Genomic DNA, 72,089 nt, shown 5'->3' on the forward strand with positions numbered 1-72,089 from the left:
ACCCACAGACGTGCACACAAGTTACACAAAACGGAAGGTCACAATAATTAATCCCACACAAAGAACCAGGAGGGCCGGCTGACTAATAAAGCCTCACTAATTATACCCAACTCAAAACAGGTGTACTCAATAAACAGATAAGGAGGGGGAGGAAATAATCAGTGGCAGCTAGTAGGCCGGCGACGACGACCGCGAGCAACACCCGAACGGGAAGGGGAGCCACCTTCGGTCGGAGTCGTGACAGTTGGCAAGTTCATCAAAAATAAAAAACAGAAATACCTTGACATAACGATTCAGGCCCTTTGCTATGAGACTCGAAATTGATCATCTTTGATATGTTTCTACAACTTGATTTGAGTCCACCTGTGGTAAATTCAATTGGTCTGACATGATTTGGAAAGGCACACACCTGTCTATATAAGGTCCCACAGTTGACCGTGCACGTTAGAGCAAAAACCAAGCCATGAGGTTGAAGGAATTATCTGCAGAGCTCTGAGACGTACAGTGCCTTGCGAAAGTATTCGGCCCCCTTGAACTTTGCGACCTTTTGCCACATTTCAGGCTTCAAACATAAAGATATAAAACTGTATTTTTTTGTGAAGAATCAACAACAAGTGGGACACAATCATGAAGTGGAACGACATTTATTGATATTTCAAACTTTTTTAACAAATCAAAAACTGAAAAATTGGGCGTGCAAAATTATTCAGCCCCCTTAAGTTAATACTTTGTAGCGCCACCTTTTGCTGCGATTACAGCTGTAATTCGCTTGGGGTATGTCTCTATCAGTTTTGCACATCGAGAGACTGAAATTTTTTCCCATTCCTCCTTGCAAAACAGCTCGAGCTCAGTGAGGTTGGATGGAGAGCATTTGTGAACAGCAGTTTTCAGTTCTTTCCACAGATTCTCGATTGGATTCAGGTCTGGACTTTGACTTGGCCATTCTAACACCTGGATATGTTTATTTTTGAACCATTCCATTGTAGATTTTGCTTTATGTTTTGGATCATTGTCTTGTTGGAAGACAAATCTCCTTCCCAGTCTCAGGTCTTTTGTAGACTCCATCAGGTTTTCTTCCAGAATGGTCCTGTATTTGGTTCCATCCATCTTCCCATCAATTTGAACCATCTTCCCTGTCCCTGCTGAAGAAAAGCAGGCCCAAACCATGATGCTGCCACAGGCCTCTTGTCTTCCGCCTGTCTTCCATAAACAAGCGCTGTAACATGGAGATATGGCCATGTGGGAACAATAACCCTATCAAGGTGTGTATTAATTTAACCTTTTGTTTGTGAAAATGATTTCTTGCTGATATGAAAGATACGGTCCTTATGCTTCCAAAACCATTCCCTTGCATATATTCAATAAATCCCATTAAAAAAATCTTGTTGCTATCCCAGAAACACATAGCTGAAAGTTACACGTAAGCACCTTCTTGGGTGGTTAATCTACTTCAGTTTGTTACACCGTACCCAAATCGTGCGCAAATTGATTTTGTCCCCCCACACCAAACGTGATCACGACATGCAGGTCGAAATATCAAAACAAACTCTGAACCAATTATATTAATTTGGGGAAAGGTCGAAAAGCATTAAACAGTTATGGCAATTTAGCTAGCTAACTTGCAGTTGCTAGCTAATTTGTCCTGGGATATAAACGTTGAGTTGTTAGTTTACCTGAAATGCACAAGGTCCTCTACTCTGACAATTAATCCACACATAAACCAGTCAACCGAATCGTTTCTAATCATCTCTCCTCCTTCCAGGCTTTTTCATCTTTGGACTTCATATGGCGATTGGCATCTAACTTTCATAGGTGTATTACCACGACCAACCGACTGAAGTTCTTTCAATCACCCACGTGGGTATAACCAATGAGGAGATGGGAGAGGCAGGACTTGCACGGCATTCTATGGAACGCCGTTTGGGATTATGCTGTGTCACAAATAGAACTGACTTCTCTTTTAGCACTTGGCAATGCATACGCTCGTTGGCGCATGCGAGCAGTGTGGGTGCAATAATTGAATAACATGTATGTTTAAATTTATTTTGCAATAATGGGTCAGCATGTAAGACCCCACGCAGAGAGGAAGAGGTGAAGCGGGAGGTTTCACTCTCGCCAAAATCTGTCCATAATAAACCCTAAGCGTTCCTATGGGTTAATTTTGGACCTAAACTTGTCACCTGCCTTCCCGCCTTTGGGAGGACTCACATTGTTAGGGCGTAGACATGAGCATCTAGTCATTATATACAGATCTCTGCCTCACGGCAATGCAACCTACACATTGGAAAAATACACTGCACGCACTGCAGCCTAGTCTGGCAGATGTCTAGCAGATGAGTCGCAGCAGTGCAGATTGTATCCCATTGAAATTAATGGACTTTGATGCAACTGGGGTGCACAAGGCATTGGTGAATGTTGAACTTTTGTTGCACACATATTAAGTAAAAATGTTTGATTTACATAATGAAAAAAGTTTGACTGTATTATTTATTAAGTAGCATTGATGCAACGGCTGTCATCTGATTAGGCCTACAATAGTATGCCACTGCAGTTTTTGCCCTCAATTGCAGAGTTGATTAGGCCTCCAACATTATGCCACTGCAGTTTTTGCCATCCATTGCATTGCTGCAGCTCTCTCTCATACGCAATCCCTGGGATGGTGGTTGCCATGGTTTCTTTGGTCACATGTGTAGCCAGAAGCAGCAGAAGATGCTGAGTCCAAAAAATTCAGAGCCATTTTCATTCAGCACATTGAAAGGACTCTCTGCATTGCATGGGGATTCTAAAACATTCCCCGGGCAATTAAGCGCATATCTCAGTAAAAAAAAAATCTGTATTTTGTTTTGAGTAGAATTGAACAGAATTATTTCATTGTTGGAAGCACAAAGAAATACATTTTATTCGTATTTCTCATAGATTTGACATCAGGAATGAGTATAGAAATTCCTGAAGGATTGACGGAGCTGTTGCAGAGCTTTACCGTGGAAGTGCTGAGGAATCAGCCGGGAGATTTGCTCGAGTTCGCTTTGCAGTATTTCACCCAACTGAAGGACAGTGAAATTAGAGGAGCCGCGTTTGGCAATGACCAAAATTCGGCCACGAGACCCAGTGGGAAAGCGGTCAATTTCATTGAGGAAGCCATGCAGATTGATTCTGAAAATGGAGAGGAGGAGAGTGACGACGAGGAATTCACAGGTAGGCTAATATATGAACAATAACCATGTTGAGCTCCATTCTATTAAATTGTATTCAATTTCTATTATATTATTCAGCCAGTGGAATATCGGAATGGAATATAACATAATAAATTGTATATGAGATGGAATTAAATTCTACAATTGCAACATGTTTGCCTCTTAGAAAATGTAGCCACTGTAGCCAGTGATGTGTGATGAGCTTTCAAATTGTTTTCCACATTGTAACAACACCATGCCATGATGATTCTGTCTGGGCTGTCCTTCGCCAAATATGGACATGGTGATAGAGGCTGATTGACACGAAATGAACATCCTGTGCAACTGTGTAGCATTTGATCTCTAGCCAACAGTTTATCCTGTTTCCTGATTCCTGAGAATTTCTTTTGACATCATTAGGCTTACACAATGCATATAGGCCAAGTTACTAGAGAGGGAGTTAGAGCAACAATAGAGTACACAGTCCTCATGAAAATCACGTAAACCTTAGTAGTGGCGATTTAAGCATGTAAATCTTGGTGGGGCAAAAAATATATATTTTTGTACATACATGCCAGCAAAGCCACTACACAACACAATGCTAAACAATCCATTAAGTGCACTATAACGGTGACAAACGGTGCCCACAAACTGCTAAGGCCTACATAAAGCTGTCTCAACAGCAGAGCTTTCTTTTCAGCACCATAGAGTAAGTCCTTACCACTGCTACACCTGGCTATCAGCGGAGCCGTGTCTGGTAGCGAAACCGTTAATTCAGCCTAATTCACTGCCTTTTTAAAAACATAGCTGATATTGCTGACTTGCTTAAACAAATGTGGTTTCTACTGACAATTGAGACATACAAACTATGGCATAATGGAACGATGAGCCGATAAGAAGCAATCCGTAATTTCAATTAAGACATTAATGAGCGAGCTAAGATGGACAGAGTCAAAATAACTATTTGTTATAGCAGTTTCGAAATGTACAGTGACAGAATTCAGAACATGGGTCGTTCTTGCAGTATTCTCCCTGTACACCAAGTCAGAACTGTAGGATAAATAAAGGGGGCATATAAGCAGACAATATTCGATGATGACATTTCTCTGAAACAGGCTACATGTGCACCACAAAGTCAGAACATTAGGGCTAAGTTATGAGGGGGAAATGGACCAAATTAATAGGGTGAGGCACATGGGCTACTAACAGCTTACTATACAACATACACGTAGTATTACTTTCTTAGCTACAGTATACATATCTCCCTGGCATATTACGTAATTTATGCAGCAGCATAGAAGACCAAAGTGCTCACAAGTGCTGTGCTCACTTGAACAGGAAGGTGGCGCTGCGGCCCTTCTTGTGGGCAAATTTTGTCATTAAACTTTGTCATCAAAGACTGACATTCTCAGGATTTATGGTGCTTTCAAGACAACTGGAAACTGAAAAAAGGCTGAATCATGACGTCAGTGATCTTCAGGTCAGAGCTCAAGAAAGAGGCCAGAGTTCCCGACTTGGAATTCCGAGTTGGATGACCGTTCAAAACCTATTTTCCCAGTCGGAGCAAATTGTTTCAGAGTTCCCAGGTGTCTTGAACTCACTGAAGTCTGAGATTTCCCTCTTGAACACGGCAGAAGTCATGCTGGATTGACAGCATGGCCAATGTATTCAACCTTTTCTGCCCCATGGTGTTGCGTGTGAATGTTTATCCTTTTTAAGCTTGGAAAAGAGACCTTTAAACCCAGACTTGGACCACACCCCCTCTCCACCGAATAGCAGGCAGGGGAAGCAAAATATTGATTGCTTTGCAATGCTTGCAGTTAGCCTCTGATTCCTTCCAAACCACTCAATGTTGAATTTGCGATTTCCAACTTGTTGTGTAATCTTCATGTCCAATGGCCGATGAGCACCGCTAAGTTTTATCTATAATTTCTCTTCATATGACAAGGATTGAAAGGGGATTTTCCAGTAGATTATCGATGTGATTCATGATTATAACTGCTTGTCTAGCTTGTTAGCTAAGATTGTGAAAGTATGACGTTTACATGATCAGTCCAATCAAAGCTACGATAGATATAACGTGATTTGACGTCATTTTATCTGTGACCAATGAACTTGAGCCTTCTTGGATGGGCACTTCTAATGTAAATCTATGGCAGCACCCAAGGGGGCTTGAACTTTCGAGATTTTGTGGTGACGTAGTGTCCCCATGAGTGACAGAACACTGAGCCAATCACTGCGCAACTAGAGAAGATTACCAACCCCTACGCTCTGTATTTTCCGCTGGCTGCCCTTCCACCACAGAAAGCACTGAACTAGGCTGAAACACCTGCATTTTGTAGCTGCCTTACACAAGAAATCAAAAAAGAGACATGTTTGTATATGGCTTTATTAACTCATATATATATATATATATATATATATATATATATATTGTTTTTTAGTTTTTTGTTACTGTGTTTGTAATATGATATGTGACACGTGTTAATGCCAAAATAACATGCAAAACAGGCAACAATTTATTTAGTTTTTGCTAAACAGGTGGGGCTCAAAAAAGGGTGGGGCTCTGTAATAATTTACATAAAAAATAGAGTGAAAAACTCAATTTATACACTACCGGACAGAACTTTTGACCGGTTGTGTAAATGACCAGCCATTTTTGACAGTCAATACAGATGTAGGATCTTAGATTGAGCCAGTTTGCTACAGTAGGAAAATAATCCTGCAGCAACAGAAAATGGGAATTATTATGTGGATTTTAATTAGTAGGCAATTTGTGGAGGGTTTGATACATTTTTCTTAAGGGCAAATCAAGTCTGACATTTTGTAGTGGAAATTACAAACTTTAGAAACCTTTTTATACTTGAATACACTACAAGTTTGCATTTTCTGCTGTGCAGGAACATTTCCATCATCAAAAAAGTGATACAATTAAAATCCTACATCTGTACGCAGCAGTATGGGGTTGGCATACACCTCTGTAGGTCTGAAAGCAAAGTAGTTGGGGGGAAAAGCACAAGTGTATGTGACAGGTTAGCATTGCATGCCTCAGTGGTTATGGTGCTTGAGAAAGAAGTCTTAATGGCTGCTACTAGGAGGATAGGTAGAGGGCTGCTGCCAGAGGCCTATGATTAAACAATTGCAGATAAAACACAGACAAGAATAGAATGGAATAGATCAAGCCCAGTGGATCATTACTTAATTCAGTAGATATATGCTGGTCCTCTGTAGCTCAGTTGGTAGAGCATGGCTCTTGCCATGGTAGTGGGTTTGATTCTGGCTTTGGAAAGAAGTGTCTGCTAAATTGCATTTCATTATATAACAGTATACAGTGCTTGGCTTGGGCAGGACCCCACCATAGCGGAGTACCGGCAGCTAATTATTCTACTGCTTGAGCTCCTGCACCTCTTAAGCCTGTGTCACACAAATACATTTCTGGTGCAGATGCAAAATTATTTGTTCATCCAACTGTGTGGTAATTGTAACAGCATCACTATAGACAAAATGCTGGCTGTACAATTTAGCTAGCAACCTAAACTGTTGCCTATTTGGACACCTACAAATAACTACAAATACCTAGGTGTCTGGTTAGTCTGTAAACTCTCTTTCCAGACTCACATTAGCATCTCCAATCCAAAATTAAATCTAGAATCGGCTAGAGTATTCAACCCCTTTTCCTATTTCGCAACAAAGCATCCTTCACTCATGGCACTAAATATACCCTCGTAAAACTGACTATCCTACCGATCCTTGACTTTGGCGATGTCATTTACAAAATAGCCCCTAACACTCTACTCAGCAAACTGGATGTAGTCTATCACAGTGCCATCCGTTTTATCACCAAAGCCCCATATACTACCCACCACTGCGACTTGTATGCTCTCGTTGGCTAGCCCTCACTACATATCCATCGCCAAACCCACTGGCTCCAGGTCATCTATAAGTCATCGCTAGGTAAACCCCGCCTTATCTCAGCTCACTGGTCACCATAGCAACACCCGTAGCATGCGCTACAGCAGGTGTATTGCACTGGTCATCCCCAAAGCCAACACTTACTTTGGCCACCTTTCCATCCAGTTCTCTGCTGCCAATGACTGGAACGAATTGCAAAAATCTCTGAAGCTGGAGTCTTATATCTCCCTCTCTAACTTTAAGCATCAGCTGTCAGAGCATCTTACCGATCACTGTACCTGTACACAGCCAATCTGTAAATAGCACACCCAACTATCTCATCCCCATATTATTACATACCCTCTTGCTCTTTTTAACCACAGTATCTCTACTTGCACATCATCATCTGCACATCTATCACTCCAGTATTAATGCTAAATTGTAATTATATTCTCCTCTTTGGCCTATGTATTGCTTACCTCCCTACTCTTCTACATTTGCACACACTGTACATAGATCTTTCTATTTTTCTTTTACAGTGGGGCAAAAAAGTATTTAGTCAGCCACCAATTGTGTAAGTTCTCCCACTTAAAAAGATGAGAGAGGCCTGTAATTTTCATCATAGGTACACTTCAACTATGACAGACAAAATGAGAAAAGAAATCCAGAAAATCACATTGTAGGATTTTTAATGAATTTATTTGCAAATTATGGTGGAAAATAAGTATTTGGTCACCTACAAACAAGCAAGATTTCTGGCTCTCACAGACCTGTAACTTCTTCTTTAAGAGGCTCCTCTGTCCTCCACTCGTTACCTGTATTAATGGCACCTGTTTGAACTTGTTATCAGTATAAAAGACACCTGTCCACAACCTCAAACAGTCACTCTCCAAATTCCACTATGGCCAAGACCAAAGAGCTGTCAAAGGACACCAGAAACAAAATTGTAGACCTGCACCAGGCTGGGAAGACTGAATCTGCAATAGGTAAGCAGCTTGGTTTGAAGAAATCAACTGTGGGAGCAATTATTAGGAAATGGAAGACATACAAGACCACTGATAATCTCCCTCGATCTGTGGCTCCACGCAAGATCTCACCCCGTGGGGTCAAAATGATCACAAGAACGGTGAGCAAAAATCCCAGAACAACACGGGGGGACCTAGTGAAAGACCTGCAGAGAGCTGGGACCAAAGTAACAAAGCCTACCATCCATCAGTAACACACTACGCCGCCAGGGACTCAAATCCTGCAGTGCCAGACGTGTCTCCCTGCTTAAGCCAGTACATGTCCAGGCCCATCTGAAGTTTGCTAGAGAGCATTTGGATGATCCAGAAGAAGATTGGGAGAATGTCATATGGTCAGATGAAACCAAAATATAACTTTTTGGTAAAAACTAAACTCGTCGTGTTTGGAGGACAATGAATGCTGAGTTGCATCCAAAGAACACCATACCTACTGTGAAGCATGGGGGTGGAAACATCATGCTTTGGGGCTGTTTTTCTGCTAAGGGACCAGGACGACTGATCCGTGTAAAGGAAAGAATGAATGGGGCCATTTATCGTGAGATTTTGAGTGAAAACCTCCTTCCATCAGCAAAGGCATTAAAGATGAAACGTGGCTGGGTCTTTCAGCATGACAATGATCCTACACACACCACCCGGGCAATGAAGGAGTGGCTTCGTAAGAAGCATTTCAAGGTCCTGGAGTGGCCTGCCAGTCTCCAGATCTCAACCCCATAGAAAATCTTTGGAGGGAGTTGAAAGTCCATGTTGCCCAGCAACAGCCCCAAAACATCACTGCTCTAGAGGAGATCTGCATGGGGGAATGGGCCAAAATTCCAGCAACAGTGTGTGAAAACCTTGTGAAGGCTTACAGAAAACGTTTGACCTCTGTCATTGCCAACAAAGTGTATATAAGTATTGAGATAAACTTTTGTTATTAACCAAATACTTATTTTCCACATAATTTGCAAATAAATTCATTAAAAATCCTACAATTTTCTGGATTTTTTTTCTCATTTTGTCTGTCATAGTTGAAGTGTACCTATGATGAAAGTTACAGGCCTCTCATCTTTTTAAGTGGGAGAACTTGCACAATTGGTGGCTGACTAAATACTTTTTTGCCCCACTGTATGTTATTGACTGTACATTTGTTTATGTGTAACTTTGTCGCACTGCTTTGCTTTATCTTGGCCAGGTTGCAGTTGTAGATGAGAACTTGTTCTCAACTGGCCTACCTGGTTAAATAAAGGTGACATAAAAGCTAGTTAGCTAGCTAGTGCAGTTCATGTTGGACAATTTCAATTGAAACTGGACAGAGAAAGGTGTCACTGGCCTAAACACTATACCCCATAATGTCAAAGTGGAATTATGTTTTTAGAATTGTGTACAAATGAATTACAAATGAAAAGCTGAAATGTCTTGAGTCAATAAGTATTCAACCCCAGACTACCTCATCTCTGTACCCCATACATACAACTATATGTAAGGTCCCGCCGTCGAGCAGTGTATTTCAAACACAGATTCAAACACAAAGACCAGGGAGTTTTTCCAATGCCTCGCAAATAAGTATTGGTAGATGGGTAAAAAAAGCAGACATTGAATCAAATCAAATGTATTTACATAGCCCTTCTTACATCAGCTGATATATCAAAGTGCTTTACAGAAACCCAGCCTAAAACCCCAAACAGCAAGCAATGCAGGTGTAGAAGCACGGTGGCTAGGAAAAACTCCAAAACCTAGGAGGAAACCTAGAGAGGAACCAGGCTATGAGGGGTGGCCAGTCCTCTTCTGGCTGTGCCGGGTGGAGATTATAACAGAACATGGCCAAGATGTTCAAATGTTCATAAATGACCAGCATGGTCCAATAATAATAATCCCAGTAGTTGTCAAGGGTGCACCAAGTCAGCACCTCATGAGTAAATGTCAGTTGGCTTTTCATAGCCGATCATTAAGAGTATCTCCACCGCTCCGGCTCTCTCTAGAGAGTTGAAAACAACAGGTTTGGACAGGTAGCACATCCGGTGAACAGGTCAGGATTCCATAGCCGCAGGCAGTACAGTTGAAACTGGAGCAGCAGCACGGCCATGTGGACTGGGGACAGCAAGGAGTCATCATGCCAGGTAGTCCTGAGGCATGGTCCTAGGGCTCAGGTCCTCAGAGAGAGAGAAAGAAAGAGAGAATTAGAGAGAGCATACATAAATTCACACAGGACACCAGATAAGAAAGTGAATATCCCTTTGAGCGTGGTGAGGTTATTAATTACACTTTGCATGATGTATCAATACACCCAGTCACTACAGATACAGGCGTCCTTTCTAACTCAGTTGCCGGAGAGGAAGGAAACCACTCAGGGATTTCACCATGAGGCCAATGGTGACTTTAAAACAGTTACAGAGTGGCTGTAATAGGAGAAAGCTGAGGATGGTTCAACAACATTGTAGTTACTCCACAATACTAACCTAAATGACAGAGTGAAATGACAGAGTGAAAAGAAGGAAGCCTGTACAGAATAAAAAATATTCCAAAACTTGCGTCCTCTTTTCAATAAGGCACTAAAGTAAATTCACCTTTCAGCAGGACATTAACCTAAAACACAAAGCCAAATATACACTGGAGTTGCTTACCAAGACAACATTGAGTGGCCTTTTCACACACGGGTCTTCCCCGTTTTTTGCAGAGGTACTGGGTAACTTTTCCTTCACCAGGTTCCTATTCCTCCAAGCAGGTCACGACATAAGCTCTTCCAGGGCATCGGACCCCTGCTCCGTGGCCTTGTTAGCTTGGCTGAGCTTATGGCTTCCCTTTGTGACAGGTGTGATGGTGGCATCCCCCCTGAGAATCCGCATACCTTGTGTATGCACTACCTAGGCTTGAGCCACGCGGAGAGGGCGGTGGAGCGCCCTACTGGATGCATGTTTTGTGTGGTGTTCTCAAAACGCCATCGCCTGGCGCAATTGGAGGCCATGTGCGAGTGGATCGGCAAGGCTCGGGCTCAGGCTGGGGACGAGCTCCCTCCCTCAGGAGTGGTGCTCCAGCGAGCTGTTAGTCCCTCTCCTGGGCCCAGTACCACCCCCAGGAAGCTTGGCCGGAGCCAACGCAGGCAGAGCTCATCTGCTGCCAGTCCTGGACGGGGGCAGGAGTCAGCCGCTGGGACCACCTTGAACGGAGGGCGCATGCCCTGCGGCAGGAGGTTGATAGCTTCAATGGCGACAACAGCTGTTCCCTGTTGGCCAGTGATAGGCTGATCCTGGGGGACGCTGCTGGTACTGTTCACCACCGTGAGCGGGGCTACCTGGCTGACAGGCCATCAGAGGCTATTAGGAGCCTACTCACTCGGGTAGCCACTGCACTGGACATCAAAACTGGTGGACAGTAAGGACTCTCCATCTGTCCCCATCACTGCTGAGTTCTGCGAGGCCTTGCAGGAGAGTTGGGCCTCTGCCAGGGGGAGCTTCCGACTCACAACAGAGACTGGACCATGGAGTTATGTTGCGGGCGCAGAGTCACTCGGCCTCCGGGAGTACCCGACCATGGACACCATGATAGCTGCCATGGTCCTCCCGGACCAGGAGATTATAGGGCGGAACCCACGACTGAAGCCCTCCAGAGTCTTTGATCCAGACTTGAAAGTCACATATGGGTCACTCTTCTCTCTTGGCCACCTTACCAGCATGGCCATGCTGCTGCAGGCCTACCTGCAGATTCTCTTGCCCTGGCTGCAGGAGGGCACAGAGGAGTTCCTCCGGGAAGCGATGGAGGTGTCTCACCAGCTTTTCCTGATCCATAGGGATGTGGTTCGCGCCAATGGATGGGCCATGGCGCAGGTGGTTACCTCCCGGCACCATCTCTGGCTGGCCCAATCCCGTCTGCCAGCTGCTCTCCAGAGCACATTTGCCACTCTCCCCATCACCCCAGTGCTGACGTTTGGCCCAGGGGTTGATGACGTTTTGGAGCAGACCAACAAGGTTCGTAGGGACCGGGAGACCCTGAGACGGTTCATGACGCCTCCTCAAGGCTTGGGTCCAAGGCAGACGGACCGTCACCACCCACCTGCACCCGAATGACGGTGGGGTCCCTCTCCTGCACCATCACGTCATGCCAGCCCGCCAGCCCGTGTGTTGAAGGCCGTGTCCAGGGACCAGTGGTTTGTGAACCTGGACCTGAGGGATGCATACTTCCATGTTCCTGTTCACCCAGCTCATTGGCAGTACTTACGGCTTACGAATTCATGGTTCTTCCATTCGGCCTCTCCTTGGCACCCCACACTTTCACAAAGTGCATGGACTCTGTCCTGGCACCTCTCACGTCCCGAGGATTGTTGATCATCAATTACCTGGACAATTGGCTGATTTGTGCCCCGACCATGACCCAGGTCCTGTCAGACAGAGACATGCTCCTTACCCACATCGGTGGGCTAGGTATTACTGTAAACGACAAGAAGAGTCATCTGACGCCCACCCAGAGGGTGGCCTTCATTGACATGGAACTAGACTCAGTCCTCATGAGAGCACTTCTGCCCACCAAAAGGGTTCAGGCGATCCTATCTTGCCTCGACCACTTTCGGGAGGTGCGGGTCGTATCCGCTCTAACCTGCCAACGCCTGTTGCTCGTTGCTGATTCCCCTGAGCCTGCTCCATCTCCGGCCTCTTCAACGGTGGTTCAACTCCCACCGGCTGCACCCGAAGTGCCACCGTCAACTGTGGGTGACCGCACAGTGCCTCAGGGCATTATTGAGGTGGCGCTGTTGCTCCTTTTTCTCAGGTGGGGTGGAGATGCAGAGGATGTGCAGCCTGGAGCTGGTCAGCGCAGATGCCTCCCAGATCGGCTGACCAAGGGCAGGTTGGCCAGCAGCTGTTGGCCACCCCCTTGTTGCGGCAGGCACATCAATACACTAGTGCTAAGAGCTGTACTGCTGGCCCTGCGGTATTTCCTTCCACATCTGAAGGGAAGAGTGAGATTACGGAAAACACCACAGTGGGGGCTTACATCAACCATCAGGGTGGACTGAGGTCCCACCACCTCCATCTTATGGCACGGGAGCTCCATCTCTGGGCTCAGGGACGTCTAGAGTCTCTATGCGGAGGGCACATACCTGGCATCCTGAATGTGGCAGCGGATATGCTCTCGAGGGAGGGCCTGCCCGCTTCGGACTGGAGCCTACATCCCCAGGTGGTGCAGCACCTGTGGGACAAGTTCGGGAGAGTGCAGGGACCTGTTTTCCTCCCCGGACAATACACACTGCCCCATGTGGTACTCCATGTTGGAGCCACCAGGGCCTCTGGGCTTGGATGTTCTGGCTCACGATTGGCCAGGGCTGGTGCTTTACGCATTCCACCCTTTTCCCCTGATCCAGGCTGTGCTGGACAGGACCAGGATGGCGGAGCATCGTATCCTGCTGGTGGCCTCATACTGACAACCCTGGTTCAGCCTTCTCCTGTCCCTGTTGTCTGGGACACCTTAGCATCTGCCCATGAGACAGTGTAGGGCAGGGGAGGCAGGGTAGCCTAGTGGTTAGAGCGTTGGACTAGTAACCAAAAGGTTGCAAGTTCAAACCCCTGAGCTGACAAGGTACACATCTGTCGTTCTGCCCCTGAACAGGCAGTTAACCCACGGTTCCTAGGCCGCCATTGAAAATAAGAATTTGTTCTTAACTGACTTGCCTAGTTAAATAAAGGTAATTTTTTTTTTTTTTTTAAAGACCGGGGGAACTCTGTGGCATCCGAGACCGCACCGCCTCAGTCTGTGGACTTGGCTGCTGAACGGCACCAATGGTCCATGTTAGGACTACAGGAGGGTGCCATGCAGAGTGCAAGGGCATCGGTTACACCAGCCTAATCTCAGGAGTTGATAGGCTTGAAGTCATAAACTGCTCAATGCTTGAAGCACAGCGAAGAGCTGCTGGCAAAACGCACAACAATGCTGTTTGAATGAATGCTTACGAGCCTGCTGCCGCCTACCACTGCTCAGTCAGACTGCTCTATCAAATATCAAATCATAGACTTTATTATAACATAATAACACACAGAAATACAATCCTTTGGTCATTAATATGGTCGAATCCGGAAAATATCATTTCGAAAACAAAACGTTTATTATGTCAATGAAATACGGAACCGTTACGTATTTTATCTAACGGGTGGCATCCCTAAGTCTAAATATTGCTGTTACATTGTACAACCTGTCGTGATAATTTCCTGTATTACTAAACATTGAGAGAGCAAACCACACACAAGTCAGAGTTATATTATAAAGTCCATCTTTTAATTATGAATGAGCTTCACTATAGCCCTGTGACTCTCAGATCAATTCAGTGTCTAGAAATGAATTCTCTGAGAGTGCTTACAAAACAATTCTTAGTATCATTTATAGCCAAGACACACCCATCTCAACTCACATGACGAAACACAGATCTCAGGAACAGTTCACAAAGAACCTTTTACTTGAAAGAGGAGTATCCCATAGCCAGATAGCTTTAGCTATAAATTATCATTCAGTTTGGTCTCCTAAACAAAGTTCTTATCTCATTCTTGGTACAACATAGTACCAAACCATTACCTCATCCAATGGCATATATCAATTGTCAATTTTAGATACGCCCATCTCAAATACACCCCCTCCTGGACAAGCTCACCGAGACAGTGAGCCTCTTAGGTCATATACTAGATCAAGATAAGGGCAACCTCAGAGGGGACATACAATAGTTACAGACACATTCCCATAAGAAGACAAGCCTCCATTCTGTCCTATCCCCTTCTGATATTCTTCATAGCATCACATGGTTTAACAGATATATTGACATATGAAGACAAGCCTGACCTCTCCCCTCTCTGGGCCCCTAGTGACTAAGCCCTGGGAGAAGAGAGGAAAATGCAACTGCCAACAGTATTATCCAAAAGAAAACATCCTAATGAGAAATATCTCACATAAGCATTATTATGTAAATAAAACATGTTATTTATCAGTGTTAACTAACTCATTCTGATTCTGCTACCACAAACCTTCAATGTTATGTCATAATTACGTAAAATTCTGGCAAACTAGTTCGCAGCGAGCCAGGCGGCCCAAACTGTTGCATATACCCTGACTCTGCGTGCAATGAACACAAGAGAAGTGACACAATTTCACCTGGTTAATATTGCCTGCTAACCTGGATTTCTTTTAGCTAAATATGCAGGTTTAAAAATATGTACTTCTTTGTATTGATTTTAAGAAAGGCATTGGTGTTTATGGTTAGGTACAATCGTGCAACGACGAAAATGCGCTTTTGTTAAATCATCCCCCGTTTGGCGAAGTTGGCTGTCTTTGTTAGGAAGAAATAGTCTTCACACAGTTCACAACAAGCCAGGCATCCCAAACTGCTGCATATACCATGACTGTGTTGCAAGAGAAGTGACACAATTTACCTAATTAAAAGAAATTCATGTTAGCAGGAAATATTAACAAAATATGCAGGTTTAAAAATATATACTTGTGTATTGATTTTAAGAAAGGCATTGATGTTTATGGTTAGGGTACACGTTGGAGCAACGACAGTACTTTTTCGCGAATGTGCACCGCATCGATTATATGCAATGCAGGACACGCTAGATAAATTAGTAATATCATCAACGATGTGTAGTTAACTAGTGATTATGATTGATTGATTGTTTTTTATAAGATAAGTTTAATGCTAGCTAGCAACTTACCTTGGCTTCTTACTGCATTCGCGTAACAAGCAGGCTCCTCGTGGAGTGCAATGAGAGGCAGGTGGTTAGAGCGTTGGACTAGTTAACTGTAAGGTTGCAAGATTGAATCCCTGAGCTGACAAGGTAAAAATCTGTCGTTCTGCCCCTGAACAAGGCAGTTAACCCATCGTTCCTAGGCCGCCATTGAAAATAAGAATGTTCTTAACTGACTTGCCTAGTTAAATAAAGGTGTAAAACAAAATCGTCTAAACCGGTGTCCAAAAACCGATTTCCGATTGTTATGTTTCTGCCACTGTGTCTTCTTATTGTCTTGGCCTTAGGCCTATACAATTGAAGTCCGAAGTTTGCATACACCTAGGTTGGAGTCATTAAAACTCGTTTTTCAACCACTCCACAGATTTCTTGTTAACAAACTATAGTTTTGGCAAGTCGGTTAGGACATCTAGTTTGTGCATGACACAAGTAATTTTTTCAACAATTGTTTACAGACAGATTATTTCACTTATAATTCACCGTATCACAATTCCAGTGGGTCAGAAGTTGACATACACTAAGTCAGGGGTGTCAAAGTCAAATGGACGGAGGGCCAAATAAAAAAATCAGCTACAAGACGAGGGCCGGACTGTTCGAATGTTCATTGAAAATTTTTTAAATGACGCATATAGTCTAGTGAACCTAATTGAACCTACTGAAAACCTAACAAATATATTACAATATGATCAGATAAATAAAGCAATATTTTCTTATGGCTCTGTCAGTAATCTTTAATTTTCAACAGACACAAAAGACAAATTTCCTTTATATAAATATCCCCATAACATGAACATTAAAAGAAAGAAACCGGTATTCAAGGCACCATCAGTAGACTATATTTTCTATTTTAGCAAAAGTGGGCTAAATTTACTTCAAAGAAAAAACAATAATAGCAATTTTCTATCATCCACTCAACTGAAATATTTTTAAAATATAATTGGATTGAAATACAAAAAAATAAAGTGCAAAAATCTATTAATCAAAAACAACACTTTGTTTAAGGAGAAGTAACATGCAGTGAAAACAAATATTAAATTTTAACTTTTAAACTTGAACTGAGTAAAAACTCTAAATATGTGATTGCACAGTAATGTTCACTTGTTTGAGGTTGAGGGTGATACTTGGTGGTGTCCCATCTTTTCCACAAGTTCATCAATGTTCGGGGTAAGGCTCTGAGCTGAAGAAATCCTCAGAATTGAGTGGAGGTGTTCAGCAGTAAGTCGACTTCTGTGTGATGTTTTGTTCAGGTTCATCAAAGAAAACAGTTGTTCACACAGGTATGTGCTGCCAAACATAGACAACGTTTGAGCAGCCTGGATGCGCAGCTGGGGCATTGTGCCGGGGAGGAAACGGGCGAACTCCGCAGCACCCACTGCCGCATATTTTGCCCTCAGTGCATCATTGCATTGGAGGTCAATCAACTCCATTTGGAGGTTTGGTGGTGAGCTTTCCACGTCAACAGCAAATGGGTTACCGAGCAGTTCCAACCTGCTTTTTTGTGCTTCAAAGTCAGCAAATCGGCGTCGAAAGTCAGCGGCAAGCATACCTATTTTATCAGCCAACTGTGTGCTCGGGAACGCACTGGTAGAGAGCTTCTCTTTCATGGTCTGGCAGCTGGGAAAGTGGCTCAAATTTTCTTTCCGCATCTGCGTCTCCCACAGAGTCAGTTTGGTTTTAAATGCCTTCACTGTACTGTACATATCAGAGATGACACGATCCCGACCCTGCAGCTGCAAGTTTATTGCATTCAGATGACTCGTAATGTCACACAGAAAAGCCATTTCACACAGAAACATTTCGTCTCGGAGTTGTGTTGTGTCTTTCCCTTTGCTGTCCAAGAACAGACAAATCTCCTCACGAAGCTCGAAACATCTTTGAAGCACCTTTCCCTGGCTTAGCCATCGCACCTCTGTGTGATAAGGCAAATCACCATGCTCCGTTTCTAACTCCGTCAGAAATGCCTTGAACTGGCGGTGATTCAAACCTTTGGCTCTGATAAAGTTAACTGTGCGCGTGATGATGCTCATTACATGCTCCATTTTCAAGGCTTTACCGCACAACGCTTCCTGGTGTATGATACAATGATAAGCTGTCAGCTCACCTGTCGCGTTTTCCTCTTGCATCTTTTCCCGTATCTTCGCCACCAGTCCGCTCCTGTGTCCACACATCGCAGGTGCTCCGTCGGTTGTCAAACCCACGAGTTTTTCCCAAGGCAGCTCCATCTCATTTACACATCTTGACACCTCTTCATACAAATCATGCCCCGTAGTTGTGCCATGCATAGGACGTAAAGCCAAAAACTCCTCTGTCACGCTTAGGTTGGAGTCCACTCCGCGGATGAAAATTGACAACTGGGCAATGTCAGAAATGTCGGTGCTCTCATCCACAGCCAAGGAATATGCAATAAAATCTTTTCCCTTTTTCACAAGCTGCTCTTTTAGATTGATGGACAACTGGTCTACTCTCTCGGCAATGGTGTTTCTGCTCAGACTCACATTTAAAGAGTTGCCTTTTTTCTGGGCAAACTTCGTCACAAACTTTAATCATGCAGTTTTTGATGAAATCCCCCTCCGTAAATGGCCGGGCTGATTTAGCGATCTCTTCTGCCAAAATAAAACTGGCCTTGACAGTTGCGTCCGCGTGTGTGTCCGCGTGTTTCGTTTCATAATGTCGTCTCAGATTATACTCTTTCAGTACCGCCACACTTTCTCCACACAGAAGACACACAGGTTTTCCAGCTACCTTCGTGAACATATACTCCGACTCCCACCTTGTTTGAAACCCCCGGTTCTCAGTATCCACCTTCCGTTTTGCCATTTTTGATGGGTATCTGAAAGTTAATTTTACTGTGATGCTGACGACTGCTGTGCCAATAAATATTGAAATGAAGCAGCCTACTGCTCGGTGCGTCACCTTTGCATTGTGGGAAATGTAGTATTGGTGCGTGTAAAAGATCTGCGGGCTGCCGGCTTGCTGCGGGCCGGTTCTAATAATAAATCAAGATCATCCCAGGGGCCGTAAAAAACCTTCTTGCGGGCCGGATGTGGCCCGCGGGCCTTGACTCTGACATATGTGCACTAAGTTGACTGTGCCTTTAAACAGCTTGTAAAATTCCAGAAAATTATGTCATGGCTTTAGAAGATTCTGATAGGCTAACTGACATCATTTGAATCAATTGGAGGTGTACCTGTGGATGTATTTCAAGGCCTACCTTCAAACTCATTGCCACTTTGCTTGACATCATGGGAAAATCAAAAGAAATCAGTCAAGACCTCAGGAAAAAAATTGTAGACCTCTACAAGTCTGGTTCATCCTTGCGAGCAATTTCCAAACGCCTGAAGGTACCACGTTCATCTGTTCAAACAATAGTTTGCAAGCATAAACACCATTGGACGACGCAGCTGTCATACTGCTCAGGAAGGAGATGCGTTCTGTCTCCTAGAGATTAAGTACTTTGGTGCAAAAAGTGCAAATAAATCCCAGAACAACAGCAAAGGACCATGTGAAGATGCAGGAGGAAACAGATACAAAAGTATCTATATCCACAGATAAATTAGTCCTATATCGACATAACCTGAAAGGCCTCTCAGCAAGGAAGAAGCCACTGCTCCAAAAACACCATAAAAAAGCCAGACTAGGGTTTGCAACTGCACATAGGGACAAAGAGCATACTTTTTGGAGAAATGTCCTCTGGTCTGATTAAACAAAAATAGAACTGTTTGACCATAATGACCATCATTATGTTTGGAGGAAAAAGGGGGCTGCTTGCAAGCCGAAGAACACCATCCCAACCGTGAAGCACGGGGGTGGCAGCATCATGATGTGGGGGTGCTTTGCTGCAGGAGGGACTGGTGCTCTTCACAAAAATAGATGGCAGGAAAATTATTTGGATATATTGAAGCAACATCTCAAGACATCAGTCAAAGTTAAAGCTTGGTCGCAAATGGGTCTTCCAAATGGACAACGACCCAAAGCATATTTCCAAAGTTGTGGCAAAATGGCTTAAGGATAACAAAGTCAAGGTATTGGAGTGGCCATTACAAAGCCCTGACCTCAATCCATTAGAACATTTGTCGGCCGAACTGAAAAAGCGTTTGCGAGCAAGGAGGCCTACAAACCTGACTCAGTTACACCAGCTCTGTCAGAAGCAATGTGGGAAGCTTGTGGAAGGCTACCGAATAGTTTTGCTACAAAATAATAATTGAATGTATGTAAACTTCTGACCCATTGGGAATGTGATGAAAGAAATACAAGCTGAAATAAATTAAATAAATATTATTCTGACATTTCACATTCTTTGGGTTATGGAAACTATTTCACAGCGGTTTAGATGGTTCAATTATTCTCTACACTATACTTTCTTGTTTTGTCACAAAAACTGAAATTAGGCAAACTATTTGAATTTTTGCAACCAGGAAATGGCAGGTAAATAAAACTTGTTTGAAAATAATTAGAATTTGACAAGTAGTTAATAGCCTATAGATAATTAGCAGGCCGCACGGGTTGCGTAACAATCACATTTTGGAACAGTGTGTGCATTCTGACATGACGCGCATAAAAAACTCACTCTGGGTGGAACTCACTTGTGAAAAGGTTAAAGGGTTAGGGGAAGGGTTAGCTAACATACTAGTAGCTAAAAATTAGTCCGTCGTTGCACTGTTGCTAATTAGCTAAAATTGTCCATGATGAGATTCAAACATGCAGCCTTTGGGTTGCTAGACATTCGCATTATACATCTCCCATCCACTGCGACCGACCACCCTCCTTTCGTTTTGCTTTCGTTTTTTCCAAAAGTAACCTGTCTTAGGAACCATACCAAACGTCATACTAATTTGAGTGTCCCGGATTTACATTTACTATGTTACGTCTAGTCTATGAGACAAGGCTGGTATTTTTCATGTGTAGGTGTGGTTCACTAAGATTACATTTTGTTCTCATTTAAAGTAACTGTCCAGTGTTTCCAGATTTCTATGAAATTTGACCTATAATGAATTACAATATGAGAGAAATGGTTTTTCTTCCATAAAATGTGAATTAAGTGTGTTATTAAAATGCAGCTTTTCTGTGTTAGAATGTTGTAGGCATACCCCAACAATAGAATGGTGTAGGCGTATACCGGTCATTAAAAATATTCATGCGAGTAGACCGCTGATTGGCCAGCTCACCATCCTCTATGAGGCAATAGCAAGCATTTTTTAAAACAGTCTGTTTGAGATACAAGTTTGAGGTGGGCTTTTTGAAGTGTTTTTTTTCTCCAATTCATGCTTTGGCCGCAAATAAAAGTATAGGATGAGTTATTTGTGTATGAGTTAACAGAATATTGGGATTTTATGCTAGGTTTCTGTACATTGGCTGATGTAAAAAGGTTTTATAGATACATTTGATTGAATATGAACTTTTAACAGTTAGATTTTCATTGGACAGATTCTTGATCAGAGGAGCAAAACACATTTCAAAGGACTCAGCATCACTTCCTTATTGGGAGTTTTCGGTTAGCAAAGGGTGCTTTCTTCCCTGGTGTTTTGCAAAGCAAATATATAATAGAGAGTTTGGACATTGAGGTTTCTACCAAAAGTATTATGACTGATTCCATGGCTGCCATGTTAGCTCCACATGGGCAATATTGATGAAGTTATCAAAAAGAGGGGATATACATTCAGCATTAGGTAACATCTGTGTTCAACATTGTTATAACAATCCACAGTAGGTTAAGAGTCCTTTTCACCTGTCATTTAGTTGCCAGCTTTGATTAAAAAAATTAGAACATGTATGGTACTGCAATATTTCCTGATTTGGCCTTAAAGCTGAGATCTGCAAAAGGTGAAACAGTGCCACTGGTCGCCCCAGGCGCATTTGTTATTGTTTTTGTTTTGTTTCGGAAAAGGAGAAGATGAGCTTCCAGAAAAGTAATTTCAAAAAATCGTAGGACACACTCTGCTGTTCTATCCGCGTGTGCAATGATATGCAATGATGTCCGAGGGAATAAAACAGTGTTCGTTGTTTGAAGTGATATTTGTTGTTGTAATATCGCAAACTGACATGGCAGTTTCACCACAACAGATTCTAATATAATCCTATATGATCACCTCGCTTTTCCACTTTTTTTCAGCTCCTGTGATGAGTCGATTTATTAGAAGAGCATCAGGTGAGTGTGTTATTTTTGTTGTTTCTGGTGTGTTAGGGTGGAACAAAAGCCTGAACATTATTAGTACAGTGGTTGCTCCACTAAAGGTTTGTTATTATGCTGCGGGACTTAGAGGTAATATTGTGGTTTAATACGGTACCCTGCGTCACCACTTCATTGCTCCAGACCAGCGCAAGGGGGAGTTGGAGCACTGATTATGCTTTTGGGTCCTACTGTGTCTCTAACTGACAATGAATGGGCGACATAAACCTAAATAGAAACTGATAATTGTGCACGACTTCAGTATTATTTACTAAAACTGTTGTTACACTATTATTTTATTTTGTTAGGATTATTTTGCTCTTACTGTAGTATTGTAGCCCTCTCCCGACCGGTCACGTTGTACAGTGCCTGAGTGGCGCAAAGGTCTAAGACACTGCGTAGCTGTCACGTTCTGACCTGTATTTCCTTTGTTTTGTATTGATTTAGTATGATCAGGGCGTGAGTTGGGTGGGCAGTCTATGTTTGTTTTTCTATGTTTTGGGTTATTTCTATGTTTCGGCCTAGTATGGTTCTCAATCAGAGGCAGGTGTCATTAGTTGTCTCTGATTGAGAATCATACTTAGGTAGCCTGGGTTTCACTGTGTGTTTGTGGGTGATTGTTCCTGTCTCTGTGTTTTGCACCAGATAGGGCTGTTTTTGGTTTTCCACGTTTATTGTTTTGTAGTGTTCGTGTTTATCTTTTGTTATTAAACATGAATCAAAGAAACCACGCTGCATTTTGGTCCGCCTCTCCTTCACCTAAAGAAAACCGTTACAGTAGCAGTGCAAGCTGTGTTGCAACAGATGCTGGTTCAATACCCGTGCTGGCCTCGACTGGGAGATCCATGAGATGACTGTAGGTATTTGGTTTCTCTCCCTCTAAAAACATAAATAAATAACAAACTGGCTTTATTTACAAATTAGTAACAATGTCTCACCCCATGTTCAAGATTGGCCTTTTTCTCACTCATTTTACATTATTTGAAAACAAAATAATCTCCAAAATATATATATTATTTTTTTTAACAAAGCGATTATTATTGTTATTAATTTAGAATGATATAAAATCCCCTTAATATTCTCACATATATATATTATTAACACAGTTCTTAGCAGGACAATATATATGGGTCATATTGGTCATGGCACCCGAGTGGCGCACAATAGGATTGCCTTGCAGTTCTCAAGCTGTATCCACTGAAAGCACACAAGGTTCAAGACATGAGGGCAGGGGGCACTGGATGGGCCGTAGAGCTGCGCACAGAAGACAGACCTAGCCCATGGGGAAGGGAGGAGGAGGAAGGGGGAGGGAGGGGGGGGGGCTGACTAGGGAGACGTTCCCGCTGTTCTTAGTGCCAGTCTGCACTTTCAAACTAAAACAATGTCACTAATAATGGCATCTTAATGCTTTCGTTAATAAAATAATTATGAAAATACTCTTTCAAAATCCGATGTTTATTTAGTTCTGGCTCCATAAAGCAATACTATGGGAATAAATATCACTGAGTTACAGAAATATTGGAACAAAGTTGTCTAATGAAGGTAAACTGTCAGGTGTGAAGGTAAGACCCAGATGCAGACCACGTCAAATAAACAATAGTTTAATATTCCAACAGGGGCAGGCAATAGACAGTTCAAGGCAGGCAGTAAACCAGAGGTGGGGCAACGGTACCGGTTGGCAGGCAGGCTTAGGGTTGGGCAGGCAGATTGGTCAGGCAGGCGTGCTCGGAGTCAGGACAGGCAAGGGTCAAAAGCAGGAGGGCGAGAAAAGAGAGACTGAACAAAGCAGGAGCTGAGACACAAAACGCTGGTTGTCTTGAAAAAAGAAGACGAACTGGCAACAGACAAACAGAGAACACAGGTATAAATACACAGGGGATATGTCATGCCCTGACCTTAGAAAGCCGTTTTATTTCTCTATTTGGTTAGGTCAGGGTGTGATGTGGGGTGGGCATTCTATTTTTTGTTTTCTAGGTTTCTTTATTTCTATGTTTTGGCCGGGTATGGTTCTCAATCAGGGACAGCTGTCTATCGTTGTCTCTGATTGGGAATCATACTTGGGTAGCCCTTTTTCCCTCCTTTCAGTGTGGGTAGTTAACTTTGTTTGTGGCACTTAGCCCTGTAAGCTTCAAGGTGTGTAGGTGTGAACATCCCCCTACCTGCAATGTATAAGTACTCTGAAGTAGTTCATTTCAAACTCAAAACAGCAGTACAGTATTTCTTCTTCAAAACCTTTATGCTTTCGTTAATAAAATGATGATAAAAATACTCTTTCAAAATGCAGATATTTATTTAGTTATGGATCCATAACAAATTACTATGGGAGTAAATTTCACTGAATTACAAAAATATTGGAACAAAGTTGTCTAATGAAGGTAAACAAATTGTTGCTTACTGGAAAACACTCTTTGAAACACACACGGTCATGTTGTACACCGCCATTATGGCTATTGGCAGGTAGCTGGACAATAGACTTGCCTAGAAGAAGGGTAGGGGGATAATTATATCTTCAAATGTATTTATATGTTAGGTTGGCTGTATCACAACCGGCCGTGATTGGTTGCACTTTCAGTTTAATCCACCAGAAAAGACAAAACAAATAATACAGTGAAAAGTATTATGTATTACATCTAAAAACAGAAATAAATGTTTTGGCCTTTATTCAGATTACAGTTGCTCACTTTCGTTTTTTGAAAACAAAATAACCTCCAAAATATCGTGAAAAATGATCAAGTTGTATGGCACAGTCATATAGCCCGGCACCTATAGCTGAGTGACTCGCTCATTCATGATGAATAAGTACCAACATTTTTTTTGATAGTCTTTAATAAATAAATGTTTTGGTTATCCTGACTTGGCCACCATGTACAGTATTACAGTGGGGCAAAAACTATTTAGTCAGCCACCAATTGTGCAAGTTCTCCCACTTAAAAAGATGAGAGAGGCCTGTAATTTTCATCATAGGTACACTTCAACTATGACAGACAATGAGAAAAGAAAATCCAGAAAATCACATTGTAGGATTTTTTTATGAATTTATTTGCAAATTATGGTGGAAATTAAATATTTGGTCACCTACAAACAAGCAAGATTTCTGGCTCTCACAGACCTGTAACTTCTTCTTTAAGAGGCTACTCTGTCCTCCACTCCTGTATTAATGGCACCTGTTTGAACTTGTTATCAGTATAAAATACACCTGTCCACAACCTCAAACAGTCACACTCCAAACTCCACTATGGCCAAGACCAAAGAGCTGTCAAAGGACACCAGAAACAAAATTGTAGACCTGCACCAGGCTGGGAAGGCTGAATCTGCAAAAGGTATGCAGCTTGGTTTAAAGAAATCAACTGTGGGAGCAATTATTAGGAAATGGAAGACATACAAGACCACTGATAATCTCGATCTGTGGCTCCACGCAAGATCTTATCCCGTGGGGTCAAAATGATCACAAGAACGGTGAGCAAAAATCCCAGAACCACACCTAAATCCCCCCGACCTAGTGAATGACCTGCAGAGAGCTGGGACCAAAGTAACAAAGCCTACCATCAGTAACACACTACGCCGCCAGGGACTCAAATCCTGCAGTGCCAGAAGTGTCCCCCTGCTTAAGCCAGTACATGTCCAGGCCCGTCTGAAGTCTGAGAGCATTTGGATGATCCAGAAGAAGATTGGGAGAATGTCATATGGTCAGATGAAACCAAAATATAACTTTTTGGTAAAAACTCAACTCGTCGTGTTTGGAGGACAAAGAATGCTGAGTTGCATCCAAAGAACACCATACCTACTGTGAAGCATGGGGGAGGAAACATCATGCTTTGGGGCTGTTTTTCTGCAAAGGGACCAGGACGACTGATCCGTGTAAAGGTAAGAATGAATGGGGCCATGTATCGTGAGATTTTGAGTGAAAACCTCCTTCCATCAGCAAGGGCATTGAAGATGAAACGTGGCTCGGTCTTTCAGCATGACAATGATCCCAAACACACCGCCCGGGCAACGAAGGAGTGGCTTCGTAAGAAGCATTTCAAGTTCCTGGAGTGGCCTAGCCAGTCTCCAGATCTCAACCCCATAGAAAATCTTTGGAGGGAGTTGAAAGTCCATGTTGCCCAGCAACAGTCCCAAAACATCACTGCTCTAGAGGAGATCTGCATGGAGGAATGGGCCAAAATACCAGCAACAGTGTGTGAAAACCTTGTGAAGACTTACAGAAAACGTTTGACCTCTGTCATTGCCAACAAAGGGTATATAACAAAGTATTGAGATAAACTTTTGCTATTGACCAAATACTTATTTTCCACCATAATTTGCAAATAAATTCATTAAAAAACCTACAATGTGATTTTCTGGATTTTATTTTTCTCATTTTGTCTGTCATAGTTGAAGTGTACCTATGATGAAAATTACAGGCCTCTCTCATCTTTTTAAGTGGGAGAACTTACACAATTAGTGGCTGACTAAATACTTTTTTGCTCCACTGTATAATAGCCCATTATGGGCTATTAGCAGGACGACACCTCTCTGTATTTTGATACTTTGTGGATGGAGGCTCCAGAGTGGATGGGGGCACCCTCAGTGCAAAATGCGTTGCTACAGATGCAGGTTCGATACAAGTGCCAGCCGCCACCGGGAGACCCATGAGGTGGCTTTTGGTTTTAATTTAGAATCCTCCAATCCTCTATATGTAATTATCGGCGGAGAGTCACGTCATATTTTTCGATATACTGTAGGCCAACCGTAGGCAACATGAGTCTCACTAGTGTTGAGTAATGTGCTGTTAAAAGTGATGTATGCCTTATTTATTTAAAGAGCATATTGAAGATAGAAGCAATAGGATTTGAAGCAATAGCCTACAAATATTTTAGCACCATTTCACACTGCTCTGAGACAGGCATGGGGACTGGTCTTGATAAATCAATGTGATTTTTATTTTCACCCGAATCTCCATTTGGGTATTGGGTAGACTACAATTATACAATTAGGGTGTAGAAATGTTATGCTCTTAGTGTAACCTTTATTTAAGTAGGCAAGTCAGTTAAGAACAAATTCTTATTTACAAGGACAGTCGGGGAATTGAACCCCACTCTCCCACGTGCCCACACAACACAGGGATTCTTTAAAAAAATTGCCAAGTACTGTAGCCTACTCCCGACCGTCACGTTGTACAGCGTCATATTTTCCATTCCAGAGCGTTTTTTTGTTTTTCTTGGAATAGAAACACCATAATGTTAATCAAATTAATTAAGAAAAATGTCTTAAAATCAGTCCCATATACTATGTTCTTACAAAAAAAAAAAAATTCTCTAGTACAGCCTTTATTGAAGGCTATCAAATGCTTCTCAAAGATGCAGCCTGGTGGTCAAACTAGCACTAACTAGCATTAATGGTACTAATAATGATGTCTCTGGCACTTAAATAACATGCCATAGAATTCTGTGGCACCAAGTAAGCTGTGGCGCAGTACGCTGCAACTTTTAAAGGACAAACCACTGTAGGGATATGCTTCTGCTGTAGTCTATTTTAACTTTTCAACCGTGAAATACCCAGTCCCAGAGAGCCTGAAATCAGCAGTAATTTAGTCAGCAGCACTGTAGTGTCTGTTCTTATAACAACACACCACCATTTCAATAATTGACTTGCTTTACCAGGAATCTTCAATTTTCTACAGTACGGTACTTCTCTGTCTGGACTGTTCATTTAGTCAGCAGTCTACTTACAAAACAGAGATGTCTCTTACTCAAGGATACTTTCTGAAGTTACACAGGTAGTCAGGCTCCATACTTTTTTAGGTCCACTCTGTAGTAAAGATCACAGAATGTTTTTAGTTCTATTCTATCATATTCTTTTGATTTTGTTTAACATTAGAGTAAGAATGAGTATGTAGGACAGGTAAAGTCTCCGGTCGTTGTGGATATGAAAATCCCCTGGATAATGTAACTGGTAGGTATTAACACTCAGAGGCCATTAACTCGATCTCTTCCTCCACTGTGTTTCATTTTACCCAGCCTCGCTTACAATAGAGATGAATTATCACCGTCATCTCGATCTTCCTTTAACAAACCCCAGGAAGGAAGTCAATCACAAAATGATGTGAGTTGAAACTTGCGGCAGCAGGACCGTGTGGCTATGAGGATCCATCCTAGTCTGTTGTGTGGGAAGTTGAGGTTATTGATGAAGACGGACAGACAGAGGAGTGACTGTACTGTTATCTGGATAGTTAGTAAGAGGATGGTTGGCTGGAGGCATCTATGAGCTGATTGGCTAGGCCGGTCAACGATACTGACCACTACGCTCACCAATGATCGTAGCACTCAGTCTGGTTGACCAGGCTAGCTGTTGGGCACTCATGCCAGAAGAAAGGTGAAAAGAGAGGCCCCCTGGCCACCCATCTTTAAAGTCTTAAGGGGAGGTTTGGGCTCAGTGCCTTTGTTTTTGTGTGGTATTAGAGAAGCTGAACTGTGAAAAACTCTGAAAAAGGTCTATGGCATCTTCAATCAAAAAGTCTTTATTGTGTCGACTTCAAGTGTAAAATGAAGGTATTATCACCCCATAATAAATACATTATGTGCTTTATGTTAGTCACAAGTAGGGTCTGAACTCTGGCTCAATTCTGGTTGTGTTAACTCACTCTTTATCTCTCTGATCTGTATAAAAAGTGATACTTTATTAGGATTACTAAATCTCTCAGAGATGTCATGGATATCCACATATTTTTACAATATATTCCTTTGTTGGAACATGGACCTCATATTATCTTTAATGAATATCTTACACAGACAACGTACATCTTGATGAAGTTCGTTAATAGGCCCAATACTTTAAAACAAGGTTGTTTTTAATAAAATCATTTTACACAAAGACTCTAAATCCACCATGAATAAGACAGTTGCTTATAAGACTAGGATCAGTAATGGATTAAATACAGTGATACCTTTCTGTGCACAATCTTGTTTTTCTACATTTCTTCGATTTTTTTGTTAACCTTTTCTGACAAGCAACATATGTCTTCAACAGAATGTGTGTTTCTGGTCAGCATATTGTATTTTCAGTGAATGTGAATGTCTTGCAGTAACTTTCAATAACCTCTTCTATCATACAGTGTGTGCGGAGGCATTCAACCCTGATGAAGACGAGGAGGACAAAGAGCAGAGGGTAAGATGGCCTTGCATTTCAAAAAGTGACACTGCACAAGAAACTATTACAGAGACTACAGAGGAACTGTTGAAGAAATGAACTCTCTGGAGATAAAAAATGATGACAAGCTAAATGTCAGCTATGGTTTCTAAATTATGTTGTACTAGATGAGTGTTGGTATTAGTGCGTGGAGTATACAGATAATTGGACGTGAAGGACGAAAGAAGTGTTCTTTCAAAATATCTTTGTCAATAACTTTCCATATAACAATAGCTTTCCCAGGTGACCCATCCTAAAACAGACGAGCAGAGGCAAAGACTACAGGAGGCCTGCAGAGATATCCTCCTGTTTAAAAATCTGGACCCGGTAAGATGAAGAATGTTATATTTTTAGTCCCTCATCGTACTGTAGTGGGTCTCCCTTTCCCTCCATTCACTATCTGCTATGGTTCATTACACACGCACACGCACGCACACGCACACACGCTATACACAGAAAAGAGAACAGAGTGTAGCCTGGGGCCAGTAGTTTTGTGCCATGGCCCGATGCACTGTGGGATTGTTTTGCCAATTATGTTTAAGTACTGTAACAACATGTAGCGAGGAATCAAGTTGAATATTCATGTATCCTATGTACTGTATGTATGATGCTGTGTAATGAGTAATGTGTAGCATAGGGCCTACAACGTTTTCTATTTGAATAGACTGCTAGTTTGATATACTCCTCAGGTCTTTGTTTCAGTCAGTATTTGTATTTATTGTTTGTTATCTCACACCACAGGAACAATTTTCCCAAGTACTTGATGCCATGTTTGAGAAGTTCTTTGAGGTAGGAGAGCACATCATAGATCAAGATGACGATGGGGATAACTTCTATGTCATAGAAAGGTAAACCCTGACATACTATAGTAACCTTAACACCTAACAACCTCATCAAGAGGTTTGGACTTCATGGCGTAATGGTTAAACTGTTGGACTGACAATCTTTCGGGGTTACTCCCCAAATGTTCCTCCCATACATCATAGTATATTTGGCAATGGTTTCATTTCAGTTAATCACTGTATTTGTCTTGAAAGGACTATTATATGATCCAAATTGTTCTCTCTAAATCTCGTCCTCTCTCCCCCCTCTCTCAGAGGGATATTTGATATCTGCATGAGGGTTGATGGCATTGAGAAGACTGTGGGAGCCTATGATAACCGGGGGAGCTTTGGAGAGCTGGCCCTGATGTACAACACCCCCAGGGCTGCTACCATCATAGCCACCTCGCCCGGAGCTCTCTGGTGCCTGGTGAGTGAATTATTTTCTGCCCCCTAAACTGTTCCTCATAGTACATGCAGTAACCGACAGTACTGTACAGTGCATATTGTATGCATCATACAATATGCACTGTACAGTACTGTAATTTGGTAGCAGTTGTCTGGCAGTTTTTGGCTCAGCAGTCATTGTCAGCATGGCTCAGCAGTCAATTTTGCATCAATCACATGGACAAAATGCCTGTAAGGTGGTGCAAAGTATTCAAACCCCTTGACTTTTTCCACATTTTGTTACGTTACGCCTTATTCTAAAATTGATTAAATATTTGTTTCCCTCATCAATCTACACACAATACCCATAATGACAAAGCAAAAACAGGTTTTTAGAAATAAAAATAAATAACTGAAATAATCCATTTACATATGTATTCAGAGCCTTTACTCAGTACTTTGTTGAAGCACCTTTGGCAGTGATTACAGCCTCAAATCTTCTTGGTTATTACGTTACAAGCTTGGCACTCCTGTAATTGTTCGAACTTCCATTCTTCTCTGCAAATCCTCTCAAGCTCTGTCAGGTTGGATGGGGAGTGTCGCTGCATGGCTATTTTCAGGTCTCTCCAGAGATGTTTGATCGGGTTCATGTCCGGGATCTGGCTGGGCCACTCCTGCGTTGTCTTGGCGGCGTGCTTAGGGTCATTGTCCTGTTGGAAGGTGAACCTTCACCCCAGTCTGAGGTCCTGAGCGCTCTGGAGCAGGTTTTCATCAAGTATTTGTACTTTGCTCCGTTCATTTTTCTTTCAACCCTGACTAGTCTCCCAGTCCCTGCCGTTGAAAAACATCCACACAGCATGATGTTGCCTCCACCATGCTTCACCATAGGGATGGTGCCAGGTTTCCTCCAGACGTGACGCTTGGCATTCAGACCAGAATTCAATCTTGGTTTCATCAGACCAGAGAATCTTGTTTTGCATGAGTCTTTAGGTGACTTTTGACTTCAAGTGGGCTGTCATGTGCCTTTCACTGAGGAGTCTGGCCACTCCTGAACAAGGCAGTTAACCCACTGTTCCCCGGGTGCCGAAGACGTGGATGTCGATTAAGGCATATGCGGAATACACATTTCAGCTGAAGGCATTGAGTTCTACAACTGACTAGGTATCCCCCTTTCCCCTTTCCTCAGTGAAAGACCTGATTAGTAGAGTGCTGCAGAGATGGTTGTCCTACTGGAAGGTTCACAGAGGAACTCTGAAGCTCTGTCAGAGTGACCATTGGGATCTTGGTCACCTCGCGGACCAATGCCCTTCTCCCCCGATTGCTCAGTATGGCCGGGTGGCCAGCCAGCTCTAGGAAGAGTATTGGTGGTACCTAACTTCTTCCATTTAAGAGTGATGGAGGCCACTGTGTTCTTGGGGACCTTCAATGCTGCAGGCATTTTTTGGCATCCATCTGTGCCTCGACACAATCCTGTTTCGGAACTCTACAGACAATTCCTTCGAACTCACGGCTTGGTTTTTGCTCTGTCATGCACTGTCAACAGTAAGACCTTATATAGATACGATACTGTAGGTGTGTGCCTTTCCAAATCATGTCCAATCAATTTAGTTACCACATGTGGACTCCAATCTAGTTCTAGAAACATCTCAACGATGATCAATGGATACAGGATGCACCTGAGCTCAATTTCCATTCTCACAGCAAAGGGTCTGAATACTTATGTAAATAAGATACATAACATACATATTTGTTTATACAGTTGCACAAATGTCTAAAAACCTGTTTTCGCTTTGTCATTATGGGGTATTCTGTGTAGATTGATTAGGGAAAAAATAATTTTATCAATTTTAGAATTAAGGTTGTAATATAACAAAATGTGGAAAAAGTCAAGGGGTCTGAATACTTACCGAATGCACTGTATGTATTAAGCTATCGATAAACATCTGAGAAAGCTCAGTGAGGGAAAAGCCATGTTTTGTACAAAGAGCTTCCAAGAATCTTTCCTCTCTGAGCTGTAAGGATTACACTCTGTACATTAGCCGCACTTGAGTCCTTGTACAGGTGATAAACCCCAAATGCTACCAGACCATGGCGTTGAGTACTTGGGAAAATTAGAATGGGTAATTAATAATAGCATTGTATTTGGTTAAAAGCAAGATGTAAACCTCAACTGGAGTTGTACATAAAGGGTGTGACCCTTGAGCAAGTTGAGGAAGCTATACTCCTAGGTATAACGTTGGATGGTCAATTATCATGGTCAAGTCATATTGACAAATTAGTTGTGAAGATGTGTTTTTTTTACACAAAAATCAACTGTACTAGTTGTTCAGGCTCTGGTCTTGTCCAATATTGATGAAGTGCAGCAACATAAAATACCAAGCAAAGCTCCATCTGGCTCAAGCAGAGCAGCATGCCTTGCTGCATACAGAACTAACATCAACAACATGCATGTCAGTCTTTCTCGGTTGAAGTTTGACAAGAGATTATCATCTTCTCTTTTAGTTTTTATGAGAAATATTACTGTGACGAAAATTCCAGATTGTCTGCATAATTAAATAACATTCAGCTCAGACACACCCCACAAGACATGCCACCAGGGGTCTCTTCACAGTCCCCAAGTCCAAAATGAATTCACGGGAACACATGGGTGATTCTCAAGAAACTGGCACTTGACAAAATAATAGTTTAAAAAAAGAAACACATTTTCAACCATAATTCCTCTTGGATTACTAAGATTAGGATCTTTAGCTATTTAATTAATAATTATTGTTATCTTTATTGATCAGATATTATGCATTTTACCACAATTTCCAAAATTACCCATGCAAAAATTCTCATTACCCAAGTCCAAAAAAGATAAACATAATTTGAATACATTTTTTTTTACATTTCTCACTGATTGAAAAGGCCTGAGTTAAGCATAACACTGCAAACAAATATATTACAAATTTAATTATACACATTTATGTTTTAATTAATCTCATTACAGCAACACATAACCTTTTCTGAATCTAGTTTTTTTTGTCATAATTACTTGTGTATTCATGTTATGTTTATGTACACATATTTGGATAAAGAACAAAAGGCACACTATCAGATTAAGTCAAAATGACTAAAGTATACATTTTATTTTTCGGAATATTTCCTAAATATCGGTGCATTACGGTAATGAAAAACAGCTTTCGTAGATGAAAATGCATGTTTTGGTAATGAGCGTTGCATAGATTGCCATTGAAAAACTGTCCTGGGCTCTATTAGAGATTCAGTAACCCAATACATCAAACTGTGTTATTTGTTAATCTCAAATGACTTGTATAATACTAAAATCACTGATCTTAATGCAATTGACTAAAATACCCCTTATTTTAGCATAAGAATAAATACTGTAATTATTTATTTTCAAAAGTTAAAAGGCTACTTTTGAAATTTATTTTTTACATTTCTCCAAGGTCTTTACAGGTAACATTGGTGTATTAAGACATGGATATGTGTTGTTCTAAGGTATTTTAGATCTAGTTTTAATTTAATGGCATCCAATATGCAAATAGAATAACACGATATGCTTATAAATAATCGAAATATGTGGGATATCAAACAACAGTACAGGTAAATGCTAAAACAAACAGGTACACATGTAAAAATAGGGGATATCCTCCTTTAAGTGGGGGGGTTGCTCTTTGCTGAAACACAAACTCCAGATTGTGGCTTTAAGTCAATTAAATGGGGTTTATACACGCATATTTCTTGACAACTTCTACTTAATCAAATAACTGATGTTTTACAAAAAAATCTATACAATAGGTGTAAGCAGTGGTCCTGGTAAAAAAAAACTAAGTTATCAGCACAGCACACCCATTACATTACATACATTACATACATTAGAATTTGCTTATTATCGTAACCGAAATTAAGGTTCTCATTACCGAAACAGACGAAGAATGATATGGTAATGAGAAGGGCTTTGGCTCAATCTGCAAGTAATAGGAGACAGCCATCACAAGTCAGCGAACAATTGAACACGTCACTGAGGCCCATTCATGCCTCCATTTTGGTAAGGTAATGGTTCTCTTAAGTTTTTCCCAATTTGAGCTCTTTAATAATTTTGGCAATGAGAAGGTCAAGCGTCGTAAAGAGGGTGTTTGAGAATAAGATCCTCATTCCCGCATATAAGTCAAGAAATTAAATGAACGTGCTCATCTAAGGACTACTCTTCTAGATGATCCATCATGGGTGAATACAAATCTATAAAAAAATGTATGTGTTTTTACAGCAAATCAAAAAACATGTTACGGTAATGAGAAAGACATTGTGTTTTTACGTAATAAATATTATAGTTTAATGTAAACTTCAACTAGTATAAAACATTTATGATTTATGGACAAACTACAGCAACATATTTTGTGTTTTATTCAAATAAGTTAGGTTTTTCTAAAGTAAAATTGTATCAAATGACCAGAGAATTTAATCCGGGCGCATTTCGTTAATGAGAATTTGGGGTGAAAATGTACAAAATTCAGACACAAATGTTAAATATATTTAAATTGAAACACTGTGCCATAAACTAAGCATCTTAGTCTTCAGAATGATTGTTGCAGATGCATCATGGCTTTCTAAATCACTTTGTTACCGCCATGATTAAAACTGGTTTAAGAATCACCCACCACAGTATTATACAGAGCTATCTACAATTACTCAACCAAACAGCAAAATTACCATAAAAAGTGTATAAAACAACATCTCATGGCACAATAGGGACTGTGAAATGACACACACACAAATATTCACATTCTAGTCATTTAGCTCACTCTCTTATCCAGAGCGACTTGGGCCTTGCTCAAGGGCACATTGACAGATTTTTCACCTAGTTGGCTCAGGGATTCGAGTCAGCAATCTTTCAGTTACTGGCACAACGCTCTTAACTGCTAGGCTACCTGCCACCCACACATTATCACACTCTAACACGCAATCTACACATACATTATTATTTAGCTGTACTGTTTGTATATTGTTGTATTATAGATTTATGTGACTGTTCTTGTCTATGAGTGTATCAGTGTTTTGTTATTTGTCGTGTTTTCTGTTTTTGTGTGGACCCCAGGAAGAATAGCTGCTGCTTTGGTAAAAAGCTAATGGGGATCCGGATAAACCAACAAATGATAATAGCTTGATATAATAATAGGACACTTCTACAGCTTTTTGGGGAAAATCTTGACATTGGTTAGAGATGCAGCTCCCTCTGCTGGAAAATGTTATGTTGGACACAGTGACTAAAAGGAAAAATGAATCATAGGAGTGGAAATAGTACTGCACTGAACAAAACAATCCCAAATTGTGGACTGTTTGTCTTGACTATATCATTCACCATTGCCAGACATCGACATGACTTGTTGTTTTTCATCCTACCATTATAAATGATTAGAGATATATTGACAACTGTGTCTATTTTCAGGATCGTCTGACATTCAGGAGGATCATTGTAAAGAACAACGCGTTGAAGAGGAGACTTTATGAGGAGTTCATTGAATCACTTCCATTCCTTACATCACTAGAGGTATAGATCTATTGTGTTTCTGTCTTTATCAGTAGAATATGTTTTTGTGAACGCAAAGTGCATTTTCTTTCTCATATTAGTACAAACACGTCCCCTGCAATCCAATTAGTGTGTGCCCTGTTATCCCCAGCTTTCAGATGATGTGTATTTTAAAGTATAGAACAAACTCATCCCTGCAAACCAGTCTTAACCAAGTTCGCCTTCCCTGTTATCCCCAGCTTTCAGAGAGAATGAAAGTAGTGGACGTGCTGTCTTCTAAACCATTCAGCGATGAAGAACAGATCATCTCTCAGGTATTGTTTTCTCCATCTTCTCTTCTATTCTATTTTATATGATCATGCCAGGTAATTGTACTTCTTGCAAGTATTTCTTTCATTCTAATGTATTGTTTATTTGCTATTTGAAATACTGTAATGTATGTTCTGTTGCAGGGTGATCTAGCAGATTGTTTTTATATAGTTGAATCTGGTCAAGTTAGAATCACCATGAAAAGAAGCAGGGTAAGTTTGTGTCTAAGATATTACAGATTTGAATGTATCATACATAGAAATTTAGTTAAGATGGATTTGTGTGATCATTTTTAAATAATTTTTTTTTTGTGGGGGATTTTACCCCCTTTTTCTCCCCAATTTCGACCTTGTCTCATCGCTGCAGCTCCCCAACAGGCTCGTGAGGTGAAGGTCGAGTCATGCATCCTCCGAAACATGACTCACCAAACTGCTTCTTAACACCTGCCCGCTTAACCCTGAAGCCGCACCAATGTGTCGGGGAAACACTGTTCAACTGATGACCGAGGTCAGCCTGCAGGCGCCCGGCCCGCACAAGGAGTCGCTAGAGTGAGATAAGCCAAGTAAACCCCCCCCGGCCAAACCCTCCCCTAACCCGGACAATGCTGGGCCAATTGTGCCCCGCCCTATGGGACTCCCGATCACGGCCGGTTGTGATACAGCCCAGGATCGAACCCGGGTCTGTAGTGACGCTTCTAGCACTGCGAGGGCAGTGCCTTAGACCACTGCGCCACTCAGGAGGCCATTTGTGGGATATTATGTTGTTTATGTTACTCTCTTATGTATTCTCTCTAGACGAAAAAAGACCAAGAGGATGAGGAGGTCGATATAGCCACGTGCTCAAGAGGGCAGTACTTTGGAGAACTGGCTTTGGTCACGAACAAACCCAGAGCTGCTTCAGCTTTTGCTGTGGGAAGTGTTAAATGTTTAGGTATACTGCCTTTACTCTGTGGGCTGTGTCTCAAATCCTTATATACTCCTCCGTCCTTGTCCTACATTTTTCTCAAAGCTCATTAGAGTCTCCTCCAATTCAGTTTGAGAGGAATTGGAGAAACAAGGACGGAAGACATAAGGATTTAAGGGCTAATAACGTTTCCAAACACAATCATGGGCTGTTCTTATTCTTTGTCAATGTGGATCTTTGTCAGATCAGGACCTACAATGGATATAAGTAATCTGTTTAGAGTTATCCCTTCCTGTGTCTGACACCTCTCCTCTTGTGTTTACCAGTTATGGATGTCCAGGCATTTGAGAGGTTGCTGGGCCCCTGCATGGACATCATGAAGAGAAACATTGCAAATTACGAAGATCAGCTGGTCACGTTGTTTGGAAATAGCCCCACTGACATTGATGGAAAAAACCTATGAAATCCAGAAACGGAAAAAAGACTAAGTGAGATGCACTATGAAGAAGATGTGAAAAACCAGGATAACACTTTACTTGACACCCAGCATCATAACACGTTATGACATGGTCATAAACATGTCACATGTCATAAAAGCTGACGTAACATGTAATAACATGGTCATAATACTGTCATGACCCATATAGTTACATCTGTTGTGACATATATTGCGTTATTTTATGGCTGGTTATGACACCTACATAAGAATGTTTTTGTTTTTTCCCTGCCAAGAAGCTTCCTTTTTTTTTTTGTCTCTGTCATATTTTAAACAAATTGCAGAAAATGCACTTTATGACACTGTAATGAAGCATTATGCCCATCCTGTGTAACTTTAATCGGACTAAGAAAATACTCTTTATGACCCTGTGAAGAAGCATTATGACTATCATAATCATATAAGCCAGAAAGGCCTATCACGTACATGCCCTTATGTCAGTCATCAGTCAAAAGGGTGTCTTGTCCTGCTCCTGAAATCTGCTCCTGTATTCAACTCAGTCATCAGCAACAAAGCATTGGGTAGGGATGTCTGACATCAATGTGTGGACAGTTACAATGATAATTTAATATGGTCAATTTCATAAAATGATATATAACATAAACATACTGTTGACAAGTAAGTTATGGTGTAATGGAATGTTTTGCCTTGTGTGGTAGGTTTTGTGTGTTTTAACACTCTTATGTAGGTGTCATAACCAGCCATAAAATAATGCAATATATGTCACAACGGGTCTAAATATGTGTCATGACAGTGTTACAGCTGTTATGACATAATGACGCTGGGTGTCAAATAAAGTTGCCGAAACCAGTGGGTGGGTAGTATTGTTTTCCGTTCAGAAAATGTGAAACACAGTATGTTACCATTAGTAATTTAGATAGGGTAAGACAAAATGTGTACGTTTGATTCCAGACGACACAATGGTATGTTTTAAAGGATTTTGCCTGGGAGTATTATTTTTATTGGAAGAAAGATCAGTGTTAAATCCAAAATGTAAATGTTAATTTGTTCTGTCCTCAACTTTTTCCTCTTAGATTTTCTACAAGTGTGCATTTTATTGAATTTATCACATTTTGACACTGTTTGTATAATGATCACTATAACGTTATAGATGATATATAAATTGTCCTTTCAAATATTCTGATATCATATTTCATCATGTGCCAAAGGCCATTCAAATCCTTGTTAGATTATAATGGTGTCATCATAACGTCACAGTAATTATCGCATTTCACAGTTAAGAGTTTCTTGTTAATAATTTGATATTCTCATGTTGACGTATCTTTTAGCAAGGGGGGATCATGCATTTAATAGGATACAGAAGGGAACTAGGTCCCTTTGTTTCAACATGGTGGTAAGAACAAAACAATCTTGTCATCAGAAAATAAGGGAAAAAGAGATCTTTCTACATCAGAGAATGTAAATTTACGTATGGAAGCAGTAGTCCTTTTTTCATAGCAAATGTGTCTCCTCAAACATGTGATTCAACTCCCTGAACATGTCTGTGAACAAACTGTAATACATTATTCACTGTGTGCTTTAAGAAACAGTTAATAATGCCATACATTTGCACAACAAAATAATCATAGTTTTGTAAGAATATAAATACAGTTGGCTGACCAACTTTGAGCTCTTGAATCCTCTAAGCTGCAGCACTAGACACTAGTTACCATACCGGTAATATGGTATTTGAACCATTATTGTCTTTAATGAGCTAGTTTATTTCCTTGTGTTTCTCATTTTAAATGTACAACATTAATTATTAAATGCAACTGTTCTCGTGTGCCAGTGAAACATAATAATATGCAGTTTTAAGCCATGACTTCAAGGACATTGATAAGATGTGTCCAAATGACACCTTATTTCCTACATAATGCACTGCTTTTGACCAGAGCCCTATGGGCCCTGGTCCAAAGTAGTGCACTATATAGGGAATAGGGTTCCATTTGGTACACAGCCATAGTTATATTGTATTTATTGCTGTCTACCTCTACATAAATTGCAAACAACCTGTGACTTTTGGAAAACGTGCACAATGGTCCCATGCTTTCTCAATAGCAGCCTCTCTCGCTCTCTGTCTCTCAATTCAACTCAATTCAAAGGGCTTTATTGGCATGAGAAACATATGTTTACATTGCCAAAGCAAGTGAAACAGATAATAAACAAAAATGAAATAAACAATCAGAAATTAGCAGTAACATTACATTTACAAAAGTTTCAAAGGAATAGAGACATTTAAAATGTTATATTATGGCTATGTACAGTGTTGTAACAATGTGCAAATAGTTGAAGTACAAAACTGAAAATAAATAAACGGATAAATATGGGTTGTATTTACAATGGTGTTTGTGATTCACAGGTTGCCCTTTTCTTGTGGCAACAGGTCACAAATATTGCTGCTGTGATGGATCACTGTGGTATTTCACCTAATAAAAATGTGATTTGTTTTCCAATTCTTTGTGGGTCTGTGTAATCTGAAGGAAATATGTGTTTCTAATATGGCAGCCTCTCTCAATTGCAAGGCTGTTCCCACTGAGTCTGTACATAGTCAAAGCTTTTCTTAATTTTGGGCCAGTCACAGTGACAAGGTATTCTGCCACTGTGTACTCTCTGTTTAGGGCCAAATAGCATTCCAGTTTGCTCAGTTTTTGTATTATTTCTTTCCAATTTGTCAAGTAATGATCTTTTTGTTTTCTCATGATTCGGTTAGGTCTAACTTGGCTTATACAGGAGGTATTTTACTAATAGTTTTTTTAATGGTATAATTCCCCTCTCGCTTTGTGCTGGCAGTGCTGTTGATTTTGTGAAGAATGTCCACTACAGACTGGGAACTGGATATACAGTGCCTTGCGAAAGTATTCGGCCCCCTTGAACTTTGCAACCTTTTGCCACATTTCAGGCTTCAAACATAAAGATATAAAACTGTATTTTTTTGTGAAGAATCAACAACAAGTGGGACACAATCATGAAGTGGAACGACATTTATTGGATATTTAAAACTTTTTTAACAAATCAAAAACTGAAAAATTGGGCGTGCAAAATTATTCAGCCCCTTTACTTTCAGTGCAGCAAACTCTCTCCAGAATTTCAGTGAGGATCTCTGAATGATCCAATGTTGACCTAAATGACTAATGATGATAAATACAATCCACCTGTGTGTAATCAAGTCTCTGTATAAATGCACCTGCACTGTGATAGTCTCAGTGGTCCGTTAAAAGCGCAGAGAGCATCATGAAGAACAAGGAACACACCAGGCAGGTCCGAGATACTGTTGTGAAGAAGTTTAAAGCCGGATTTGGATACAAAAAGATTTCCCAAGCTTTAAACATCCCAAGGAGCACTGTGCAAGCGATAATATTGAAATGGAAGGAGTATCAGACCACTGCAAATCTACCAAGACCTGGCCGTCCCTCTAAACTTTCAGCGCATACAAGGAGAAGACTGATCAGATGCAGCCAAGAGGCCCTTGATCACTCTGAATGAACTGCAGAGATCTACAGCTGAGGTGGGAGACTCTGTCCATAGGACAACAATCAGTCGTATATTGCACAAATCTGGCCTTTATGGAAGAGTGGCAAGAAGAAAGCCATTTCTTAAAGATATCCATAAAAAGTGTCGTTTAAAGTTTGCCACAAGCCACCTGGGAGACACACCAAACATGTGGAAGAAGGTGCTCTGGTCAGATGAAACCAAAATTGAACTTTTTGGCAACAATGCAAAACGTTATGTTTGGCGTAAAAGCAACACAGCTGAACACACCATCCCCACTGTCAAACATGGTGGTGGCAGCATCATGGTTTGGGCCTGCTTTTCTTCAGCAGGGACAGGGAAGATGGTTTTAATTGATGGGAAGATGGATGGAGCCAAATACAGGACCCTTCTGGAAGAAAACCTGATGGAGTCTGCAAAAGACCTGAGACTGGGACGGAGATTTGTCTTCCAACAAGACAATGATCCAAAACATAAAGCAAAATCTACAATGGAATGGTTCAAAAATAAACATATCCAGGTGTTAGAATGGCCAAGTCAAAGTCCAGACCTGAATCCAATCGAAGAACTGAAAACTGCTGTTCACAAATGCTCTCCATCCAACCTCACTGAGCTCGAGCTGTTTTGCAAGGAGGAATGGGAAAAAATGTCAGTCTCTCGATGTGCAAAACTGATAGAGACATACCACAAGCGACTTACAGCTGTAATCGCAGCAAAAGGTGGCGCTACAAAGTATTAACTTAAGGGGGCTGAATAATTTTGCACGCCCAATTTTTCAGTTTTGGATTTGTTAAAAAAGTTTGAAATATCCAATAAATGTCGTTCCACTTCATGATTGTGTCCCACTTGTTGTTGATTCTTCACAAAAAATACAGTTTTATACCTTTATGTTTGAAGCCTGAAATGTGGCAAAAGGTCGCAAAGTTCAAGGGGGCCGAATACTTTCGCAAGGCACTGTATCTGAGGAAATCCATTATTATTGGCTATTGTTGGTTATATCTAACTTTTCATTACAATGAAGAACAATTTTGTATTAAGAAGCTGCTGCGCTCATTTCTTTTAGGTACTATACTCAAGATGACAATATTGGTTAATGGCCAATATACATAATTTAAGTATTTGAGTCTCAAACAAGTCTCAGACTTGTCATGCAGGGCTCCCTTGCTAAATAAAACTCTCAATGGGACACCCTCATAATATAAAGGTTAAAAAAGTAAATAAAGGTAAAAAAAAAGATAAATATGTATGTTAACATTACATTGTATAAAACTTATGGTGAGCATCGAAGGGTGCAAAACTGTATCCGCCCAGTGGCTCGCTTGTGGTTGTGCTGGCAGCATATAGCAGCAAGTTCAGTTGTGCATCAAGACTGAGCATAGCAAGTTTGTATGAAGGTCTGATTATTAAATGGGTAAATTGTCACGTTCTGACCTTAGTTCCTTTGTTATGTCTTTGTTTTAGTTTGGTCAGGGCGTGAGTTGGGGTGGGTAGTCTGTGTTCTTTTTTCTATGTTATATTTATGTGTTTGGCCTGGTATGGTTCTCAATCAGAGGCAGGTGTCGTTCGTTGTCTCTGATTGAGAATCATACTTAGGTAGCCTTTTCCCACCTGTGTTTTGTGGGTGATTATTTTCTGTTTTACGCACCTTACAGGACTGTTTTGGTTTTCGTTTATTTTCACGTTGTTATTTTGTATTTTTCAGTGTTCAGTATAATAAATCATCATGAACACATACCACGCTGTGCATTGGTCCGACATTTCATACTCCTCGTCAGAGGAGGACGAAGAATATCGTTACATAAATACTTTAATCCATCTCTATTTCATGAATTTATTCACAGGTAAATAATAATTTAAGCTTTTTAAATGATTAATAAAAATCTGGTTTAAAATCAGAAAATGTATTTAATTGTTTATTTGCATATGATAGGCAAATAAAAAAAATCTAACATTATTTATTATTTTATTTATTATTGACACCAAATTAATTTTACCCGCTAATATTAATATTGTCACGGCCGTCATTGAAGGAAGACCAACGAGCAGCGTGGTGAATATACATTACTTTTTATTTCGGAATGACACCAACAAAACAAGAAACAAACTGAACAACCGTGAAGCTTAGTGCAGCAAACAAAGTTAACTTCCCACACTGAACGAGGGAAAAGGGCTACCTAAGTATGATTCCCAATCAGAGAGAACGATAGACAGCTGTCCCTGATTGAGATGATTGAGATGCTACACATGCACTTGTGTGTGCACATGCTTTTTTACTTCCGGCACCAACAGAGATGGCCGCCACGCTTTGCGTTCCTAGGTGTTATTTCTTACATTGGTACCCCAGGTAATCTTAGGTTTCATTACATACAGTCGGGAAGAACTACTGAATATAAGAGCAACGTCAACTCACCATCTGTACGACCAGGAATATGACTTTCCCGAAGTGGATCCTGTGTTCTGCCTTTCACCCAGGACAACGGAATGGATCCCAGCCTGCGACCCAAAAACAAAGACGTCGTAAAAGAGGGAAACGAAGCGATCTTCTGGTCAGGCTCCGGAGAAGGCACATCGTGCACCACTCCCTAGCATACTTCTCGCCAATGTCCAGTCTCTTGACAACAAGGTTGATGAAATCCGAGCAAGGGTAGCATTCCAGAGGGACATCAGAGACTGTAACGTTCTTTGCTTCACGGAAACATGGCTCACTCGAGAGACGCTAACGGAATCGGTGCAGCCAGCTGGTTTCTTCACGCATCGCGCTGACAGAAATAAACATCTTTCTGGTAAGAAGAGGGGCGGGGGCGTATGCATTATGGTTAACGAGACGTGGTGTGGTCACAACAACATACAGGAACTCAAGTCCTTCTGTTCACCTGATTTAGAATTCCTCACAATCAAATGTCAAATATCTACCAAGGGAATTCTCTTCGATTATAATCACAGCCATATATATTCCCCCCCAAGCAGACACGTCGATGGCTCTGAACAAACTTTATTTGACTGGAAACCACATATCCTGAGGCTGCATTCATTGTAGCTGGGGATTTTAACAAGGCTAATCTGAAAACAAGACTCCCTAAATTGTATCAGCATATTGATTGCGCAACCAGGGCTGGTAACACCTTGGATCATTGCTATTCTAAATTCTGCGATGCATATAAGGCCCTCCCCCGCCCTCCTTTCGGAAAAGCTGACCACGACTCCATTTTGTTGCTCCCTGCCTACAGACAGAAGCTAAAACAAGAAGCTCTCGCGCTCAGGTCTGTTCAACGCTGGTCCGACCAATCTGATTCCACGCTCCAAGACTGCTTCCATCACATGGACTGGGATATGTTCCGCACTGCATCCAACAACAACATTGACGAATACGCTGATTCGGTGAGCGAGTTCATTAGAAAGTGCATTGAAGATGTCGTTCCCATAGCAACAATTAAAACATTGCCAAACCAGAAACCGTGGATTGATGGCAGCATTCTTGTGAAACTGAAAGCGTGAACCACTGCTTTTAACCAGGGCAAGGTGACCGGAAACATGACCGAATACAAACAGTGTAGCTATTCCCTCCGCAAGGCAATCAAACAAGCTAAGCGTCAGTATAGAGACAAAGTAGAGTCGCAATTCAACGGTTCAGACACAAGAGGTATGTGGCAGGGTCTACAGTCAATCACGGATTACAAAAAGAAAACCAATCCCGTCACGGACCAGGATGTCTTGCTCCCAGGCAGACTAAATAGCTTTTTTGCCCGCTTTGAGGACAATACAGTGCCACTGACACAGCCCGCAACCAAAACATGCGGACTCTCCTTCACTGCAGCCGACGTGAGTAAAACATTTAAATGTGTTAACCCTCGCAAGGCTGCAGGTCCAGACGGCATCCCCAGCCGCGTCCTCAGAGCATGGGCAGACCAGCTGGCTGGTGTATTCAATCAATCCTTATCCCAGTCTGCTGTTCCCACATGCTTCAAGAGGGCCACCATTGTCCCTGTTCCCAAGAAAGCTAAGGTAACTGAGCTAAACGACTACCGCTCCGTAGCACTCACTTCCGTCATCATGAAGTGCTTTGAGAGACTAGTCAAGGACCATATCACCTCCACCCTACCTGACAACCTAGACCCACTCCAATTTGCTTACCGCCTAAATAGTTCCACAGACGATGCAATCTCAACCACACTGCACACTGCCCTAACCCATCTGGACAAGAGGAATACCTATGTGAGAATGCTGTTCATCGACTACAGCTCAGCATTTAACACCATAGTACCCTCCAAACTCGTCATCAAGCTCGAGACCCTGGGACAACACTACAGTGGTAGGCTTGATTACCAACAACGACGAGACGGCCTACAGGGAGGAGGTGAGGGCCCTCGGAGTGTGGTGTCAGGAAAATAACCTCACACTCAACGTCAACAAAACTAAGGAGATGATTTTGGACTTTAGGAAACAGCAGAGGGAGCACCCCCCTATCCACATCGATGGGACAGTAGTGGAGAGGGTAGTAAGTTTTAAGTTCCTCGGCGTACACATCACAGACAAACTGAATTGGTCCACCCACACAGACAGCATCGTGAAGAAGGCGCAGCAGCGCCTCTTCAACCTCAGGAGGCTGAGGCTTGTCACCAAAAGCACTCACAAACTTCTACAGATGCACAATCGAGAGCATCCTGTCGGGCTGTATCACCGCCTGGTACGGCAACTGCTCCGCCCACAACCGTAAGGCTCTCCAGAGGGTAGTGAGGTCTGCACAACGCATCACCTGGGGCAAACTACCTGCCCTCCAGGACACCTACACCACCCGATGTCCTAGGAAGGCCATAAAGATCATCAAGGACAACAACCACCCGAGCCACTGCCTGTTCACCCCGCTATCATCCAGAAGGCGAGGTCAGTACAAGTGCATCAAAGCTGGGACCGAGAGACTGAAAAACAGCTTCTATCTCAAGGCCATCAGACTGTTAAACAGCCACCACTAACATTGAGTGGCTGCTGCCAACACACTGACTCAACTCCAGCCACTTTAATAATGGGAATTGATGGAAATTGATGTAAAATATATCACTAGCCACTTTAAACAATGCTACTTAATATAATGTTTACATACCCATCTCATATGTATATGTATATACTGTACTCTATATCATCTACTGCATCTTTATGTAATACATGTATCACTAGCCACTTTAAACTATGCCACTTTGTTTACATACCCTACATTACTCATCTCATATGTATATACTGTACTCGATACCATCTACTGCATCTCGCCTATGCCGTTCTGTACCATCACTCATTCATATATCTTCATGTACATATTCTTTATCCCCTTACACTTGTAGGTAGTAGTTTTGGAATTGTTAGGTTAGATTACTCGTTGGTTATTACTGCATTGTCGGAACTAGAAGCACAAGCATTTCGCTACACTCGCATTAACATCTGCTAACCATGTGTATGTGACAAATACATTTGATTTGCATCTTTCTTTTTTTTTTCTTTTTTCTTTTTGTGAATTTTACCCCTTTTTCTCACCAATTTCGTGGTATCCAATTGTTGAATTAGCTACTATCTTGTCTCATCGCTACAACTCCCGTACGGGCTCGGGAGAGACAGAAGGTTGAAAGTCCTCCGATACACAACCCAACCAAGCCGCACTGCTTCTTAACACAGCGCACATCCAACCCGGAAGCCAGCCGCACCAATGCGCCGGAGGTTAGCGTACACTGCGCCCAGCCCGCCACAGGAGTCGCTGGTGCGCGATGAGACAAGGACACCCCTACCGACCAAGCCCTCCCTAACCCGGGCGACGCTAGGCCAATTGTGCGTCGCCCCACGGACCTCCCAGAGCCTGGGCGCGAACCCAGGGACTCTGATGGCACAGCTGGCGCTGCAGTACAGCGCCCTTAACCACTGCGCCACCCGGGAGGCCTGATTTGCATCTTTCTATCCAATGTTGTCATATTTGTTATAAGGGATATTATACTTTAGTATTCCACAATGACCTGGTGATGTAAAAGTCTAAGCCTACTTCTTCAAAGAGGGTGCTGTTTCCTAGCAACACCATAGACTAGGGCTCCCAAGTGGCGCAGCGGTCTAAGGCACTGCATCTCAGTGCTTGAGGCGTCACTACAGACACTACAGGCACAATTGGCCCAGCGTCGTCCGGGTATGGCCGATGTAGGCCGTCATTGTTCTTAACTGACTTGCCTAGTTAAATAAAAGACTACACTATGCACAACCAAATGCTCTTTTAAGAACCATCCACATTGCAATAAGAGTATTCTTCAATTTACGTAGCTATGTCAACTGCAGTTAAATTCTCAGCTTCTCTCCTTTTGATTTTTACTTCTCAGGTGAGGGTGCTGTTCAGGTGATGTCTGTACAAAAACAAAACAGGCTCTTTTAAGAGTCACCCATCTATTTTCTTAAAATTAACAATTAGACACCCTATAACCCACACATACACACTTGTGTATCAATCTGATTGATTGATTGTGTTGTGCAGTAAGCAGGCTTAGGTGTATAACTGTGGCTCCTTCCACCTTCAAAGAATAGGCATGGAGAACAGTAATACACTTCCATTATTTCTATTTATATAACTACGCTATATTGTTTGTCCTCATGTGTCTGTGCATGTTTTTCAGTATAAAGTACTTTGCAGCCACTTAGTGTAGACACCAGGTGAGACATCACACACAGATTCCTGTTGAACATTGTCCCTTTAAGTACCTTTTTGATCAATAACAGTCTCTCTCCTTCACTTCATCCCTCTCGCCCCTTCTCCCTAAATCCCATAGGTTATATCAGCTGTGTAGGTGAACCCCTCTTGCATCTGAACTGGCTGACACATAGAGGACACAGCATGATCAGAGGTGAGAGGTCACTTGGTCAGGTTCACTTGAAGTATTATTAAAGAGATGCTTTACATTGAAATACAGATAGAGATGCAGTAGTCCCAGAGTTAATGATACAAAGTAAGTTGTGCATTTCACCTTCTGATGATTATGATGACTGACAGTGTGAGAATAAAAAACACACAAGGCTTAAACATGCTCTCTCTCTCTCCATCTGTTTCCTGTCTGCAGGTATGTTTTGATGTGAGAGAGGGTGCAAACCCCCAGTCCCGTCATCACCATCTCACCCGCTCTTAAGATAACCTTCGGGCCGACTGGGGGCCCAAGGCTGTTAGGAGACACAGCTAGAGATACTATTATGTAATTGTTATGAACTGAGAGAATATTCGGGTAGCACTGTAATTCATTAATCATATGCTGTCTTCCCTGCTCTTCTGTTCTTATCTCTTTCCCTTTCTGTCTTTTACACTCTTTCTTACACCTCTCTACCCACCTCCTCTTTCTTCCTGTCTTTATAATGCACACCAGATGTATGTTAAATAACAGATTTAACTTGTATTTAGAATATAATATTACAATTATACTATTAGAATGCATGTATTATGTATTTATAACACTTGGATAATGAACTACTTACAATAAAGTGTTTCAAATTCTCTACTGGTTGAAATTAAATATCTAATTTGATGAAATACTACACCTATCCTGTGTCCTCAGATCAATGCAGATGAAGGGAGTTTGATATTGAGATTAACCAGTTTTAGAGTATGTACATGATGCATAGGAATTGTTGTGTACTGTTTTTTTAAATTCTGTTTCTGTATATATGAATTACAAATCAGCCTTTAACTACTTAAATCAGGTTTCAAAAGAGTCCGAATGGCATTAATGAAGCCTATGGAGTAGAATATAATATAACTTTATTAGTAAACACTGTTGACGTGTATAAATGTAATACATACATGCAGACACAGAATCATTCAAATAATGGAGTTTGATAATCCTGGTATTGGATATGACTGGGTAAAAAAAATGTCTCACAGAATTTCATACCTGAACCACACCTTTATTTGCCAAGGTAGAGTCCATGATCAGTGAATATATTAAATGTACAGGCTACAATGTGGGGATCTCATGCATGGTAATGATTGGTAATATAGGACTTGCATCCTTGGCACAATAAAGTTATATTATATTCTACTCCATAGGCTTCATTAATGCCATACTCTTTTGAAGTCAATACAACAGTCTATGATAGCTGAGGTTCATAGCTAGATTCTGAACTAATATTTATACCAAACTTTTTAGGGTCCATACACAGATCGGCTACATAGCTAGCTACACAATCATAGGCATACAGGTATTTTTATACTCCACTACACAATAAGAAAGAAAATAGTTAGCTAGATACGTTACTTCAGCTGCATTGCACGAGAAATATCAAGGCAAGCTTACAAAATTGAACATTCAATAAGCAGTAGATGCTTTACCTAGCTAGATTCTTTACATCCACTGTTTCACAAGAGGACAGCCTGGTTTGCTGGATTTCTCAGGAGTCCCTAAAACATTAAACCACACAAATTACAATTTCATACTCATTCCAAGATGGCATAGTAGTTCAGGCGTCTTTGTCTTCGTCTTGTCGTGTCCCATGTATACATTTTTTTTTCCCTTCGTATATATTTCGTATATCTTTTTATATTTTTAACCTCAGTTTCAACATACACATCTCCTGCAACCCGCCTCATCCAATGTGGTATGCATCTGCTATTTTCTATACTTTAGAACCAGAACCCCCAACAGAAGCTAGCCAGCTAACTAGCTACTAGCTAATAGTCAGTTAGCCACTGCTAGCGGTCATCAGCTAAACTTAGGCCAGTCAACTCCTGCCAGTCTGCACAGCACGATTCAACCCAGAGCATACCGGACTGTTTTTTCTCCACATCTCCGGTTCCTACAGCAAGCTCTGAACCTTTTCACCTGGATCATCGCAGCTAATGTTTCTGTCCCGAAGCAAGCACCAATGAGCCAGGAACTAGCCTCGTGCTAGGCCCATCTCCCGGCTAGCTGAAGAGGTCCATCAGCCACTTCTTGGGCTACAATACATATTTTGCCAATTGGCCTGGACCCCTTTTACTGCCGACGACTGTCGTTGCTCCAATGTGTACTTAACTATAAACATCAATACCTTTCTTAAAATCAATACACAAGTATATATTTTTAAACCTGCATATTTAGCTAAAAGAAATCCAGGTTTGCAGGCAATATTAACCAGGTGAAATTGTGTCACTTCTCTTGCGTTCATTGCACGCAGAGTCAGGGTATATGCAACAGTTTGGGCCGCCTGGAACTTTGCGAACTAATTTGCAAGAATTTTACGTAATTATGACATAACATTGAAGGTTGTGCAATGTAACAGGAATATTTAGACTCAAGGATGCCACCCGCTAGATAAAATACGTAATGGAATAAACGTTTTGTTTTCGAGGTGATAGTTTCCGGATTTGACCTAAGGCTCGTATTTCTGTGTGTTTATTATTATTTATAATAATTATTATTTATTAAAGTCTATGATTTTATATTTGATAGAGCAGTCTGACTGAGGGGTGGTAGGCAGCAGCAGGCTCGTAATAGTCAAAGGTATATGGTTTAGAGAGAAATAGTCAACACGTTATAATTCCTGTAATAACTTGCGGCTGAACTTGAACGGGGTTCCTTCCTTATTTTACCGTTCATGTCTTCCATAGAGAATGTCTTGATCTACTTCAAATAAGGTCTGTGTTTCCTGCAGGCTTAAACCGCCTCAACGTTTTGATACCCGTGTAAATCTCACTAGGATAAGGTAACGTTTGTCAAAATATTTTCATAAAGCCACTCTACAAAAAAAATGATATATATATATATATTGAACCAATATTGATCAGAGTTACCTTGTCCTATGGATATCTACACAGTTATAAAATTGGCAAGGTGGTGTAAGCCTATAAACAGACCTTATTTTAAGTGAATCTAAAAAAATAAGAACACCCATCCAAAAGCCGGTATCGCCTTTTTTTGTCCTCAAATAATTGGTATCGTATCGCTGTTGAAAAATGTGTTGAAAAATCATAATCGGTCGACCTCTAGTTTCAACAGGCTCCTCCGTCGCGTCGTCCCCTGAAGGCCCATCCACTACCCTGCTTAGCTGTCTAGAGCATATCGGACTGTTAGCTGAAGAGGACCGAAAGTAAATTACTCCTCTTTAAATCTGCTATTCCTTCAAAGCTCAGTTGTCCTGAGTCTGCACAACTCGGCCAGGATCTAGGATCAAGAGAGACACTCAAGTGTTTTAGTACTATATCTCTTGACACAATGATGAAAATAATAATGGCCTCTAAACCTTCAAGCTGCATACTGGGCCCTATTCCAACTAAACTACAGAAAGAGCTGCTTCCTGTGCCTGGCCCTAATATGTTGAACATAATAAACGGCTCTCTATCCACCGGATGTGTACCAAACACACTAAAAGTGGCAGTAATAAAGCCTCTCTTGAAAATGCCAAACATTGACCAAGAAAATATAAAAAAATATCAGCCTATATCGAATCTTCCATTCCTCTCAAAACTTTTAGAAAAGGCTGTTGCGCAGCAACTCACTGCCTTCCTGAAGACAAACAATGTATACGAAATGCTTCAGTCTGGTTTTAGACCCCATCATAGCACTGAGACTGCACTTGTGAAGGTGGTAAATTACCTTTTAATGGCATCAGACCGAGGCTCTGCATCTGTCCTCGTGCTCCTAGACCTTAGTGCTGCTTTTGATACCATCGATCACCACATTCTTTTGGAGAGATTGGAAACCCAAATTGGTCTACACGGACAAGTTCTGGCCTGGTTTAGATCTTATCTGTCGGAAAGATATCAGTTTGTCTCTGTGAATGGTTTGGCCTCTGACAAATCAACTGTAAATGTCGTTGTTCCTCAAGGTTCCGTTTTAGGACCACTATTGTTTTCACTACATATTTTACCTCTTGGGGATGTCATTCGAAAACATAATATTAACTTTCACTGCTATGCGGATGACACACAGCTGTACATTTCAATGAAACATGGTGAAGCCCCAAAATTGCCCTCGCTAGAAGCATGTGTTTCAGACATAAGGAAGTGGATGGCTGCAAACGTTCTACTTTTAAACTCGGACAAAACAGAGATGCTTGTTCTAGGTCCCAAGAAACAAAGAGATCTTCTGTTGAATCTGACACTTAATCTTAATGGTTGTACAGTCGTCTCAAATAAAACTGTGAAGGACCTTGGCGTTACTCTGGACCCTGATCTCTCTTTTGAAGAACATATCAAGACTGTTTCAAGGACTACGTAACATTGCAAAAATAAGAAATTTCTGTCCAAAAATTATGCAGAAAAATGTATCCATGCTTTTGTCACTTCTAGGTTAGACTACTGCAATGCTCTACTTTCCGGCTACCCGGATAAAGCACTAAATAAACTTCAGTTAGTGCTAAATACGGCTGCTAGAATCCTGACTAGAACCCCAAAATTGGATCATATTACTCCAGTGCTAGCCTCCCTACACTGGCTTCCTGTCAAGGCAAGGGCTGATTTCAAGGTTTTACTGCTAACCTACAAAGCATTACATGTGCTTGCTCCTACCTATCTCTCTGATTTGGTCCTGCCGTACATACCTACACGTACGCTACGGTCACAAGACGCAGGCCTCCTAATTGTCCCTAGAATTTCCAAGCAAACAGCTGGAGGCAGGGCTTTCTCCTATAGAGCTCAATTTTTATGGAATGGTCTGCCTACCCATGTGAGAGACGCAAACTCGGTCTCAACCTTTAAGTCTTTACTGAAGACTCATCTCTTCAGTGGGTCATATGATTGAGTGTAGTCTGGCCCAGGAGTGTGAAGGTGAACGGAAAGGCTCTGGAGCAACGAACCGCCCTTGCTGACTCTGTCTGGCCGGTTCCCCTCTTTCCACTGGGATTCTCTGCCTCTAACACTATTACAGGGGTCACTGGCTTACTAGGGCTCTTTCATACCGTCCCTAGGAGGGGTGCGTCACTTGAGTGGGATGGGGACACAGTGTCTCCTGACCCCTCCTGTCTCAGCCTCCAGTATTTATGCTGCAGTAGTTTATGTGTCAGGGGGCTAGGGTCAGTTTGTTATATCTGGAGTACTTCTCCTGTCCTATCCGGTGTCCTGTGTGAATTTAAGTATGCTCTCTCTAATTCTCTCTTTCTCTCTTTTTCTCTCTCTCTCGGGGGACCTGAGCCCTAGGACCATGCCTCAGGACTACCTGACATGATGACTCCTTGCTGTCCCCAGTCCACCTGGCCGTGCTGCTGCTCCAGTTTCAAGTTTCCAGTTTCTGCCTGTGATTATTATTATTTGACCATGCTGGTCATTTATGAACATTTGAACATCTTGGCCATGTTCTGTTATAATCTCCACCCGGCACAGCCAGAAGAGGACTGGCCACCCCACATAGCCTGGTTCCTTTCTAGGGAGTTTTTCCTAGCCACCGTGCTTCTACACCTGCATTGCTTGCTGTTTGAGGTTTTAGGCTGGGTTTCTGTACAGCACTTTGAGATATCAGCTGATGTACGAAGGGCTATATAAATAAATTAGTTTGATTTGACCATCAGCCAATTTCTTGGGCTGCAATACCTATTTTGACAATTGGCATGGCCTCTTTTACTGCCTACACGGAGCCCTGCCGATCCAACGACTGGTCTGCCGACGTGACCGTCCGAGGAGGCTACAACAGACTTCTTCCGTCACGACGTCCCCCTAAGGCCCTTCTGCTAGCCTGCTAGCCCCGTCCCTCTAGCTGTCTGAATCGCTGTGTCTCCAGCTCGTCTAGTCTCCCATTGACCCCTATGATCACTCTGCTATGCATGACTCTTCCTAATGTAAATGTCTCTTGTCCATTGCTGTTCTGGTTAGTGATTATTGTCTTTTTTCATTGTAGAGACTCCAGCCCTGCTCAATATGCCTTAGCTAGCTAGCCCTTTTGTTTCACCTCCCACACATGCGGTGACCTCACCTGGTCTAAATTATGTCTCTAGAGACAAAACCTCTCTCATCGTCACTCAATGCCTAGGTTTACCTACACTGTATTCACATCCTACCATACCCATGTCTGTACATTATCCCTTGAATCTATTCTTCCGCGCCCAGAAACCTGCTCATTTAACTCTCTGTTCCGAACGCACTATACGACCAGTTCTTATAGCCCTTTAGCCATATCCTTATCCTAATCCTACTCTAATCTGTTCCTCTGGTGATGTAGAGGTTCAGCCAGGCCCTGCAGCGCCTAGCTCCACTCCCATTCCACAGGTGCTCTCATGTGTTGAATTCTGTAACCGTAAAAGCCTTGGTTTCATGTATGTTAACATCAGAAGCCTCCTCCCTAAGTTTGTTTTACTCACTGCTTTAGCACACTCTGCCAACCCGGATGTCCTAGCCGTGTCTGAATCCTGGCTTAGGAAGGCCACCAAAAATCCTAAACTTTCCATCCCTAACATTTTCCGACAAGATAGAACTGCGGAAGAGGGCGGAGTTGCAATCTACAGCAGAGACAGCCTGCAGAGCTCTGTAATACTATCCAGGTCTGTGCCCAATCAATTTGAGTTTCTACTTCTAAAAATCCACCTTTCCAGATACAAGTATCTCACCGTTGCCGCTTGTTATAGACCACCTTCTGCCCCCAGCTGTGCCCTGGACCCGATGTGAATTGATTGGCCCCCATCTATCTTTAGAGCTCGTACAGTTAGGTGACCTAAACTGGGACATGCTTACATGTCCGTCCTACAATCTAAGCTAGATGCCCTCAATCTCACACAAATGATCAATGAACCCACCAGGTACAACCCCAAATCTGTAAACACGGGCACCCTCATAGATATCATCCTGACCAACCTGCCATCAACCACCCCTCATCACTGTCAAACGCTCCCTAAAACACTTCAGCGAGCAGTTCTTTCTAATCGACCTGGCCCGGGTATCCTGGAAGGATATTGACCTCATTTCGTCAGTAGAGGATGCTTGGTTATTCGTTAAAAGTGCTTTCCTCGCCATCTTATATAAGCATGCCCCGTTAAAAAAATGTAGAACCAGGAATAGATATAACCCTTGGTTCACTCCAGACCTGACTGCCCTTGACCAGCAGAAAAACATCCTGTGGCGTACTGCATTAGCATTGAATATCCCCCGCGATATGTAACTTTTCAGGGAAGTTAGGAACTAATATACACAGGAAGTTAGGAAAGCAAAAGCTAGCTTTTTCAAATCGAAATTTGCATCCTGTAGCACAAACTCCAATAGGTTCTGGGACACTGTAAAGTCCATTGAAAATTAGACCACCTCTTCCCAGCTGCCCACTTCACTGAGGCTAAGAAACACTGTCACCACCGATAAATCCACGATAATTGAACATTTCAATAAGCATTCTTCTACGGCTGGCCATGCTTTCCACCTACCTCTAGACTTTGCTAGGTAAAGCCGCGCCTTATCTCAGCTCATTGGTCACCATAGCAGCACCGACGCGTAGCACGCGCTCCAGTAGGTATATTTCACTGGTCACCCCCAAAGCCAATTCCTCCTTTTGCTGCCTTTCCTTCAAGTTCTCTGCTGCCAATGACTGGAACGAATTGCAAAAATCACTGAAGCTGGAGACTCATATCTCCCTCAACTAACTTTAAGCATCAGCTGTCAGAGCAGCTCACAGATCACTGCACCTATACATAGCCCATCTGTAAATAGCCCATCTAACTACCTCATCCCCATATTGTTATGTTTTTTCTCTCCTTTGCACCCAGTATCTCTACTTGCACATTCATCTTCTGCACATCTATCACTCCAGTGTTTAATTGCTAAATTGTAATTACTTCACCACTACGGCCTATTTATTGTCTTACCTCCCTAATCTTACCTCATTTGCATACACTGTATATAGATTTTTTCTATTGTGCTATTGTGTTATTGACTCTATGTTTGTTTATTCCATGTGTAGGGTGAAGAGACATGTAAATTGTCAGTATATCCATAATTTTTGCCTCCATTGAAAATTAATAGGAAGTGTTGTATCAACGCGCGGTGCAGCCCCCTTATGTACAAATGCCATATATGTGGTTGATTGTTGATTGTGATAAATTTAAAACTGTTACAGCTGTATGTCACGTTATGTAACACTGTAATTTGCTGTACCTGACCATGTAATGACAATACTGTATTTGTCTTTGTCAATAGTTTCTCTTAATGCTAGGGGGTTACGAAAAAAAAATGTGAAGCGCCAGGCCTTCTTTTTATTTGCTAAACAATTTCAAACAGATTTTTGCTTTTTTCAAGTCTCATTCAATTTCGGCTGATGCCAACTTCTGGGGATCACAGTGGGGCAACGATATTTGGCTTCCCATGGATCTGAACACTCCGCTGGTGTCACTACAATGAAAAATACCTTTGGTGGTAATATTCTACACTCGGAAAGTGACCCCTGTGGTCACTTTATTTGTCTTGTGATCAGTTACAATGACATTACGCTCATTACTGTAAACTTCTACGGGTACATCACCAAACATGAGAATGATGAGTTGCTTGAATCTATAGAGAAACATATACTTAATTGGTTATCTAAATTTCCCAATGTGTTATTATTAACAGGAGGGTACAATAACATTACTATAGATAATTCAACTGATAGATGGCCACTCAGCTGACAGATCATCCACTTGGAGTAACAAAACAGGCTCCAGACAATCCAGAATAGGTTTTTGGCTTATATCCAAATGTATTGATAGTGAGTGTGTTACTACAAATATTTGTACCACTCCCCTCACAGACCATAGCGCCATTTACATTGATATTAAAATATTTACCCCTGATACTAACCTTGGTAGAGCATCCTACTGGAAGCTAAATAGCTCATTGTAGAGTCTATCAAACATCTAAAGAACAATAAATCACCAGGTGTTGATGGAATTACATCAGAATTTGACAAATTATTTTTTGAACAAGTAGCTCCCTTCCTATTTGAAGTATTTTTTTTAGAGAGTATTAAAAACAATGTTCTCCCTCCTACAATGAGTCAGGGGTTAATAACACTGATACCTAAGCCTAAAAAAGAAGTGCTGCTCATCGATAACTACCGTCCAATTTGTCTTCTTAATAATTACTAAGATATTAGCCTTACTACTTGCAAAAATAATTAAAGTCCAGAATGCAGTCATTGAAGAAACACAATCTGGCTTCATGAGGAATAGACATATTTCTAACAATGTCAGCCTAGTATTAGACATACTTGACTACTCAGACCTAATAACCAAGGATAGCTTCATATTATTTTTTTTATTTTTATAAAGCATTTGACACAGTAGAGCATCAGTTCCTCTTCCACTCCCTTGAGACTTGGCTTTGGGATTTTTTCTGTAAGGCTATTAAGACTATATAAATGGTAACAGCTCTATCAAATTGAAATATGGCACCTCACCTAGTATTGAGTTAAAGAGAGGAATTAGGCAAGGTTGTCCTATCTCGCCATACCTGTTTTTATTAATCACCCAACTTCTTGCAAATTCTTTAAATAATAGTCCTGTTCAAGGTATTTCCATAGCTGGTAAAGAAATTGTTGTAAGCCAGCTGGCTGACGATAGTACACTTTTTCTGAAAGATGCTAACCAAATTCCCATATCGAACAATGTGATACAATCCTTTTCCAAAGAGTCTGGTATATATCTTAACATTAATAAATGTGAACTCATGACTGTCACGATCGTCGTATGAAGCGGACCAAAATGCAGCGTGGTATATGTTCATGATGAGGAAGCTGTAATGAGAACTGTTCTGACACAAGCAACTAACATAGACAATCACTTAGGTAGCGTGAAACCCAGGCTACCTAAGTATGATTCTCAATCAGAGACAACTAATGACACCTGCCTCTGATTGAGAACCATACTAGGCCGAAACATAGAAATCCCCAAATCATAGAAAAACAAACAGACTGCCCACTCCAACTCACGCCCTGACCATACTAAATAATGACAAAACAAAGGAAATAAAGGGTCAGAACGTGACAGTACCCCCCCCCCCCCCCCCCCCCCCCCCAAAGGTGCGGCCGCAAAACCTGAACCTATAGGGGAGGGTCTGGGTGGGCGTCTGTCCGCGGTGGCAGCTCTGGCGCGGGACGTGGACCCCACTTCAACACAGTCTTTCTCCGCCTCATTGTCCGCCTCCGTGGCATCCTAAACACGACGATCCTCACCGCCAACCTCGGACTGGGGACCCTAGAAATGTGTCCCGAATGGACGGGAGATTCCGGCAGCGCCGGGGTGAAGGATGACTCCAGCAGCGCCGGACAGGCGGGAGACTCCAGCTGCGCTGGAGAGGAGGAAGGCTCTGGCAGCGCTGGACTGAGGGGCTCTGGCGCCTCTGGACTGAGGGGCTCTGGCGCCTCTGGACTGAGGGGCTCTGGCGCCTCTGGACTGAGGGGCGGAAGCTCTGGTAGCGCCGGACAGGCGGGAGCACCTGTATTGATGGGACAGAGAGACAGCCTGGTGCGGGGTGCCGGCACTGGTGGTACCGGGCTGGGGACACGCACCTCAGGGTGAATGCCTTGCATACTACGCCAAATCAACTGCTCTCTCTCTTCACACTCCCCCAATTCTATTAACACCTCCTCAAGTGTCTCCTCATCTCCCATCCGTTCACTCTCCTCCATTCTGTCCAATGACTCCTCGACCCTCTCAGACTCAGCCCTCAGCTTCGCCGACAGCTCCGATAACATCCATGGCTCCTTACGGTAAACAGGGGGAGTTGGCTCAGGTCTGGCTCCTGACTGCCACACTCTCCTTGTGCCCCCCCCCCAATACATTTTTGGGGCTGCCTCTCGGGCTTCCAGCCGCTCTGCCATGTCAGCTCCTCATAATGCCGCCTCTCTGCTTTCGCTGCCTCCAGCTCGGCTTTGGGGCGGCAATATTCCCCTGGCTCTGCCCAGGGTCTTTTCCCGTCTAGGATCTCCTCCCAAGTCCACTTTTCCAAATAGTGCTGCCTCTCCCATTGCTGCTGCTGTTGCTCCTGCTGCTGCTGCTTCTCCTGCTGCACCTGTTGCTTCTCCTGCTGCTGCTTTTGCTGCTGCCTCCGTTTACCACGCTGCTTGGTCCTTGGTTGGTGGGTGATTCTGTCACGATCGTCGTATGAAGCGGACCAAAATGCACATGTGTTCATGATGATTTTTTCATTAAAAAAAGCACTGAACACTGAATACAAACTATACAAAACAATAAACGACTAACAACCGTGAAGCTATAATGAGAACTATGCTGACACAAGCAACTAACATAGACAATCACCCACAAACAAACAGTAAAACCCAGGCTACCCAAGTATGATTCTCAATCAGAGACAACTAATGACACCTGCCTCTGATTGAGAACCATACTAGGCCGAAACATAGAAATCCCCAAATCATAGAAAAACAAACATAGACTGCCCACCCCAACTCACGCCCTGACCATACTAAATAATGACAAAACAAAGGAAATAAAGGTCAGAACGTGACAGTGACACCTTGTGTGTGACACATATTATGGTATTCCAGTAAAAGAAGAACTTACATGTTTAGGCATAACCATTACAAAGGATCAGAAGTCTAGAGGCTTACTAAATATTAACCCTCTTATTAAAAAAAACCCAGAGGAAGCTAAATCAATGGCTACAGAGGGACTTAATCTTTAAAAGGAAGAGTCCTAATAACCAAGGCTGAAGGTATCTCAAGACTAATATATGGCGCTCTATCTTTATATCTTGACAGTAAAATAAGCAAGGAGATAGACCAGATGCTTTTCAACTTTCTGTGGAGAAACCGTACCCATTACATTAGGAACACTGTTGTAATGAACACTTATGAGAATGTTGGGCTGAATTTTCTGGACGTTACTACCTTAAATAATAGTTTTAATATCAATTGGATAAAATAATTCTTAAGAAGACGCACTTCTATCTGGAATTTTATTCCTCATCGTGTCTTCACTACTTTTGGTGACCTTAACTTCATGTTGGTTTGCAATTATAATATTGACAAAGTTCCAGTGAAAGTTTCTGCTTTTCATCAGCAGGTTTTCTTGTCATGGTCCTTGTCATGGTCCTTGTCATGGACATAATTTTTCTCCACACATATTATATGGAATAATCTGGATATATTGTATAAAAATACTTCTTTGTTTTTAGAATATTGGTTCCGAATTAATATCCTATTGGTGAGCCAACTGGTAAATGCAGTGGTTATTTTACTCAGTTATAAGGAAGTCTTTACAAGTTCCCTGTAACTTTACAAGTTCCCTGTAACACCTAAAGATTTTGCAATTGTTTTAGATGCCATTCTCTCAGGTGTTGCTTTATTATTCAGGAGCGTGTCCAGACCTGACCCTCAGAGCCTACCTTCTGTTGACCCTGTTGACACATCAGTAGGAAAGATTTGTTCTCTTTTGGTCCATTCAACAACAGAGCGATACGAACGTTGTTTCAGCAGGATGTCATGTCATGGAATGGATTTATTGATAATATCTGTTGGAAAAAAGTTTGGCGGTTGCCACACACATACCTACTTGTTAACAAAATTAAGGAAGTTTCCTTTAAAATTGTTCATAAATATTATCCTGCCAACCACTATATGAAGAAGTTTAAGGAAAACATTAACTCAAATTGCTCCTTTTGTAATGACCACCCAAAAACAGTGTTGCATCCTTTTTGGCATTGTATTCATGTAAGAAAACTGTGGCAAGACATCAGTAGATTTATAATTGAACACATTTATGAAGGTCTATTGTGGAGAGATGTACACTATCGTGGAGAGATATACTGCTTGGATTCTTTACCTACGATAGGAATAAGCTGAAACATTTTTATGTAATTAATTTAATTATTCTTTTGGTCCAATTTCATATTCACAAATGTAAATTTACAAACAAAAAAACACATTTTCTTACCCTACAAAAAGCAATTGAACTTGCTTGAAAATTTAATACTCTACTAACAAAAAAGCTGTTAGAATTATAAGTGTATGTATGTCCCTTAAGGTCCTTGTGTAATGTGATATTGTACCCCCTAGCTCAATTGTCCATTGTATATTATCCATGTATACTTGTGTTCCCTCATGTACTTCCTGTACTTCCTGTATTGAAAAAAAAGGTGAAAAAAAGAGATACTGTATTTGGATGTCTTCATAACATTGTTTAACTTTGTTAAACTTTAACTTTGTTAAAATGAGTTCAGACAATGTTGATATTTCACTGTTATTCAACAGAGATAATATAAGAACATTCCTGTGAGTTTCAATAACAAAGGATTAATATTGTATTCTCCTTGTTATGACCAATCATCTGTTTCTGGGAAATAACGGACGTGCACATTCAGCCAATGGGCGTTTGATTAACAAACCAAACCAGGCCCTTTTATTGCCGTCATGAACCCACCAATAACGATTAGAGATTAACTTTACTGACGTTTTTATCCACCAATAGATGACCGGTTTTGGAAGTATTCCTACCCCTTCAATGAAGCCAGAGAGTTACTTGATGGCGACAGGTTTGGTAAAATAACAGATTTCTAAGAAACAAACGTCTAACTAATCTTGAGAAATAAGCAGTGTAATTTTCTTTATTCAGCGCGTATAGTTTGGTGGAGTGGGACAGTTGTCATTCGACCGTTCGATGTCGATTGACAATTTATTCTAGAGATATTTTGTTCATTGTTATGTTTGTTATTTTGGTTGTAACATTAGCTTGCTAGGCTAGCAGCTTGCTAGCTATATATCAATATAGTGACAAATACAGCCTGCTTTAAAGGTAGTAAAACAATGTTTCGGGAAAAAACTTCGGACTCGATGTACATTTTCGGTTCATTCATTTGACAATCTCGAACAGTGGGGCGCAAGCGGTGTCGTGTCTGAACTTGTTGACATTCTTTTGTTTACAAGTGAGCTTGGTTATTTTCTAACTATTAGACAAGAAAGCTTATTCCCTTGTGACAGCACTCAACACAATAACATATTGCATTATAGAAAAAAGTAATTGGACAGTTGGCTATAGGCTATGTTAACGTTTCACATTTCTAAGAGTAATAAGTGTCATTCTATGTTTTAGCTAGTTTTCCAAGAATAAAAATGTCAAGAAATAAATTGCGCAAGATTAGTTATCGGATATCTAGAAAGCCATATCTAGAATAAATAAATAAATATAATAAAGCCTAACATTAGATAGAATCTTAACTTTACAATTTAAGTTTCTACGATAACCTAAAAAAAATGGCTACATTTCATTTGGCCACAGCTACGAAGCAGAAAGCTTGTTATTGTCTTCAGCTGATCCTTTATAATGTAGCCTACATTGCTCAGACTAGGTGGCATGCCACGTTGATATTTCTCAATTCGCCTTTATCTATGAAATAATATTGCTATTTTCTCTCGATATTTTGTGAATTTTTGTATGATCATAACAGCGTTATTGACCAGTGCTTGTTATGCAGTTATGAATGAATGAGCTCTGGTGCGCGTGCGCGAAGTTCCTAAAGTTTATAAACAACGGCTGCACGCATATGATCACATGACTGTTCTTTATCTAGTCTACACAGACAAAGGACTTTGTTATATGGAGGCATTTTATCCCCTATGTAATGACCTGTAGATTTGATTTGATTTATTATGGCCATAATGTGTTATTGCCACAGGAAATGGGATTCGTAATTGTAGAATAATGCAGTCAACTATGCTTTTTAACCAGTGCTTTTTATTATTCACCTATTAATATTCAATGCAAACATAAATTACATAGGCCTAGCGTTTAACCAAATAATTCAAATAATATTAATTCGGAATTTTGTATGTTTTATACCTGTTGTGGTCAGATTCTGAAATTGTAATTTATCGTTGTCTCCAGTGGCTGTCTACAGACTTTCCAGCTGACAATATGTTATGGGAAGTTAATAAGACTGAACAAGTTGAGGAAAACAAGATGGATGCAAATAGAATGGAAGACTCTTTTGATCTTCTGAAATGCAATGAGGCTCTGTCCTCATCACCTGGCTGCCCCCCTACTCCCATGGAGTATGGTAAATATCTGCTATTATGTAATAGGTCTACACACACACACACACACACACACACACACACACACACACACACACACACACACACACACACACACACACACACACACACACACACACACACACACACACACACACACACACAGTATACAGGTATAAGACTGCAATGTAAAGTGTTACCATAAAGGACAGGAATGTTCTATTTAATTATATTCTGAACACTTATAAGCACAACCCTGACCAACCTCACTCCCCTCCCGCTCCAGATGACCTGCCAGAGCTGCAGGAGGTAGAGGAGAGCCAGTCCTCTCTGGTGCTGTTCCATGTGGGAACTGGGGTGTCACATCAGGACTGTATAGCTGGTTACCCTCACACCAATTGGCTGACTGAGCTAGCTAACATCGCCACCAGCCCTCAGAGCCCCCTACTGCAGGAGCCTCCTCCCATCAAGAGGTACCTGTTGTGTTTAGGGGTTGACAACGCATATGCACACTCATTTACTGTAGCATACACACACGTGGTACACAATACACATGCATGTCACACAAAGGCACGTGGTACACACACACACATACACACACAGACAGACACACAGATAGAGCCACACATCAACAAAGCATTAGGTTTATGTTTGATATGTCGAATTTGATATGTATATCTGTATTTCTCCTTATCAGGTCGTCTCATGGACGGGCAAAGTGATGGTGTTAGATTGTTAATGTATTGATGATTGATATGTATTTCTCTTTATTCCTCTCATCAGGTCGTCTCCTATGCACATCTTTGCCACCAGTCGTAGTTTACATTCTTACGCCCGACCTCCCCTGGCTAGCAGTGCACCCAGCCCCTCTAGGGGTCACCTTAGGGAGCGCAGCAGACGTGTCAGAGTACGACCTTTCACCATTTACCTTTCAGTTCAACCATTTCCTGTGTGTGGACCCTATCACCCTCTCCACTTCTATACTGAATGAATGAATAAAAGGTTTTTGTACGTGTCACGTCACCTAGACTATTTACTACAAGATTATGTATGACCATTTGTGTTCATTGTGGTCAATTCCATTTTAGTTTAGTCAATTCAGGAAGTAAACTGAAATCCCTCACTGAAATTCAAATGTTCTATCTATGGATTGGAAATTCATTTAGGAATTTCCTTGATGAACTGAATTGAAGTGGCTTTGGCCAACCCTGATGGGCATGCTTCATTCAGGGCAATGTACAGTGCCTTGCGAAAGTATTCGGCCCCCTTGAACTTTGCGACCTTTTGCCACATTTCAGGCTTCAAACATAAAGATATAAAACTGTATTTTTTTGTGAGGAATCAACAACAAGTGGGACACAATCATGAAGTGGAACGACATTTATTGGATATTTCAAACTTTTTTAACAAATCCAAAACTGAAAAATTGGGCGTGCAAAATTATTCAGCCCCCTTAAGTTAATACTTTGTAGCGCCACCTTTTGCTGCGATTACAGCTGTAAGTCGCTTGGGGTATGTCTCTATCAGTTTTGCACATCGAGAGACTGACATTTTTTCCCATTCCTCCTTGCAAAACAGCTCGAGCTCAGTGAGGTTGGATGGAGAGCATTTGTGAACAGCAGTTTTCAGTTCTTTCCACAGATTCTCGATTGGATTCAGGTCTGGACTTTGACTTGGCCATTCTAACACCTGGATATGTTTATTTTTGAACCATTCCATTGTAGATTTTGCTTTATGTTTTGGATCATTGTCTTGTTGGAAGACAAATCTCCGCCCCAGTCTCAGGTCTTTTGCAGACTCCATCAGGTTTTCTTCCAGAAGGGTCCTGTATTTGGCTCCATCCATCTTCCCATCAATTAAAACCATCTTCCCTGTCCCTGCTGAAGAAAAGCAGGCCCAAACCATGATGCTGCCACCACCATGTTTGACAGTGGGGATGGTGTGTTCAGCTGTGTTGCTTTTACGCCAAACATAACGTTTTGCATTGTTGCCAAAAAGTTCAATTTTGGTTTCATCTGACCAGAGCACCTTCTTCCACATGTTTGGTGTGTCTCCCAGGTGGCTTGTGGCAAACTTTAAACGACACTTTTTATGGATATCTTTAAGAAATGGCTTTCTTCTTGCCACTCTTCCATAAAGGCCAGATTTGTGCAATATATGACTGATTGTTGTCCTATGGACAGAGTCTCCCACCTCAGCTGTAGATCTCTGCAGTTCATCCAGAGTGATCATGGGCCTCTTGGCTGCATCTCTGATCAGTCTTCTCCTTGTATGAGCTGAAAGTTTAGAGGGACGGCCCGGTCTTGGTAGATTTGCAGTGGTCTGATACTCCTTCCATTTCAATATTATCGCTTGCACAGTGCTCCTTGGGATGTTTAAAGCTTGGGAAATCTTTTTGTATCCAAATCCGGCTTTAAACTTCTTCACAACAGTATCTCGGACCTGCCTGGTGTGTTCCTTGTTCTTCATGATGCTCTCTGCGCTTTTAACGGACCTCTGAGACTATCACAGTGCAGGTGCATTTATACGGAGACTTGATTACACACAGGTGGATTGTATTTATCATCATTAGTCATTTAGGTCAACATTGGATCATTCAGAGATCCTCACTGAACTTCTGGAGAGAGTTTGCTGCACTGAAAGTAAAGGGGCTGAATAATTTTGCACGCCCAATTTTTCAGTTTTTGATTTGTTAAAAAAGTTTGAAATATCCAATAAATGTCGTTCCACTTCATGATTGTGTCCCACTTGTTGTTGATTCTTCACAAAAAAATACAGTTTTATATCTTTATGTTTGAAGCCTGAAATGTGGCAAAAGGTCGCAAAGTTCAAGGGGGCTGAATACTTTCGCAAGGCACTGTAACTGTTCTATAACTTTGCGACAACAACTGCAATTTATGACGTGCTATTCAACTGTTTTGTAATATGTTTCTCTTTGTTTGAACATCCCCCATTCAGGCCAGCAGTGAGTCAGAGTCTGGTGTGTTCTCTATGTCATCATTCTCTGATGATGAGGACATGGGTTGGTCTAACTCCTGGCCCTTAACTGCCTGGCACTGTTTCCTGAAAGGTATGGACGCACGCAGGCGCGCACACACACACATACACAGAGAGAAATTGATAAGCTTTTCCTAGAATTATGGCCTTGAGTGCATTTACCTTTTACTTGTGGAAAAAGCCTAGCTAACACATTGATAACAAGTGGCTGTGCAGTCTGGATTCAGGTCTGTATCAGGCAGCATATCACAGATATGTGGCATGGCATGGATGAAAGAGAACTTCCTCCAGTTGATCAGTAGCAAGATTGAGGCTATGCTTATTGGGACACCCAAGCAGGTCATCAGTGCTGGAAACATCTGCCTTACAGTCAATGGCTAGGCCATCCACCTGTCCACTGTGTCGTGACGTTGTATTAGTTAATGTGACGACTGTTGTTCATCGAATGATTAAAGTTTCTAATTGCGTGATTAACTGAATCAAGCAATGATTAACTCATTAACCTGGGGCACCATGGGAAAACTAGTTTTTATTGAGTTTCTATTTCCCGAATTAACTCAAAGAATATCAGAATATCGATTTTTACAACAGCCGCTAATTAACCAGTTGCCTCTACCAATCTCGTTCTGAAAGTTGTATAGCCCGTGAATCTGCACGGACCCGGGTCTCACCAATGAGTTTGTACCACACCAATCTTAGTTGAATATTTATTTACTAAAAAGCTAAAATTATAATAAAAGATACACATAGACAAAACACATTATCGGCTATTGATTAGAACTTAGTATAATGGGCCAACACACTATGGCGTGTGTTACCCACAATGGGGATTTCAAGAGAGAGAAAAAAGAAAGTACACGAGAAATATACATTTGGGTGAATTTGTCAGTTATGCTATTCTAAACCTAGCCTTGCCCCAAACTGTCGCTCTTATGGGTCAGAATATAATGATGTAATTACGTGGGGATGATCTCCGAGGATTCTCTGTGTGGACCGTCCAGGCTGCTCGATGACGCACTACTCCGGCGCACCTCTCTGACTGTCCTCCCGATGTCAGTGTCCTTTTGGCTTAGGAGTCTGTTCCCTCACCCTTTGCTCTGGAAGGGGTCTTCTGAGGACAGACAGCTCTGTAGCTCAGAGCTCACAGCATAGGAATGAAACCCTTTAGATACCACGATTCGATGGGAGATGGAGGCTAGGTGGTTCGACTTGAATTCACCTGCTTAGACACAGCTACTCATCCGTAGCTTGGGTAGAAAATGATTTGTTCTGGGTTTGTTGACTTTTTAGACCTTGCTGCAGCTTGGGTCAGGTAGTCTTCCTGTAAATTCTATACTCACAGCTTTTATACCCTTGGGTCAGAAGTGGGCGTAACCGCCTTTAGGGCAATTTTCTGGGCGTACCAAGTTAATGAGGCAAGGTCTAGATTTGATTCAAATCCAATTTTAGACAACTAACTTAACATTTAATCTTCCCCGAAACATTCTCTTTGATTTGGATATTTTCCATACAACATACAATGGGGCGGCAGCGTAGCCTAGTGGTTAGAGCGATGGACTAGTAACCAGAAGGTTGCAAGTTCAAACCCCCGAGCTGACAAGGTACAAATCTGTTGTTCTGCCCCTGAACAGGCAGTTAACCCACTGTTCCTAGGCTGTCATTGAAAATAAGAATTTGTTCTTAACTGACTTGCCTAAAGGTAAATAAATAAACATCAAACATATACTAGGAAAACTCTTCACATTACAATGTTTTCGTAATAACGTCATCAACCTAACCAATAACCTAAAAAAATAACAAAACAAAAATGACATACATTTTCATATTCCATCTATCGTCTTGACCACCATTGTGGCTGACGGAAACCATTGTTCCAAAGTCCCTTTATTTCATGTTTAATGTTCAGTTGAGCTGAGATAACTCTGTAATGAAAAGTGTTATATTAAATATATTCTTTTTTTTAAGCCTGTGTTTCCTCTGTGTGAGTTGCTAACTTAATCCAGAGTGAACATAAATTCATAGGGAAATATCAGCCTCTGGTGTTTAGACAGCAGTATGACAGGCAAATACGGTTTGTACTTCTTGGTAAGTAAGGATGTATCAATAAGAAGCATCAAAAGTCAAGTCTCAAGGCAAGAAGAAATTTCTGTCTCTCTCTCTCTACTTACTCTATTTGACTAAATGTTTTGCTGTTATCCTCCTATTCAGGCACCCGGTTGCGGTTCCACAGGGGTTCTAACAAGGAGTGGCAAGAGGCTGAGGACCTGGGAGACTCTGATGACGAGTCAGATGATGATGAGAGAATAATGCCGTCCACTGCCCGAAAGGTAGCAAAATGTTTTACAGCAACAAAAAAATAATCCAGCTAATCCCTCCCTGTTTGTTTGTTTTCTTCCGTTTGATGCCTTATGAACATGCCCTTGCTAATCGCCAGATCTGATATGATTGGCTAGACTCCCTCTCACATTTTTTTCTCTGGATGTTGATTGATTTACAGAGCTACGGTTCGGAAGGTCTGAAGCTAGTGGCCCACGAGGAGAACGTGTCGTACGGCCAGGCTGTCCTCAAACTCACCTTTGACCCCGGCTCGCCAGAAGATGGCCTCTTAACGGCAGAGTGCAGATTTGATCACCCCTTTTTTGTGAAAAACAAAGGTAAAAGAACAAAATGTCTTTGAATTGTTAACAAGATAACTGAATCAGTTAAGGGAACATGGCAAACTGGAACTGCGTGCAAAATGATAAATGCAGGCGGTATTAGTCTGAAATCCTAGATATTTTATTTACCTTAATTTAACTAGGCAAGTCAGTTAAGAACAAATTCTTATTTTCAATGATGGCCTAGGAACAGTGGGTTAACGACAGATTTGTACCTTGTCAGCTCGGGGATTTGAAGTTGCAAACTTTCGGTTACTAGTCCAAATCTCCAACCACTAGGCTACCCTGCCGCCCCTATCATCAGATTGATTAAGCAAATGTTCAGCTCTTGATGTTCAATGGCCTATTGGTAGGATAATCTTTGAGACTGTATGGTGATAGGGCTTTATAGTACAGGCCAGATGTACATATTTTTTGTGTATTTAAAAAAAATGTTTACAATTCCATGTCTCTTCCTGTCCCAGGCTGGTCCTCGTTCTATCCCAGCCTGACGGTGGTGCAGCACGGTATCCCCTGCTATGAGATGCAGGTGGGGGACCTATGTCTTCCTCCAGGCCACAGAGACTCCATAAACTGTGACGACTCTGTTGTCTTCGACACCTTCAGGAGGTACAGAATAATACCAATGTTAAACAAAAATGTCTGCACACTGGTATATGCTCCCCAGGGCTTAGTTTATTCAGACAATATCAATGCCTCAGTATGACACAGTAGATAAGATTTTAGTGAAATGATATAAATTGTGTTAATCTTCCCTATCTCTTCATATCCCTCTCCAGTTATGACTTCACCCCTCTGGACTCTTCAGCTGTCTATGTGCTGAGCAGCATGGCCAGGCAGCGTAGGACCTCCCAGTCCAGCAGTGGCGCTGTCTCCCCTGACCCAGAGAAACTCTCCAGTTCCTTCCACCCCTCCTCCACCAGCAAATCAAACAGGAGCAATACCTCAGGGACAGCCCCTGGCGGGGCCACACCCACCAAATGCAAGCGGCCAATGAACGCCTTCATGCTCTTCGCTAAGAAGTACAGGTTGGAGTACACACAGATGTACCCTGGGAAGGATAACAGGTGGGTAGGCAGACCAAACGTGTGTGTGTGCATGTGTGTAAAACATAATTTTCTGGGGGGGATGGTCAGTAGTACATCCGTCCTGTTCTGACAAATTGTTTACAAAATGAAAGGATCTCTATGTTAGGAACGTCTCTGAGTAGATTATTGCTTTAGACCAGAGCCACAGGTAGGATTACAGTAGCAGAGAAAAGAGTGTTGTCTCTCACAGTAATTAATAAAGTTCCACACACATGAGTGACTGAATTAATTAATGAATTATGGTATAAATTATAGTATGTCCTTGTGTCCCTATACAGAGCCATCAGTGTAATCCTGGGTGATAAGTGGAAGAAGATGAAGAACGAGGAGAGGAGGATGTACACCATGGAGGCCAAGGCTCTGGCTGACGAGCAGAAGAGACTCAACCCTGACTGCTGGAAACGCAAGAGAACCAACTCAGTAAGTTGATCACAGTGACCATGTTTACATGCAGACCAATATTCCCTTATTATTCTGGATACTCAAGTATTCAGTTTTCGAGTTGACACACAAACATCATATCCGGTTTACAATAACCCAAAAAGCTTTTATCCTGGCTGTAGGAAAGCCGGATAAGATGCCTGGGATATATGCTGATCTTAGACTGGATACTGTGGCATGTAAACATCTTATCCCATTTACGGTTGTTTTTTGCGGTCTGTGTAGGCTCAATTTTGCATATCATGGGTGTTGTGTGATGATGTTTTCATCTGATTGTCAAACAAATCACTTCAAAAAGTAGGCTACCTTCGCAGTTCGATACACCATAATTCCATAATAATACATTTAGCTGATACTCCGTACTGGACCATATAGCCTACTGGCTACTTTCACTCCTAATTTAGACAACTTTCTGCTTATAATTTACGACATTTGGTAGGCCATATTATAATTTCTGACATTTGGTAGACCATTTGTTTGTCAACTACAGTATAGTTAGATACATGCAGCTTCTCTTCTGTCATAACTTGTTACCCAAGAAGACTAAATAAAGTAGTGCTCACCAGAATAATGTCTTACATTGATAGAATGAATGTGTTAGTAAACTAATTAATACCGGTAAAGTTGTCTGTTTCGTTTAGGGACCGGGAAGAAAACGCAATAACTCCAAAACAGTGGAATGATTGGTCCTGTGCAAAATGTACAAATGCTATCAGTTTGAACGCTTTTAAGGAAATTAAAAGCTGTGAAAACGATGAAACCTTTCTGATAAGGCTTCAGTTCATTTTGGGAACATATTTTATGTTGTTGAAATACTGTCTGCTTGCATAACAGTGTCAAAGATAACATTACACGCACATTCACATTTTCTGAGATGCTGAAATAAATAAATCATATTTCTCCACTCCTCTTCTCAAGACAAAATTAACATTTGTGGTATCATTTTACTGCAAGAAATGCATAATTCTATAGGAGTTACGAGCTACTATCCGGAATACTGTGCGCATGTAAACGTGGTCGCTTATCATAAAGAACTCAGTAAGGTGTAATAGGCATGACACTGATCTGCTCTTATTTCGAAGGCCCAATTTCTGTCCTGGACATAAGGTCCTGAGCGAGATTCAAACCCTCTGGTTTAAACCAACACGGTAAGGACTGTTATTATAGGCATGATCATAAAGTTCCAACTGAAATTATCCAGGTATATAGTTTACCAGGCAACTGTGCCAAATTCAGGGCTTAGCTAAAACAAATAATGATGATGTAAGGTCACAGATTTATAAAACCTATAGTGCACATTGCCAAAAATGTCACAGCAGCCTATCAATGGAAAGATAGGAGGTGCACACTCTAGGTATAATAACGCTGTGTGTAAGTTCTGAGCATGCTTTAAAGGCTCAGTACACAAAAAATTCAGTTTTCCTGTGTTTTGTATAATATTAACAGCTGGTTAAACAAACACTGTAAAAGTGTTAAACCATGTGATCAGTGTTATTTCCTGATGGTTTCTTTTTGAAAATACAATCTACATAGGATGTTCTAATCAGCAGGTTTGCATGGGCGGGAGTTTCGGCTTTCCATTGTGACATCACCATGCAGTAAATTGGTTAATAGGCCAATTACAAAGACTTCTAAAACTCTCTGCCAATAACAGCTAGTTTTCAGTTTTCCCTTCCCCACTCAGACCACTCCCAGACAGTCCTAGCAAAAAACAAAACACCGTTTTTTTGCTAAGCTATTTTTTGCCAATTTTAATGTAAATCTATTAGAGTAAGGTACTTAATTGTTACCTAGAAATTATTTGATATTGACATAAAAACGTCTGCATTTGGGCCTTTACCCTCCACCGCTCTCTTTCTCTCTCCTCAGGGGTCCCAGCACCAATAGATGGCCTGGTGAACAGACCGACCAGGTGAACAGACCGACCAGGCGACC

General features: G+C 41.6%; 2 protein-coding genes across 5 annotated transcripts in view; both read left to right on the forward strand.

The window, feature by feature from the left end:
• Positions 1–2,891: 2,891 nt before the first annotated feature.
• On the forward strand, positions 2,892–37,874 carry LOC139408950 (cAMP-dependent protein kinase type II-beta regulatory subunit-like). The gene is made up of 11 exons (XM_071153475.1): positions 2,892–3,195; positions 21,893–21,928; positions 29,043–29,095; positions 29,351–29,443; positions 29,858–29,964; positions 30,214–30,367; positions 35,774–35,875; positions 36,094–36,168; positions 36,307–36,375; positions 36,958–37,093; positions 37,393–37,874. The coding sequence occupies exons 1-11, from the start codon at positions 2,931–2,933 to the stop codon at positions 37,527–37,529; spliced, it is 1,227 nt and encodes a 408-aa protein (XP_071009576.1). The 5' UTR covers positions 2,892–2,930; the 3' UTR covers positions 37,530–37,874.
• A 23,573-nt stretch (positions 37,875–61,447) lies between these two features.
• LOC139408788 (HMG box-containing protein 1-like) overlaps positions 61,448–72,089 on the forward strand; it is a 16,577-nt gene continuing 5,935 nt past the window's right edge. The window contains exons 1-12 of one of the 4 annotated variants that reach the window (XM_071153135.1): positions 61,454–61,863; positions 62,823–62,994; positions 63,258–63,444; positions 63,755–63,878; positions 65,930–66,041; positions 68,177–68,295; positions 68,466–68,622; positions 69,090–69,234; positions 69,405–69,692; positions 69,992–70,133; positions 71,237–71,302; positions 72,024–72,089. The exon at positions 72,024–72,089 is cut by the window's right edge and continues 2,654 nt beyond it. In XM_071153135.1, coding sequence (XP_071009236.1) covers positions 62,853–62,994; positions 63,258–63,444; positions 63,755–63,878; positions 65,930–66,041; positions 68,177–68,295; positions 68,466–68,622; positions 69,090–69,234; positions 69,405–69,692; positions 69,992–70,133; positions 71,237–71,260 — 1,440 coding nt within the window. In that variant the 5' untranslated portion in view covers positions 61,454–61,863; positions 62,823–62,852 and the 3' untranslated portion in view covers positions 71,261–71,302; positions 72,024–72,089. Of the gene's footprint in view, positions 61,864–62,822; positions 62,995–63,257; positions 63,445–63,754; positions 63,879–65,929; positions 66,042–68,176; positions 68,296–68,465; positions 68,623–69,089; positions 69,235–69,404; positions 69,693–69,991; positions 70,134–71,236; positions 71,303–72,023 lie in introns of all 4 variants that reach the window. The other 3 variants (XM_071153119.1, XM_071153127.1, XM_071153144.1) reach the window with 3 other exon arrangements.

The sequence above is a fragment of the Oncorhynchus clarkii genome, chromosome 1 (genome assembly GCF_045791955.1).
Source record: "Oncorhynchus clarkii lewisi isolate Uvic-CL-2024 chromosome 1, UVic_Ocla_1.0, whole genome shotgun sequence".
Lineage (NCBI taxonomy): Eukaryota > Metazoa > Chordata > Actinopteri > Salmoniformes > Salmonidae > Oncorhynchus > Oncorhynchus clarkii.

Excerpts from the sequence above, each read along its gene's own strand:
- LOC139408950 (XM_071153475.1), top strand. The coding sequence starts at position 2,931 with ATGAGTATAGAAATTCCTGAAGGATTGACGGAGCTGTTGCAGAGCTTT. Across the intron at positions 35,876-36,093 it reads CATTCCTTACATCACTAGAG|CTTTCAGAGAGAATGAAAGT; the intron begins GTATAGATCTAT and ends TGTTATCCCCAG. Across the intron at positions 37,094-37,392 it reads GGGAAGTGTTAAATGTTTAG|TTATGGATGTCCAGGCATTT; the intron begins GTATACTGCCTT and ends TGTGTTTACCAG.